The following is a 72,089-nucleotide window of genomic DNA, read 5'->3' on the forward strand; positions in this document are numbered from 1 at the left end:
GAGAAACTCCAATCTATGAGGGACCGGCAAAAACACGCACAATAAACCTCGCCCTTGAAGGGGAGGAAGAAAAATTGGTTTTCATTGGGAAACAGCTCCGTCAAGAAGATGAAATCAAACTCAAGGACCTCCTAATGGAATACCGTGACTGCCTAGCATGGTCGTACAAAGAGATGAAAGGAATTTCACCAGAAGTGGCAGTTCACACGATACCTATAAGGGAAGGTGCTCGCCCTAAGGTATGTGGACCTTATCACACAAATCCTAAATATGGCACCATGGTTTATGACGAGCTGGAAAAACTCCTAGATGCCAGATTCATCTATGAGATAGAACACACTGATTGGGTTTCACCCATTATCATTGTGCCTAAACGCAACAAGAAGCTCAGAATATGCGTAAACTTGAAAAATGTGAATGCCGCCACAATTAGGGATCACTACCCCCTACCCTTAACAGAAACAATGTTGGAAAAGGTGGCAGGATCCGAAATATATAGCTTCTTGGATGGCTTCAGTGGCTATAACCAAGTGCAAATTGCTCCTCAAGACCAATCAAAAACAGCATTTGCTACAGAATGGGGTATTTTTGCATATAGAGTCATGCCATTCGGCCTTTGTAATGCCCCAGCCACATTCCAGCGAGTCATGTTCACAGCTTTCAAGTCATTTTTGAATAAGTTTTTACAGGTGTTCTTGGATGATTTGTGCATCCATTCAACCAAACAGGACCACTTCAAATGTTTGGAAGAAGTACTAATCAAATGCAGGGAGTATGGCATCTCCCTAAATCCAACAAAATGCCAGTTCATGGTCACCCACGGAGTTGTTTTGGGACACATCGTCTCTCAACATGGGATTGCAACTGACATGGACAAAATCAAAATCATCATGGAATTGCCTCCTCCTACAAATTCCAAAGGTGTACAAGTATTTATGGGACATGCCGGCTATTATAGAAGATTTATATTGCGGTATGCCATGATAGCTAGACCACTTTACAAATTATTAGTGGAGTTCTTATGGACCGAAGAGTGCGACCAAGCCTTTGAGCTTTTAAAATGGCACCTAATCACAGCACCCATCCTTATATCTCCCAATTGGGATATTGATTTTCATGTTCATACTGATGGATCCAAGTATGCAATTGGGAGTGTGCTTTGTCAACCTAGTGAACATAAGAAAGACTACCCCGTCTACTTCTCCAGTCGACAACTCAATGATGCAGAGATCAACTATACAACCATAGAAAGAGAAGCCCTAGCAATGGTGTATAGTGTAAAGAAATTTCGGCACTATCTACTCGCAAATGATTTTGTCTTCTACCCCGACCATCAAGCATTGCTTTATCTTGTGAATCGTCCGTGTACCACAGGAAGAATAACCAGATGGCTCCTCTTGCTGCAAGAATTCAACTTCAAAATCGTGGTCCGCAAGGGTGCCCAACACTACATTGCCGATCACATGTCTCGAGTCAAGACAGGAGAAGAAGCCACTGGAGTAGAAGACGACTTACCAGATGCCACACTATTTCAAATAGATGCTATTCCAGAATGGTGTGGAGATATCATTGGGTACTTGATGGCAGGAAAACCACCCCCTGACATGAAAGCAGTAGATGCCAGAAAATTGATTCTAAAAGCTGCACCATATCAACTCATTGCAGGACAACTATACAAGATGGGCAAGGACCAGATATTAAGAAGATGTGTAATGCCTCATGAGATCCTACCAATCCTGAGTGAAGTCCATGAAGGCATTGCAGGAGGACACTTCCAAGGGGAAGCCACAGCAAGAAAAGTTCTCCTCGCAAGCTACTGGTGGCCAACACTGTGGGCAGATGCCTATGAATATGTAAAAGGCTGTGATGTATGCCAACGAACTATTAAACCACAACACAAAGACTTCAATCCCCTAACAACAGTTGTTGCACAACAACCTTTTGAAAAATGGGGGATTGACTATGTGGGTCCCATACATCCAGCAACAAAAGGAAAACAGGCACGCTACATCATTGTGGCCACTGATTACTTTACAAAATGGGCTGAAGCTAAAGCAGTCAGAAAGGCAGATGCCAAAAGCACAGCAAGATTCTTATACGAACATGTGATCACCCGATTCGGATGCCCCCTTGAAATTGTGTCGGATAGAGGCACACATTTTGTCAATGAGGTAATCCAAGAACTCTTGTCTGGCTTCATGGTCATCCATAGAAAAAGCACACCCTACTACCCCCAAGGGAATGGACTAGCAGAATCCACAAACAAAATCATATGCAATATCCTCACCAAGGTAGTAGAACCACAGCGTTCTAATTGGGCAGAGAAACTGAATGCAGCCTTATGGGCATACAGAACCACATTCAAGGTCAGTATAGGGAACACACCTTTTCAATTGGTGTACGGCCTCGAAGCCGTGGTCCCACTCGAATTTGTAATACCAAGTCTATGCATCGCAGTGTACAGGAACGCATGGGTGATCATGAGTCCTTGAAAGAAAGGCTCTGTCAGTTGGAAAAGCATACAGAGACAAGACTCGTCGCTTATCATGCCATGACAACAGAAAAACGTCGAAGAAAGGCATGGTTTGACAGGAATCTGAAAGCTAAAGACATCAAGGAAGGCGCCTTAGTCCTATTATACAATGCCAAAGTACACAAGGGAAAACTGAAGTATCTAGGTCAAGGACCCTACCGAGTACGAAAGATGAATCCCATCGGAGCTGTGCTACTTGAAACACTAGATGGAGTCCAATTCAACACAACAATAAACGGGAGCCGACTGAAGCGCTACTACATCAACACGCGAGCCATCCCCGACAAAAACGAAGATTTGGGAAACCAAGTCTTCCTTAGTTAGGATTAGATTGTATCATGAGCACTCACTTGCATATGTACGTCTTCGCACATATAGGTAGCATCAATCGATTTTACCTAGAGCTCAGAAGTGATGATGAGTTCTAGCTGCCCTATGAAAATCCCAGCAAAAAAAGCATATAGTTAGTCCCTACTTAGCTACTAGGTCACGTGTACTCACACGCTTTCGCTTAGACACATAGATGATTGCATGAATAATTGTACCACACACTTTCATTCCACGCTCTCAAAGGATGTATAACCAAAAAAAAAAAAGGATCTCTCTCCCACACACACACAGAAAGGTCATACAGGCATGCCAATCAATTTAATGATCAATGGTACACTACATGTACATGGATGCACGTTCAGAAAAGATGCCGCCACTAAAGAGGATGCGCAGAAAGAGCCCACCGCCTCAACCATGGGACCCCCTCCAGAGTTCGCAGCCATCTACATCCTCTCAACCAAGGAGACCACAGGCATTCGTGGTCCAAAGTGATAGCTCCGAAGAAGATTCAGTGCATGATCAAGCAGAACAAATGCCACCCCAGTCACAGCCGGCCTACACAACCGTTAACAAGGCCCAATCATTGGAACTTGTCTGGCCACCCACATCGACTTATGCTCTTTCCCAGGAAGCAACATCTTACTTAGAGCAACGGGGTCTAGGCAATTTGCATGAGAGCCTCAAATCCTTGGAAGACAGTCCTATCATGACCACCTACATCAAGGACTTTCTCCACTCTTACTACTCCAGCAATGCAACGGATGGCAAGTACGGTACAATCACTGTACAGCAGAGCCCATTGAACATTATCCTCGACAGTACGGTCATTCAAAGGGCTTTCTCACTGCCAAAACAAGGTGGCCAACACCCTAAACGGTCTGCTGATGCAAAGTTTATCGAAGTACAGTCTCTCCTCACCAAGGGTACCCTGATCCATAGAGATGGCATATTGCTTCACACAATCCTTGACCCTCGCCTCAAGGAAGTAGCACAATTTCTATCCACAATCCTGGGAATAAAGAATGGCAAGGAACACTCCCTTCCACTCCGCACATTTGTTTTGCTGAGTAGGAAGCTAAAACAAGACTGGGTCCAACACTTCGTCATTTTCTTTACCAAAAAACTCGATGGTTCTTCAGGCCAGAAATGTAAAATTCCGCACTTATTGGCTATAATCATCAAAAAAGAACTACAAGAAAGAGAAATGACTCTGCCCCCCAGTCTCCAAAGCCAATTGAGGAGTTGGACATACCCTTCTCACCAGTATGGGAGCCGTCATCAACTGCTCTAGCTATCACATTGATAAGTACAGATGCCTTAACAGAAGTACCTATTCTGGAAAGCAGGATTGCGGAATTGCCCCAGGAAATGCTATAGCTCGGTGCACAACTACAACCACTAAGTCTCCACCAATAGCACCGACCCGAGCTCGAACCCGAGCTCGAGACAAGGTTGGCACCCGAACCTGAGGAACGATCAGCACCAGAGCTTGAGACCACATCAGCACTCGAACCGCCCATCGACGCCATGCCAGTCGATGAGCCCAAGGAGAGCTAGTGCCAGATCAGCAGTATGATTATTGTACACAAGGGACTGAAATGTCATTGGAACAACCTCCCCCAAGTACTACAGAATCATCGGGATGGCTACATGGGCACCACTTGTATCAACAATATCGCCAGACCTCATCACCATCTGTCATTCTCCAACATCAAGCTAGCCAAATGATCCAAATGTCAGAACTCTTCACTAGCTTGGCTAAGGAAGCATATGCAAGAGAATTGGAAAGGCATACGGCATCAGAAATCGAAGACCAATTCCAGGCAATCGCCATAGAGGTCAAGGCACTTCGGGCACAGATAGATGAGAAGGAGGTAGAAGAAGTGCGCATGAACCAGGCTCTCCAAGCTCAAGAGAAGGCCGTAAGGGATGTGACCTCCAACCTCCACCAAAGTCAAACACAGTTGACTGCGGCAGTAGAAGCAATGGCAATCCTATAGACCTCCTATAACTCCCTGACATCTGCACATGCACAACAAATAGAGGTAGTGGCACAAGCTCGACTCACTCTCATTCACAAAGAAGAAGAGCTCTAGGATTGCAAAGACAAGCTTGAAGACATGAAACAAGTACGTGCCTTTAGCATTGATGAGCAAGGGAATGCCGACTCTTAAAAGACCAACTTGCTACTGTTCAAGAGGCCAGCACTTCACAAGCCCAGGTCTTGGACCAATGGTCCAATACCACTGAAGACATTCCTCAACAGGCAAAGGTCACCTTGCAAATGAAAAAGCTTAAGGAGGCATACACAACCATCTACCATCAGTACAAAGAAAAAATGAATGAGATGCACTCCCAAAAAATAGCCATCTCCAAGCTTGAACTCCAATTGCTAGTGCACAACAATGAAACATTGGAAGACAACATCCATGCCACTCCACTACAATGCACAACCGTGGTGTACAAAGAGCTTGTGGCTGCTCTACAAGTGGAAGATCACCTCAACGCATGCGTGCTTATCCAATGGAAGCAACTCCAAATCAGGATCATATCTGCTCATCCAACAATCAACTGGAAACGATCAATCGGGATTAAAACCCTGCGCATAATTTGCCAAGACTTGTCTGAAGATGAGAAGAATATCTTCTGCCTGTCTACACATGCCGGGTTTATAACACTCAGGATGGATGCTTTCATTGCATATGTCTGCCTCATGGGTAGTCCTCCCCTCAAGGTTATTGCAGGTTTGTTGCCATTGCTACAAAGGCCATCCCTATTATTTGCACAGCACGACATAGCCGACATCCAACCCATGCAGTTGATCATCCCATCGCACCAGCCAAAAGAAGTGTCGGAAGATGACAAGGCCTATCTCACATCCAACTTCCCATATCTAACCACTCTTTCTGCCAACATCATAACCTCACTTCCCCTTGCTGCTACCACCCTCTTGAGCTTCCCCGAGCTCCATCCTAACATCTATTCCTCCATCATCTCTTTGCTCATGCCTCTCACCATTTTCAACTTACCCAACAGTCACAAACTTACGAGCCCCTCACACCTAGCTTTTTCCCCTCCCTTGCTAGTCCTACCCTTGAGGATTACCAAGCTGCTCACCCCTCCGGCCCCGTCATCACCTCCGACACTTCTGGTGCTTCCATCAGCAAAAAATGATGCAGTATTTGATTTTAAATATCAGGATCTAGATAATCCAATTCGTACACCCATGCCAAGTTCCAATGATGGGTATGATTTTGATGAGATACCACTTCCCAGTAACCCCATCAAGGAATTTTGGAGCAAATATCCTGATATGAAAACTCGCGGTGGATGGACCCTGGGTAACTTTCCTACCAACCTTTGTTAGCATCAAATAAGTGAAGGTTGGATTAGCAAATTGGATCCACAACAACCTGATTGGCGCCATCCCAAGCTCTTTGATGTAATCTTCTTAAAGGATTACTTACGGGCACCTCCATGTCTCAGGACCCATCCCAAGTTCTATGCAGTTCCACGGCATAAAAAATGGTATGCCAACATACACACTTTGGCTGAAGATCGAGTCATTAATTGGCCAATGATCGAACCCTACTCTGGTGTAGAATGGAATATCCAAGGCACCATGATCCGAGCACTTCAGCAGCATGAACAAACAATGCGCGGCAACATTGATCGCTTCCTTCGCCAAAGTGCCATATTCTGTAAAACATTAGAATTAATTCTGGAGGTCCCATGTTACCTTGATTCCCATTTGCCTCCACTCAGCTTTAATCCCAATGAACGGATTGATGCTCAGATTACAAGCCCGACTCTATCAAAGAGTGATCTTCTTGGAGGCACGCCACATATCTCTGTTCGAGCAAATGGTAGATACAGGCTACCTGGAAACTGCGCAAAAATTGTATGGTGCTAAGGCTCTACAGCAGGATCGACTGGCACGACACAAGTTCCACAGCCACTGGAGTAAAAACATGGCAACCTAGGTACGTGATCGCAATAAGCCATAACCCGAGGACGGGTAATAAAATGGATCTGGGAGTATGTTGACTCTGTGCCAACATGAACTTATGAAGAAAGAGAAGGTGTTACAACTTTGTGATACAACTTTGTGTTACAACTTCTAGACACAACTTTGTGTTACGACTTTGTGTAACAACTTTGTGTTACAAGTTTGTCTACATGAAGAGAGAGAATGTGTTACGACTTTGTGACACAACTTTGTGTTACAACTTTGTGTAACAATTTTGTGTTACAACTTTGTGTTACAACTTCTACATGTAGAGAGAGAATGTGTTACAACTTTGTGTTACAACTTTGTGATACAACTTTGTGTTACAACTTTGTGATACGACTTTGTGTTACATGCAGAGAGAGAAGCTCTCCAACTTGTATAAATACCCCATAATGGAATGAAGCCCACACTCTTTGGGGCATTGTGTTGTCTACTTTGGTATTCCAAGCATTTGTCTCAAGTGTCCATGCTTCCTTGCACTGCACGTCCAAAAGCATGTCCTAACCTTGCAACCCTTCTCCCCTCTCCTCCAACCCTGCAACCCAACCTCTCCCTCTCCTCCTCCCTCCTCCTCCTTCCTCCTTCTCCTCCTCCTCCCTCCTCCTCCTCCTCCTCCCTCCTCCTCCTCCTCCTCTCTCCTCCCCCTCCCTCCTCCTCTTCCCTCCTCCTCCTTCCTCCTCTCTCTTCTTTCACCCATGCTCTTACACCTTCTTCCTCTCCCACTCCTATGCTTTCCTAAACCCTTAAACTCCATGATCTACGAGGGAGACAAGTTCTCCACCATGTACTCTACTTTGAACCTTGGAATCCTCCTTCTAACCCTGGACTCCTTCTAAACCTTGGAACCTCCTTCTAAACCCTGGAACTCTTTCTAAACCCTAGAACCTCCTTCTGAACCTTGGAACTCTTTCTGAACCCTAGAACCTCTTTCTGAACCCTGGAACTCCTCCTAAACCCTGGAACCTCCTTCTGAATCCTTAAACTCCTCCTAAACCCTACAACCCCCAATGAAGGCGAAAGCCTTCATTACCTCAACAAAGATGGTTTACGTGCCTTTTACACATGCTTGCACTTTGTTTGCTTACCACACTTAAGCCTACGTCTCTCACCGGAACACGACTCGAGGTCCTAAGCTACACATATACTACAACCGACAATCCCAATATATCTGTAGGTGACAAAAAGCCTCGGAACCCTGCAAACATAGAATACCCAGCTCTTCCTACGAAAGCAGTAGGAAAGAGCCAACACCGATTGCCCTAACGCCCTACCGTGCCACCCTGCCCTAGCGTGCCATCGCCCGACCTACCGCCCTACCCTCCCCTCCCCTGTACCCCCCACCCCGCTGCCGCTACACCCCCCACGCCCCCTTTCTCTCACCATCCCTATTCCCTCCCCTCCCCTCCCCAGCATTCCCCCCTCCACCTCCCTCCCCTCCCCTCTGTGCGAAAACACCCCCCCCTGTGGCGCCGTTGAGTAGGCCCCCCCCACAGTCCAAAAAAAAAAAAAACGCCTAACCACTACGCTAGTTGTAGGTTAGACTAACCCTGGTTAGGTTAGTCATGGCTAGGTTAGGTTAGTATTAATCTAGGCTAGGTTAGTTTTAACTGTAGTTAACGCCTAACCACTACACTAGTTGTAGGTTAGACTAACCCTGGTTAGGTTAGTCATGGCTAGGTTAGGTTAGTATTAATCTAGGCTAGGTTAGTTTTAACTGAAGTTAGTTTAGGTTAGTATTAACCTACGTTAGGTTAGTTTTAACCTTAGCTCAGTTAGTATAACTGTTAGTTAGTTGCCCTAACTAGGTTAATTGTACTAACTGTGGTCAATTTAACATTAACCAGGTTAGGTTAGACTAATTGTTAGGCATCTAACTAGACAAATAGGCTAGTTAACCTAACTAGATTGACTTCGTTCCAACCCGTCAGTTGGACCTAAAGTCCATTCACACCACCCTTAGGACACACCCCCCCAAAAACCAAAATTTTACCCCTACTTTCACCCTCGTAACTCATCCGTTTGGGACCCAAACTGAACCCCGTTTAAACCCAAATTTCACACATGGAAACACCATGCTATGAGGTATTTTTATAGCCCATTGTACACCATTTCGGCATCGCTAGCACTCGCTCATTTGTGCCCCCATGTGGGCCTCGTTTCGCATAAATTCGCTCATATCTTCACGCTATGCCCTCCGATTAACGATCCGTCTACATCGGCACATTTTCCTACACACGTAGGACAATCTTAGGCACATTATTAACACAATGGTCCCTACACACACTAACACCACTCTAACGCTCCCAACAACACTACATCCACACCTGCACTTGTGGTAGAGACACCCTTGGCAAATCTCGCCCAATCTACATGTAGCTACATTTTGGCCAATGCCTTTGACTCCAACGCTTGCCAAATCCACATATAACTCTGCTGCAATAACCACCCCCACCAATCCTCTACCCCGAATCCCCCCCTGAGATTCAACCTCTCCCTTTAACTCCTCCATGCCCCAACATGGCTGGACGCCATCATGACAATGAAGGTGATATCGACCTCGATGGAGAGGTTGACAAGTTCTTCAATCGAAGAAATAACAACAATCAAGGCCGATGCCCCTTGGGAAAACTGGAACTTCCCAAGTATAATGGTAGGGGAGATCCAGCTCGCTTCCTCCAGCATTTTGATGCCGCATGCCAAGCAGGTGGAGATCAATCCCATGAAATCAAGGTGGCTTGGTTTCCCATGGCCTTAACTGATGAAGCATCTGAATGGTACCTAGACCTTCTCATGGAAGAACGTGCCACATGGGACCTACTTCAAACAAAATTCAAACAATGCTTTCAAATAGAGAGGCTACAAAATGATCTCGCTCTCCAATTAAGCAAGCTCGAACAAGGCCGAGGAGGAGATGTACGCACGTACCTGGGTAAGATGAAGAAATTAATCGCCAAATGTGACCCATGCCCAGATGCAAAGTACCTCACGGCATGGTTCATAGCAAGTCTAAGAAAGAAAATCCAAAAGGATATGAAAAAAATAAGCAGCTATGAAATGTTTAGTGCTGCTCATGCAGCAGCCATTGACATCGAGGATAGCATGACCGACTCAAACACTAGCAGTGATGACGGCAGATCTAATCCATGAGATAAGCAATCGAAAAAGGGTAAATCAAAGGACACTACCGAAACATCAAATGACGATCGCCTAGAGTCCATGACCTTGAAGTTGAAAGAAGATATGATGTAGGCCATGGATCAAAAACTTCACTTGTCTCAGCCACCAACTCAAACATATCCATGGCAAGAAAATGCTTGGTGTCCACATTGCATGGCCAATCATACAGTAAATGAGTGTCTGGTCCTAAGAGCCAGGATCACTACACAAGCAAATCCACCACCAAGGTTGTGGTGCCATATCTGCGTCGTCGGCAGCCATGATGAAAACAGTTGCATCTTCAACATGCGCAACAACCCACCTTAAACTCAACAATACCAAGCGGCACCCATGCTAGTGTATAGGCAACCGGCACTTGCACAAGTGCCCCCAGCTCTGAGGCTAAATTTTGTTCCCATTGAGACACAAGTCCCACAACTACTCAGGAATCCAAATCCACGACCATATCCAAGAGCACCAAACCCAGCTCCTCAGGCAGTTCCAATACATCAATTACAAGCCGAGGAAGTAGACTTATTATTTGAGTATGAAGCAGAGTACCTAGTGTACTATGTAGAAGGTGCAGAGGGTCTAATACCACTTTATACAAATCAAGTACGACCCAACACATTTCAAGCACCAATCAAGTGCTACGGTTGTGGAAAAAATCACCAGATTGCAGAGTGCCCTCATCGTGGTAGCCCAGCTACTTTCCAACCACTCTGTCAAGATTGTGGCATAGGACATGCATGTATGGATTGTCCCATAAAAAATAAGGTCTCAAAACAAATAGAGGTTAAGCCTAACATCCCAATCGGCATCATTGGGGTGGACCATCAATGTTTGGGTCCGGCAAGTGTAAAATCACAACTTGTAAATGTAATTACATGCCAAGAGAAAGAGGCCACCAAGGACCCTAACATTCCAATCCAAGCAAAGCGACTTCTGAAAAAGAAAGCACAAGTGCCTCCACCTTCGCCAAGCAATGAGCAACCGAGCTCATTCACATCAACTCCCAAGCCTCAAATAAAAGAAGCTCCATACCCAAATGCAGAGGTGGAGAAGGCTCATTTTTAGGTACTTCAACAATGGGTCCAAAATGAACAAGTTCAATTTGAGGCTGAGAAACAAGCTCAAGACCCAATCCATGACTTGGCCCCACAAAGTATTGATACTGTACTCGAGCCTTTGTTCCAACAACAGACTCCACAACAGAATGTACCACCATGTCAACTTGAAGGAGCCGTACTCTCTAGCATCCTGAGTTGCCCTGTGTCAATTCCCATCGGAATCCTCTTACGGAATTGTCCCAATCTCTGGGAAAGTTTCAAAGGATGGGTTGAACTCGCAAATCCCCATCCACCTATGAACGACATTGAAGATATCCCTATGTGGATGGGTGAGAGATGACATATGCAACATTACTGTGCCTTTGATCCACAACACATATAATGAAGTCCAAGACATACTGGATGGTGGAGCAGGTGTAAATGTCCTATCAAAGGAGCTCTATGAAGAATGGGGTCTCCCACCAATGCAAAAGGCTAATTTCAACATACGCCTTCTCGATGATTCACGGGCTAAACCCTTGGGAATAGTGAATGGTGTGTCCACAAAGATCGTAGGAGTCTGCTTTTCCCTTCAATTCACAATCTTGGATCTCCCCAAAAAATCCTATCAAATCTTACTGGGATGTCCTTGGTTACCAGAAGCATCAGTCCTCCATTACTGGGAACTAGTAGACTGACAATCCAAAATCGAGACACTACAGTTAGGGTGAATGTGGGGACAGGAGCTAATTAAACCAATTGTTCCTAAAGCGTTGGATGACACATCTTCAACAACAATGTCAAGCAAATCAGCTCCCTTGCAACAGCATGCCATAGCAGATGACACAAAGCAATGTCAATAATTGGATACAAACATTGGCAACCATCGACAACTACCATTCATTAGACCCCATCTTCTCACAGATTGATGCTAAGGCGCTACAGGTAGATCCTCCACTCCAACATGAAGAACCAATCAATCTAGAGATGCGACTCCAATTTTCCTTAGGACCTTGAAATAGAGGCTGCGAATGCTGAAATTGAAGATCAAATCTTTGATAATGACTTAGCCATTTTGCATGCCCTAATGGCAGTCGAGCTCCCAAAAGTTGAACCTCCGAACTTGAATAACAGCAGAAGATCCTGCAAGAAAGCAGGAGGAAATCGCAAAAAAGTCAAGGCCGAGCACTTCAATGAATTCGAATGAGTCCAATCAAGGATCATCAAATTATACCTTGCAAAGCAAGCTCCCTCGACATTAGAACCACTGCCTCTTGTATGGTCATCTGAGGGACTGAAAGAAGTATGCATGGCAAATGAACCCTTACTTGGAAACACCTTACCAATGGAAAAGTTACCCCATAGTTCCCAACGTAAGAAGTTTTGAAAGTATAAGCCACATGTGCATATAAATCAAGAGAATTCACCCCAAAAAAAAGAAGAAGAAGAAGAAACAAAAACAAAAGGGTCTCCAAGAGCCAAACAAATTATAATACTATGCCACCTCGTACACATGGCACATGTCAGGCTAGTTCAACACATCAAAGGCTGACCTTCAAGAAGTGCTGGAGTACTTCAAGAATTACACAAGTGGCAGTGTCCCCATAGCAATGCCAAGACCATGAAAGGCATTTGAAGTTCAAGCTGTGCTGCTAGAAACCTTGGACAGAGTCTAATTCAACACAACAATAACCGGGAGCCAACTAAAGCGCTACTTCAACACGCAAGCCATCCCTGACACAAACGACAATTTGGGAAACCAAGTCTTCCTTAGTTAGGATTAGATTGTATCACAAGCACTCACTTGCATATGCACATTTCGGCACATATAGTTTGTACTAGATTATTACAGGCACACTCACTAGCATATGCACGTTTTTGCACATTTAGGAAGACCTAATCAATTTCGTATTAGGGATGTTTGAGTCTTATTTGTTGAGATATCGAGCTCCACTCGTGATATGCCAGGGTGACTGTTGTGCATTTATGTCACCGATTTGTTAGCTGGAGATGCGGTTGGTACACCGCCCACGAATAATAGCTGGATGACAGCTATCCTTATCTACTCTAGTTTGTGGCTCAGTTAGTATGCCACCTTAGTTAGTTGAGTTTGGTTTGAGACCCACATATAGGGTTCTTCTATTTTCTTTGTACTAGAGTTCTTTTGGTTTTCACAACTAAGAAGAGGAAACATGTTTTCAGCCTCCACCTTTGTGTGTATTCCCCCATTGTGCATGTGAGAAAGCCACAAGTGAGACTCCTTCCCTTTCTCCCACTATCTTCACATGGTATCAGAGCCTTGTTCGTGGTAAGGAGCTCAAGAAAGCAAACCAAGTTCGCGGTGTCCTAGTAAGAGGACCAGTGTTGCTTTCCTATTTCGAGTTTGGGAGCAAATCTCTGCAGGTAGCACAGCCAGAAGTACAAGAGTGCACTGTCTCAGATTGAGATGCCCTTCGCGGTGTGGCGAGAGCGCAATATATGCTGCGGGAGAGGGCGAAGGTGGAAGTTCTTCGTAGGCACTCCAAAAAAGGCCCTGTTTTTGCTGTGCGACCACTGCTCGGCAAGTCGGTGGAAAGTTGCCACAGAAATTGCATCGTATGCCTGTGTGCAGAGATATTGGGAGTTGCAGAATCATGCTTGTTGCCTGTTGATGCAAAATCGTCACTAGGAAGTGACAGTGTGGTGAAATACCACTTTCGTCAGTTTTGCAGATCTGCCCGTGTGAGGCAAAAGCTATGTTTTTTACAGTGACAGAATATTTTGCAGTGTTCTGTAATGGCATCTGATTCTCTTTCATAGATTGTCACTGAAAAGCTTGACAAGAACAACTTCCAGGCATGGAAGTTTAGAATGACGAATTTCCTTATGGGAAAAGGCTATTGGGAGTTCATTACAGGAAATGAAGAAGAACCTGTTCTTCCTAATGTTCCCAATCAACAGGAAATGCAGGCATTTAAAGGATGGCATCAGAGAGCCAAGAAAGTTATGTACTGGCTGTCTATCAGTATTTCGGACTCCATGATTGTGCATATTCAGGATGCAAGTACGCCAAAGGAGGCATGGGATACATTGGCAAAAATGTACAGCACAAATACGCAAGCCAGGAAAATGCAACTCAAATAGGAGTTGCACAATGTGCAGAGAGAAAACTTGAGCATAAATGACTACCACATGAAAGTGAAGAAAATTGCAGATGCACTTGCTTCCATTGGGTTGCCAGTGGAAGATGATGATCTAGTTTCTGTGACCTTGAATGGTCTAGGAAAGGATTATGCACAGTTCCGGACATCCATTGCCATCCGTGAAAAATTTCTTGATTTTGAAGAGTTGTTTGCTCTTCTAATTTCTGAAGAGCAGAGAAATGGGGGTGCATCTTCTTAAACAGGAACTTCAAAAGAAACTGTCTTCTACTCAAATGCTGGCAGAGGTAGAGGCAGAGGTAGAGGCAGAGGTAGAGGAGGCCAATCTGCAGGCCATGGTAGAAATCAGAATATGCAACAATCTCAAGAAAACCAGTCCTATGCAGGAGGACGTGGTAACTCTAGAGGCAGGGGGAGCCAAAGAGGCCGTGGTGGATGGCAGAGAGGCCAAAATGCAAACAGCAATGTTGAATGCTACTATTGTGGCAAAATGGGTCATATGGCTAAGGATTGCTATAAAAAGGAGAATGACATTATGAATGGAAAATTGCAGCAAGGCAATTATGCATCTTCTAGTAGGCAGGGTGATGATAGAAATGAGCATCTATTTATTGTGCAACATATGACCAATTCTGTGACAAGTGTAGAAGAACGAAATTATGTGTGGTATGTTGACTCAAGTGCGTCAAACCACATGACAGGTCATGCAGAATGGATGCAAGATGCAAGGAAAATGGAAAATCCAAGATTTGTGGAGACTGGTGATGATACTGCACATCCTATTGTGCAGATTGGCAAAATTCCTTTGTCTATGCAGGATGGGAAAAAAAATACCTGTCCGATGTATTTCATGTCCCGAACATCACCAAGAACCTAGTTTCTGTTGGTCAAATGGTTGAGCAGGGCTTGCAGGTTAGATTTAATCCTCATGGATGCTTTGTTGAGGATATGAAAAATAATGGTCGCTCGATAGCAAAAGGAAAGAAGAAGGGCAGGATGTTTACGTTGGATGCGGACATGCCTGAATTGAGTGCAGGAATGTTTGCACATGGGACCGGTGTAGTTGCAGATATTGATATCTGGCACAAACGCATTGGTCATGTTAATATACAGCGACTTAAATCAATGCAAGCCCAAAATATTGTTGCAGGATTGCCTAAATTCAAGGTTGCAAAAATGCACAAGGTTTGTGAAGCCTGTCAATTTGGGAAACAGGCAAGGAAACCTTTTCCTAGGCATGTTCAAGAGAGTAAAAAGCCATTGGAATTAATCCACTCTGATGTGTGGACTACTAAAGCTGCATCTATTAAAGGGTGTCACTATTTTGTCACATTTATTGATGACTTCAGTAGAAAACTTTGGGTGTATTTTATGAAAAAGAAAAGTGAAGTGTTTGGGCACTTCAAAGCTTTCAAAGCTATGGTTGAAAAAGAAACAGGCCTGCAAATAAAATGCCTAAGGTCAGATGGAGGGGGAGAGTACCTCTCAAATGAGTTTGCAAGGTTCTTGCAGGAGCATGGTATAAAGCAGCAATATTCATGTAGTCATACCCCACAGCAAAATGGAATTGTAGAAAGGAAAAACAGGCATATTGGAGAGGTATCTTGGGCTATGCTAAATGAAAAAGATCTACCAGATTATTATTGGGCTGAAGCAATTGCTACAGCAGTTTATATAATGAACAGGACTCCACTGCAGCAATACATGGCATGACGCCAGAGGAGATGTATACTGGTAGGAAACCAGATATTTCTCATTTGAAAATTTTTGGTTGCATTGCCTATGTCCATGTGCCAGATGAGTTGAGGTCCAAGTTGGATCCAAAGGCTGAGAAGTGCGTCTTTATTGGTTATTCTCTGCAGCAGAAAGGGTATAGATGCTATAACCCTTCTACACGGAAGTTCACAGTGAGCAGAGATGATGTTTTTGATGAGATGAGTAGCTGGTATAAACCAGTAAATGTAATGATTGATGTAGATGCACAAAATGGTAATGCTGCACAAAATTCATAGCAGCAATCACAAAATATTAGTGGACCTGGAGTGTCCTCTAGCAGTGGTTCACATACTTCGCCATGGACAGGCAGATTGAGATCAAGAGAATCTCCTCAAAGCAATGCAGAGAGTGGTATGCAGGTATCACGAAAAGGAAAAGAGAAGGTAGATCAGTCCATGTTTGATGTGAAAGCAGGTCACTCTTATGTGGATGGTGAATCCAGTGGCTCAGAACAGAGCATTGATGATGAGTTGGGTATTCCTTCTGTTGTTACACCTAGAGTAAGGAAGACCAGGGATGTTTTGAGAGCACCTGGAAGTGAGCCTATTTTGCGCAGGTCTACCAGGGTTAGGTATCCTGTGGATAGGCTGAAATATGATGGATTTATAGCCATTCACTATGCCTATATGGTCAAAGTGATACAGGAACCAGAACCCACTTCTTTTCAGCAAGCCATGGGAAATGAAAAATGGGAGAAAGCCATGGATGAAGAAATGGATGCCTTGGATGCAAATGCTACATGGGAATTGGTGCCTTTGCCTAAAGACAAGAATGAAATTGGCTGTAAGTGGGTTTATAAGATCAAGCACAATGCAGATGGTTCTGTGAATAGATACAAGGCAAGATTAGTTGTCAAGGGGTATGCATAGACATATGGCATTGATTATGAAGAAACTTTCAGTCCGGTTGCAAGGATGGCAACCGTAAGAGCAGCCATTGCTATGGCTGCATCAAAGGGATGGTCTTTACATCAGATGGATGTAAAGAATGCCTTCTTGCATGGTGATTTGCAAGAAGAGGTTTTTATGGAGCAGCCAGCAGGTTATGTTCATGCTATTCATCCTGAGTTTGTTTGCAGGTTGAAGAAAGCCTTGTATGGCTTGAAGCAAGCACCTAGAGCATGGTCTGACAAGATAGGATAGTATCTTGTCACTATTGGCTTTCAGATTTCCAAGGCAGATTTCTCACTCTATGTGAGAAAAACAGAGAAAGGGATTATGCTGCTGGTCATTTATGTTGATGATTTGATCATCACAGGTGATAGTGATGAAGATATCCTTCATGTGAAAATGCTATTAAAGCAGAAGTTTGAGATGAAGGATTTGGGAGAGCTGCATTATTTCTTGGGCATTGAGGTGATTAGATCACCAAGTGGGATGCAGAGGCAGTATGGATTGGACATGCTGTCCAAATATGGGATGATAGGCTGTAAGCCTATTTCAGTTCCTTTGGAGCAGAATGTGAAGCTGAGCACAGATGCAGGTGAGCTTTTGGAAGACCCTACTATGTACAGACGCATAGTAGGAAGTTTGATTTATATGACCATTACCACGCCAGATCTAAGCTATGCTAATGGATTGGTAAGTCAGTTTATGCAGGCTCCAAGGAAACCGCATTTGGATGCGGTTAGACGCATACTCAGGTATGTGAAGTCCACATTGCAGTATGGACTATTTTATGAGGCTGGGGTTCAGATACAGTTGCATGGATACACTGATGCTGATTGGGATGGTAGTATTTCTTATAGATGATCTACCAGTGGATATGTGTTCTCTTTTGGGAGTGCTGCAGTCACTTGGAGCAGCAAGAAACAGCCTACAGTTGCCTTGTCGAGCACAGAGGCTGAGTACAGGGGTGCAGTAATGGCTGCATGTGAGGTAGCTTGGTTGCATAAGCTACTTTATGATATGCATCAGTCTACAGATGGGCCAGTTGTCATTTATTGTGACAACATGAGTAGTATACACTTGGCAAAGAACCCAGTCTTTCATGCTAGAACAAAGCACATTGAGGTGCATTATCACGATGTGCGGGAGAAAGTGTTACTAGGTCTTATTGATCTAGTTTATGTCAGCACAGAGGATCAGGTAGCTGACATATTCACGAAAGCATTGGGCACAGAGAAGCTGCGCAAGTTCAAAGACCTGCTTGGTGTGCAGGAATTGGGATTGAGCTCGAGGGGGAGTGTTGAGATATCGAGCTCCACTCACGATATGCCAGGGTGACTGTTGTGCATTTATGTCACCGACTTGTTAGCTGGAGATGCGGTTGGTACACCGCCCACGAATAATAACTGGATGACAGCTATCCTTATCTACTCTAGTTTGTGGCTCAGTTAGTATGCCACCTTAGTTAGTTGAGTTTGGTTTGAGACCCACATATACGGTTCTTCTATTTTCTTTGTACTAGAGTTCTTTTGGTTTTCACAACTAAGAAGAGGAAAACTGTTTTCAGCCTCCACCTTTGTGTGTATTCCCCCATTGTGCATGTGAGAAAGCCGCAAGTGAGACTCCTTCCCTCTCTCCCACTATCTTCACATTAGTTTGCCTATTAAATCCCACAAATAAGCATATAGTTAGACACATCACATGCACTCACATGATTTTGCATAGGCACATAATAGATTGCATCAAAAATAATATCACACACTTTCATTCCATACTCTCAAAGCATGCAATGAACTCACAAGCAGGACAAGAAGCTATGCCAAAACTCAAGATGAATTGGCAAAAGAGTCTGCAGCCTCTGCAACGAGACCCAAGCCAAACATTACAGTGTCTCCTATATGCAAAAATATCAGACTTGCATACTAATTATCTACAAGCTCAATGATACAGGTGCAATCGCATCCAACATGTATGCAAGATAGCAAGAAATGCTAGCCTCAATAATGAGACCCCCGTCAAACCTCTTCCCAAGAAGATTCGATGGCAGAGTCCGCAACCTTAGTAACGAGATCCCCTCTGAAATTCACAGCCATCTACCCCTCCTTAAGAGGAGATAAGCTTCTTGACTACAGACCACAAATTATATGGTGCAAAAGCATTACAGTAGGAACGACTGGATTATGCACATGGCATCCCAGCTCTAAAATCAAAATAAGCCATAACCCGAGGATGGGTAATAAAATGGATCCGGGAGTATGTTGACTCTGTGCCAACATGAACTTATGTAGAAAGATAATGTGTTACAACTTTGTGTTACAACTTCTACATGTAGAAAGAGAATGTGTTAAAACTTTGTGTTACAATTTCTACATGTAGAAAGAGAATGTGTTACAACTTCTACATACGACTTCTACATGTAGAAAGAGAATGTGTTACAACTTTGTGTTACAACTTCTACATACGACTTCTACATGTAGAAATTGAATGTGTTACAGCTTTGTGTTACAACTTCTACATACGACTTCTACATGTAGAAAGAGAATGTGTTACAACTTTGTGTTACAATTCCTACATGCGGAGAGAGAAGCTCTCCAACTTGTATAAATACCCCATGAAGCCCACACTCTTTGCGGCATTGTGTTGAGTCTACTTTGGTATTCCAAGCATTTGTCTCAAGTGTCCATGCTTCCTTGCACTCCACGTCCAAAAGCATATCCTAACCTTGCAACTCCTCCTCCCCTCTCCTCTAACCTTGCAACCCACCTTCTCCCTCTCCTCCTCCCTCCTCCTCCTTCCTCCTCCTCCTCCCTCCTCCTCCTCCTCCTCTCTCATCCTCCTCCCTCCTCCTCCTCCCTCCTCTCTCTTCTTTCCCCCATGCTCTTACACCTTCTTCCTCTCCCACTCCTATGCTCCCCCTAAACCCTTTGTTCCTCAACCCTTAAAACTCCATGATCTATGAGGGAGATGAGTTCTCCACCATGTACTCTACCCTGAACCTTGGATCCTCCTTCTAACCCTAGAATCTCCTTCTAAACTCTGCAACTCCTTCTAAACCTTGGAACTCCTTCTACACCGTGCAACTCCTTCTAAACCTTGGAAGCTCCTTCTAAACCTTGGAACTCCTTCTAAACCCTGCAACTCCTTCTAAACCTTGGAACTCCTTCTAACCCTAAAACCTCCTTCTAAACCTTGGATCCTCCTTCTAAACCCTGGAACCTCTTCTAAACCCTGGAACCTCCTCCTAACCCTTAAACTCCTCCTAAACCCTACAACCCCCACTGAAGGTGAAAGCCTTCATTACCTCAACCATGATGATTCATGTTCCCTTTACACATGCATGCACTATGTCTGCTTACCATACTTAAGCCTATGTTTCTCACCGGAACACGACTCAAGGTCCTAAGCTACATGTATACTACAATCAACAACCCCAATATATCTGTAGGTGACAAAAAGCCTCGGAACCCTGCATACTGAGAAAACCCAGCTCTTCCTACGAAAGCAGTAGACCTCTACCGTGGTATTTGCCATGTCTCTGTGTTTAAAATTCAAGCATTAATTATTTGATAAACCATAATAATTTTCCTCTTCCAAAAGCCTCGATCGTGGTATTCTATGTTTAAAATTGAAGTATTGATTACTTGATAAACCGTGATAATTTGCCACTCCAAAAACCTCGATCATGGTATTTACTATGTTTAAAATTCAAGCATTCCAAATACCTTGATCAAGGTAATTGCTATGCCTCCATGTTTAAAATTTAAAAAGCTTCATGCACTCAAATCGCATTTGATGGCCAGCCTTATATAGGATCATAAATCTCATTTGATGGCCAGCCTTATATAGGCATTCTGTAAGTCATATCTTGGGTGTGGAATATATGAGGCTCTTCCATGACATGGAAATGTGATGTGGCATGATGAGTTGGCATTCATGAGGTGGTAGATTGACATGGCAAACTGAGGTGGAGGGATTGGTGATGTGGGAATGTTGACGAGGTACTCCAAGGTGGCAAGGTGTGATGATGTGGCTCTAAGAGTTCCTATGATGTGGAATGGTGAGGTGGCACATGTGGCAGCATGTGTGGAAATCTAAGGGGACATGGCAACGAGTGATGTCACATCTCCTTGATGTGGCACCATGCGGTCTAACTACGTGGCATGCTGACAAGGCAAAAATAGATGACTCAGCCTTCCACATGGGCAGCATGCACACCCCAAAGGCTTGATGCTCCTAACCTACCTCACCAAGCCTAATACCAAGCCTACCTTGCCTTGGTATTAGGCTTGGGTGACCCTTTTTCCCCCATAAAAGGGGGATTTCACTTGTGGAGGCCATAATGTACCCTTCCCTTACTCAAATTTAACCAAAATTTTTCCCTCTTATTCATCACATGGAGGACTAAAATATTGACATTTTTGAAATGTTTGGTCATGGTCATGTTTAAAAATTACTAGATTTAATTTTTAATATTCTTTGTTGATCCTCTAAAAAGTAAAAGTAAATATTAAACTTCATTCTCCCTAAATCTAACTGTTGGATTTGAGATTTGATGATTGAACCCAAAGACTTCAAAGACTAGATCCATAGGGAAGTAGGTGAGATTTGCATTTTTGTGTGTTAAAAAGCTTGTTTTCCACCTCTTAAGGATTGGAAAGTGAACAAAAAGTGGACACCCTTAGCTTGCTACCACCCTCCTTTCCTTAAACCCATCCTTGCCATCCATGTGATGAGGCCCTAACTAAGTCTAACTTATGGTAATAAGCTGATCAACCTAACCAAGCTAGCCCAAGTAGAATGGCTCACCATTGTCCAAGTGAGTCCACAACTCCAAATGTACTCCTACTAAATCACTAATCACTCACACAATTTGAAAGGTTGTAAACCAAGTTTTAAAAAGGTATAATGACACCAAGCTATGGCCAAAGCTCATGGTTGTAGGATCTTCACTGAGTTGCTTTGTACTCACATATGCATCATGACACAAGGTACAAGATTTCATGAGATAAGCAAGTCAAATTCTTTATCCTTAAGTAGGGAAGTGGCACTACTATAGCAATGGTACATACATGTAAGCTAAATAAAAATTGATTAAATCTATGGGATTTGTCTCAGGCATCCCCCATGTAACAAATGTAATACGTATAGAAAACTAAATATAATAAGTAAATCATAGTCTCTCAATCACAAAGAATCTGTATTTTTTACAATTATCTTTGAGAATGGAATGCCATGCATGATTGAATATTTTATCCAATAAGAATAACAAATATTGCATCTCTCATTGTCTTCAAATGCTAGCTATGGATTTTTCTTTCAATATCTAATAATCTCATATATTGCTATCTCATACTTAGCCCTCTTCCTATCCATCTCCACTTGATCACCTTCTTTTAATTTGGCAATCTTCTTATTTATCTTCCCTTGTTTAAATTCATACCTCTTCCTATGGCATTGATCTCTCCATTCATTCCATATTATCATTGTACCTCCCCGTTCTTCTAATTCATCCCATCTATATTCCCTCCTTGATTCTATATTTAGATATATCCCTCTATCCTTTCATCATACATACAATGATAATACCACGGCTTCTGCAAGAAGAGTAGGGTATTCTCAGTATGCAGGGTTTCGAGGCTTTTTACCACCTATAGATATATCAGGGTTGTCGTTTGTAGTATACGTGTAGCTTAGGACCTCGAGTCATATTTCAGTGAGAGACGTAGGCTTAAGTGTGGTAAGAAAACATAGTGCATGCATGTGTGAAAGGAATGTGCATCATCATGGTTAAGGCAATGAAGGCTTTCTCCTTCATTGGGGTTGAAGGGTTTAGGAGGAGTTTAAGGGTTAGCAAGAGGTTCCAGGTTTTAGAAAGAGGTTCCAGGTTCAAGGGTTAGAAGGAGGTTCCAAGGTTTGGAGAGAGGTTCTAGGGTTTAGAAAGAGGTTCTAGAGTTTAGAAAAGGTTCCAAGGTTAGAAGGAGGATACAAGGTTCAAGGTGGAGTACATGGTGGAGAACTCATCTCCCTCATAGATCATGGAGGTTAAGTATTGAGTAACTAAGGGTTTAGGGGGAGTATAGGAGTGGGAGAGGAAGAAGGTGTAAGAGCATGGGGAAAGGACTAGGGAGAGAAGGAGGGAGGAGGAGGAGGAGGTGGAGGAGGAGGAGGAGGAGATGGGAGGAGGCGGGAGGAGGAGGAGCAGAGGTGTAAGAAAATAATACAACATCTATGCTCAATAGATAACAGGATCTCGTACGCAAGAGAGAAAACAAGATAGTATGGAGAATCAAAAATTTGATTACTGTAGAATTGATACAATAGATGGCGCAGCCTCCCAACCGTGTGCTCCTGTGAAAGAAGATTCGATGGCATGCCGAAAATAGTAGAAGACATAGGCTGGATGCTAAGGAATCAGGGTTGCTCTAGCCAGTGATAAAATGGGCTTCATGGGCTTGCTCTTATATAGCCACCAATCGTAGTTGGTTAGGCTCAATTGGGTGACCGACCGAGTCCGGCCAAAACGGTCGACTGAGGGTCGGTCTCGAAATAGGCCACCAACCATACGATAGAACCGGTGTGCAAAACAGAGCAACTAACCTACGGCCTCCATTCAGAGCCATCCGGGATTATCTGAGGCTCCAAACGGGCCCCGCAACCCAAGAGTGGGCTGCCTCGAGAAATGCTCCATCTACCCTCAGTGCGGTCAGTCAAGGGACGCATTCCCACGCTTGCATGTAGCCTAGTTGGCAATGTGCCAACTCTATCTGAAGCCATCCAGCCATCAAGCCACACATGGCCCCCATCTGGTGTCCAAACCAGGACCTACCGGATAATCGAGCTACTCAAATGCCTTCTCCTCATATGGGGGGCTTACAAGTAGAGTTAGCTGGTTCTCGCATAGTTACATGAGAGTGGAGCATTGATATCTAACACCCCCCCTCAATGTCCACCCACAAGTGAACTTACTTTTTTGGCACAATGCCAAGTCGATGAAGATGCCTTTCTAGCAAGTCTCTTCCAAGAGCCTTCGTGAAGATGTCCGCAGCATTCTCTGTAGTCGGACAGTACACCAAGTCAACCTCTCCATCCATGATGAGCTCACGTACAAAGTGATATTGAATCTCAATGTGTTTTGTGCGAGTGTGGAACATCAGGTTCTTTGCAATCGCCATGCAACTCTGATTGTCACATGATAACTGCGTAGGCTTGTTCTGCACTGCACCCATGTCCCCCAAAATCCTCCTCAACCACACTGCCTTGCAAGAAGCAAAGCATGTAGATTTGTACTCAGCCTCAGTAGAAGAAAGAGTAACTGTGGGTTGCTTCTTGCTGACCCATGACACAACTCCAGATCCAAGTGAGAAACAGTACCCTGTCATTGATCTCTTGCTGTCCATGTCTCCTACCCAATCCGAGTCATAGGAATCCGGTCAAGATGTTGCCCTTGGTATAGGTGATGCCATAATCAAGTGTGCCTTTGTTGATGTATTTCAGCACCCGCATCCCTGCCCTCCAATGGTTCTCTCGGGGTTTATTGGAAAACTTGCTTAGTACACCAGTCACAAAATTGATGTCCGGCCATGTGTTGCACAGGTAAATCAAGCTGCCCACAAGCCTTCTGTACTTCGCTTCATCCACCAGTGGTGATGAATCCTCATTTGAGAGCTTCGCATCAACCTCCATAGGGGTACCAACTGTCTTGCACTCAGCCATGCCAAATGCCTTTAGTATCTCTCCAACATACTCCAGCTATGAAATGAAGATGTATTTCGGCTCCTGCCAAACTTCAATCCCCAAACAAAAATGCATCAGTCCGAGGTCTGTCATTTCAAACTCTCTTCCTAGCAAATGCTTTGTCTGCGAGATCTTCTCTTCATGGTTCCTTGTTATGACAAGGTCATCCACATAAAGGACCATGATCATACACCTGCCTCCTTCTCTGAAGATATATAAATTTGCATCAAATGGGCTCCTCCTAAACCCATTTTGTAGAAAGTAGGCATCAATTCTCTGGTACCATGCTCGTGGGGCCTGTTTCAGCCCATAAAGTGCCTTCTTCAGTTTGCAGACTTTACCTTCTGAATTAGGGATCTCAAAACCTGGTGGTTGTTCCACGTATACCTCCTCCTTGAGATCTCCATTTAGAAAGGCGAATTGCACATCCATGTGAAACACGAGCCAACTTCCCTAGGTAGCTAAAGCCAAAAAACTGCAAATTGTGGTTAGTCGAGCTGTGGGAGCAAAAGTATCTTAATAATCAAAACCATGTACCTATGCAAATCCTTTTGCCACAAGCCAAGCCTTGTACTTATCCAACGTGCCATCGGACTTGTACTTGGTCTTGTATACCCACTTGGTTCCGATTACCTTGTGTTTTGGTGGTCGATCCACAAGGTCCCAAGTGTTGTTCTTCATTATGGAGCCATACTCCAACTGCATAGCATCCATCCACCTATCATTGCCCTGTGACTCTTCAAGACACTTAGGTTCATTAGCACGGATCACTTCTATTATCAAAGCATAGTTGACCAAGTGTTCCTACGCCCTTCTTTGCTCCTCTAATCTCTTGGACCGGTAGTGTTCGGATGGTTCCTCCTCAATGGTTGGAGGTTCTCTACCATCCAAAAGCTTCTTTATCCACTTCAAAAATGGCCGTTGCCGTTGTGGTTCTACAGGCTCTTCTTCATCCTCTTTGTCTTGAATCCTCCCAAGCACCATTGGGGGAGTTCGGAGTGCTATTGGTGGCAGTATTGGACGGATATCCTGGTCCTAGTTGTCTGGGAAGGAAGCATCCTCCTCTAATTGATGCGGCTGTTCTGAGAAGACCACATCGTGACTTACAATTACCTTCTTGGTAACAGGGTTATAGAGATGGTAACCCTTCGCCTCTTCACTACAGCCCAAGAAAATACACTTCTGGATCTTCGGTTCCCATTTGGTTCTAGTAGCATCAAGGACATGCATAAAATAGTCACATCCAAAAACTCTGAAATGTGTAGCTAAAGGTTTCTTACCAGAAAAGGCTTGTAGTGAAGTCATCCCATTCACAGCCTTCGTGTAGCTACGATTCAGGATGTAAACTGTAGTGTTACATGCTTCAGCCCAGAAAGTCTTTGGCAAATCTTTCCCTTTCATCATACTCCGGCCCATTTCGTAGATGACACACATCTTGCATTCTGCTACTCCATTTTGCTGTGATGTATGTGGTGGGGGTTTCTGCCTCTTGATCCCGTGACTTTTGCAGTAACTTTTGAATTTAGTCGATGTGAACTCTCCACCTCTATCTGATCTCAAATTCTTCACCTTCCTCCCCGATTCTTTCTCGACCATTACATGCCATTCCTTGAACCTACTGAAAGCCTCGTCTTTTGTCTTCAGGAAGTATATCCATATCCTTCTACTGTAGTCGTCGATCAGTGTCATGAAGTAGTAGGAACCACCTAAAGCTTCCGTCTCCATCTTTCTGCAGAGGTCCATGTAAATGAGCTCTAGAGGAGCCTTTGCCCTACTGGCCTCTTTAGGAAAGGGCTGTCGATGCTGCTTGCCCATCATGCAAGCTTCACATACATCGGGCAGATTTGAAATTTCTGGTAGGTCTACAATCATTCCACTTTTATGCATCTCCTTCAAAGAACTAAGGTTTAGATGACCAAACCTCTCATGCCATAGCTTAGTGTTCTTCACATCTACTCGAGCACTGAAAGCTGAGAGTTCATAAATGTTATTGCACCGTGTACCTTTACCAACAACCTTTCCTTGAAGATCTAGGATCTGTGCACCATTCTTATCGAATTGAACTTTGAGGTCCCGATCCATGATTGTAGAAACATACAACAAGTTCCTCTTGATATCTGGCACATAAAGAACATCACATAACTATTTGACAACTCCATCTGACTTGAGAGCAATCGTACCTTTTCCTTTTGTTGGACATTTTGATTTTTCAAGACTGTCCATGCCTCCTCCGCTCTGGTGACATGTTGAATTAACGCCATGACAGAATCACTAACACTGTAGACAATAGAACACAGCGCATCTGTATTTCTTCTTATCCACGTGAGAATCTCATCCGCAGTTGATACTATCTGTTGTCCTGCATTGGCTGTGGATCTGGTCTTGCAATCGGCCTCACGTCCACCCCAGTAGTAGTGTCCCAAAGCTCCTATGCACTTAGGATGGTAGAGCCGTCCAACTTTTCGCTTTCACTGAACGGTGGGATTAGCAGTCTTGTGGGCTGGGCCATCTCTCACAATCTGCTTGCAAACAAAAACACACTAGCAAATCTTCTTTCTAGAGTCCAGGTTCTAATACCATGTAAGAAAATAATACGTCTGTGCTCAACAGATAAGAGGATCTCATACACAAGAGAGAAAACAAGATAGTATGGATAATCAAAAATTTGATTACTGTAGAACTGATACAATAGATGGTGCTGCCTCCCAACCGTGCACTCCTATGAAAAAAGCTTCGATGGCGTGCCGAAAACAATAGAAGACGGAGGCTGGATGCTAAGGAATCAGGGTTGCTATAGCCAGTGATAAAATGGGCTTCACAGGCTTGCTCTTATATAGCCACCAGTCGTAGTCGGGGTTAGGCTCAACCGACCCAGTCTGCCCAAAATGGTCGACTGGGGGTCGGTCCCGAAATAGGCCACCGACCATACGATAGAACTGGTGTGCAAAACAGAGCAACTAACCTACGGTCTCCGTTCGGCCTAGAGCCATCCGGGATCATCTGAGGCTCCAAATGGGCACCACAACCCAAGAGTGGGCTACCACGGGAGATGCTCCATCTACCCTCAGTGCGGTCAGTCAAGGGATGCCTTCCCACACTTGCATGTAGCCTAGTTGGTGGTGTGCCAACTCTATCTGTAGCTGTCCAACCATCAGGCCACACATGGCCCCCATCTGGTGTCCAAACTAGGACCTACTGGATAACCGAGCTACTCAAATGCCTTCTCCTCATATGGGGGGCTTACAAGTAGAGTTAGCTAGGTTCCCGCATAGTTACACGAGAGTGGAGCATTGATATCTAATAAGAGGATGGGTTGCAAGGTTGGAGGAGAGGGGAGGAGGAGTTCCAAGGTTAGGACATGCTTTTGGACGTGGAGTGCAAGGTAGCATGGACACTTGAGACAATTGCTTGGAATACCAAAGTAGAACTCAACACAATGCCCCAAAGAGTGTGGGCTTCATTCCATTATGGGGTATTTATACAAGTTGGAGAGCTTCTCTCTCTGCATGTAGGAATTGTAAGAAATTCTCTCTCTACATGTAGAACTTGCATATAGAAGTTGCATGTAGGAGTTGCATGTTGAACTCACATGTTGCATGTTGCATGTAGGAGTTGCATGTAGAACTCATATGTAGAACTTGCATGTAGGAGTTGCATGTAGGAATTGCATGTAGAACATGCATGTAGGAGTTGCAAGTAGGACTTGCATGTAGGAGTTGCATGTATAACATGCATGTAGGAGTTGTATGTAGAACATGCATGTAGGAGTTGCATGTATAACTCGCATGTAGAACTCACATGTTGCATGTAGGAATCGTATGTAGAACTTGCATGTAGAACATGCAAGTTGGATTTCTAAGAGGGATTATTCCTAGCCTTATGCAAGTACAAGCAGAGCTTTTCCACTACTCTACACACACATTTTGTGCTACCTAAGTCCATGTCGGCACAGAGACAACATACTTCCAGATCCATTTGATTACCCATCCTCGGGTTATGGCTTATTTTAATTTCAGAGTTGGGATGCCATGTGCGTAACCCAATGGTTGTTGAGCTTGTGGGATGCCAATCACTCCTACTATAATGCTTTTGCACCATACAATTTATGGTATGTAGTTAGGAAGCTTATCTCCTCTTGAGGAGGGTTAGATGGCTATGAATTTTGGAGGGGATTTTGTTGCTGAGGCCGCGGACTCTTCCATCGAATCTTCTTGGGAAGAGGTTTGGCGGGGGTCTCATTGTTGAGGCTGGCATTTCTTGCTATGTTGCATACATGTTGGATGTGATTGCACCCGTATTATTGAGCTTATAGATAAGTTTGTATGCAAGTCTGATATTTTTGAATTTAGGAGATGGCTGTAATGTTTGGTGGGGGTCTCATTGCTAAGGCTACAGACTCTTTTGCCAATTCATCTTGAGTTTTGGCATAGCTTCTTGTCACGCTTGTGAATTCATTGCATGCTTTGAGAGTATGGAATGAAAGTGTGTGATACTATTATTGATGCAATCTATTATGTGCCTATGCAAAATCATTTGAGTGCACATGATGTGTCGATTAGGTAGGGACTAACTATATTCTTATTTGTGGGATTTAATAGGGAAACTAAGACTCAGTCATTCCTAATACAAAATTAATTAGGTCTTCCTAAATGTGCAAAAATGTGCATATGCCAGTGAGTGTACGTGTAACAATGAGGTAACAATCTAGTGCAAACTATATGTGCAAAAACATTCATATGTTAGTGAGTGCACGTGTAACAATCTAGTGCAAACTGTTGAAGACTTGGGGTTCCCAAAACTTCATTATTCTCGAGGATGACTTGCGTGTTGATGTTGTATTACTTCAATCGGCTCCCATTTATGGTTGTGTTGAATGGGATGCCGTCCAATGTTTCTAGCAGCACAGCTTGAACTTCAGATTCTTTTAGTGGTCTTGGTGCTATGGGGACACTGCCACTTGTGTAATTCTTCAAGTACTCTGAGACTTCTTGAAGATCAGCCTCTGATGGTGTTCAACTAGCCTGAGATGTGCTATGGGTACAAGGTGGCATAGTATCATTAACCAATTTGTTTGGCTCTTGGGGACCTTTTTTTGTTTTTTGATTTTTGTTTTTTTTGAATTCTCTTAATCAATCTTCATACGCACATGTGGCTTATACATTTGAAACCTCTTATGTTGGGAACTGTGAGGTAACTTTTCCATTGGTAAGATGTTCCCAAGTAAGGGTCCATTTGCTGTGCATACTCCTTCTAGTCCCTTAGGAGACCGTTCAAGATGTAGTGGTTCTGATTTCGAGGGAGCTGGCTTTGCAAGATACAATTCGATGATCCTTGTTTGGATTCGTTCGAATTCATTGAAGTGTTTGACCTTGGGCTTTTCTACAATTTTCTCCTACAACTTTCTTGCAAGATCTTCTACTGTTATTCAACTTTGGAGGTTGTGACCTTTGTTGACATGGCATTCACTTTTCCCAAGGGTTTAGCTCGAGAATCATCGGCAAGGCATATGTTGAAATTAGCCTTTTGCATTGGTGGGAGACCTCATTCATCATAGAGCTCCTTTGATAGGACATTTACACCTGCTCCACCATCCACATGGCTTGGACTTCATTATATGCCTTGTGGATCAAAGGCACAGTAATGTTGCATATGTCATCTCTCTCACCCATCCGCATAGGGAGATCTTCGATGTTGTTTTATGGGTAAGGGATTTGCGAGTTCAATCCATCCTTTGAAACTCTCCAAGAGATTGGGACAATTCTGTAGGAGGATTTCGATGGGAATTGACACAGGGTAACTTAGGATGCTAGAGAGTGAACCCAAACCTCCAAACCCTAAAATAACCCTAAACCTAAACCCCCAAACCCTAAACCCTAAACCCAAACTCCTAAACCCTAAACCCTAACCCCCAAACCCTAAACCCAAACCCTCAAACTCCCAAATCCTAAATCCAAACCCCCAAACCCTAAACCCTAAATCCAAACCCCCAAACCCCAAACCCTAAACCCTAAACCCTAATCCCTAAATCTTGAACCCCAAAACCTAAACCCTAAACCCTAAACCCTAACCCCCTTAACATTAACCCCAAGCCAAAACCCTAAACTGTGAACCCCTAATCCCTAACCCTAAACCCTAAGCCCTAACTCCCAAACCCTAAACCCTATACCCCCAATCCCTAGACCTTAAACGCAAACCCCTAAACCCTTTTTCAATTCAAATTAATTTAACTTAAATCTTATAAGAATTTAAAATTCACATTCATAAGAAGTTTAAATTTTGACAAAGTAAATTCTTAATAGTTTGAATCACAAAATTTGAAATATAAATAAATTTAATTTAACTTAAAGTTTATGAAAAAATATACAAATTTAAACATAAAATTAAGAAAATAAGACTTAAATAAAAAATTCAATATCTACATAGAAGAATATATTAATTCTCCCTTTAAAAAAAATAAATTAAACTGATAATATACGAATGTAAGTTAAACTACTTTTAAAATTTTCAAAAATGTGATAAATTTGAAATTATACTTTCTATATTCCAACACAAAATGCATTTTTTTCTACTATATTCCAAAAATTTTAATTGAGAAATTAAACTAGTAAATTGAAAATGAAAGTGAAACTCATTTTAAAATTAAAAAAAAAGAAAATTTTAAAATTCAAGTTTCCACAAGTTTGCCTTTTCGCACACATTTGTCTTTTCACACTTTTCAAGTTTCCACACGTTTGTCTTTTCAAACACAAGGGTTCATAGTTTTAAAAAAGGCAAAAATTTTGAAATTCAAGTTTTCACACGTTTCTCTTTTCAAACAACACGGTTTATAGTTTTGTTTGTTTAAGTTTCGACTAAATCACACACCAAGGTAGATAGTTTTGTTTGTTGCAAGTTTTCGCACGTTTACATTCTCCTTCACTATCTCTCCTCTAATATCCCTCATTGATCATAGCTCCCACATCCCTCCATTAAAACATCTCTCCTTTATCCCTCCGTGATCATCGCCCACTCCTTTCTCCTCCTCATTGGTAAGATTTTCTATCTCTTTCAATCTTACTCTCTCTATCCGTCCCTCTCTAAATTTTCATCTCTCATCTCTCTCTCTCTCTCTCTCTCTCTCTCTCTCTCTCTCTCTCTCTCTCTCTCTCTCTCTCTCTCTCTCTCTCATTTCCCCTCTCCCTCTCTTTCTCTCTTCTCTCTCTCTCTCTCTCTCTCTCTCTCTCTCTCTCTCTCTCTCTCTCTCTCTCTCTCCTTCCTTTTTATTTCCTCTCCCCTCTCTTCTCCATTTCCTCTCATCTTTATTAACTCTCTCTCCCCTCCTCTTCATTTCCTCTCTCTCTCTCTCTATCTCTCTCTCTCTCTCTCTCTCTCTCCCCTCCTCTCCGTTTCCTCTCTCTCTCGTGTCGCCTACTCTCTCGCTTCACCTCTCTCTCGTCTCTCTCTCTCCCACTATCTCTCTCTCTCTCTCTCTCTCTCTCTCTCTCTCTCTCTCTCTCTCTCTCTCTCTCTCTCTCTCTCTCTCTCTCTCTCTCTCTCTCTCTCTCTCTCTCTCTCTCTCTCTCTCTCTCGCTCTCGCTCTCGCGCGCGCTGCTGCATTATTCCTTAAGGTGCTGTTTTTCTAGAAAACATGCATTTTCCTAAACCGATAACGAAGAGTTTTAGCTCGAAATTTTTTTTTTTTTACTTAATGAGTTTTATAAGAAATATTGCTCTAGATGAGTCTTTGTACAAAGGATCTCCTGTGACCTTGTCAATAATTTATTTTTTCCTTTACAGTGAGTTTAGTACAAATGGGCGATCCAAACATTTGCTTGTTTGAATGTCCTTTTCTATCATCATAGAAATGAGCAATCCAAACATTTGCTTATTCAGAATGTCCTTTTTGTCATCACTTGTCGCTTGGGTGCCATCTTCATTCACTCTCATCTGACCACCACCACCCCCTTTACTCTTTCTCGATATTTGAATGGTGTTATCATGGGCATTCTTCATTTGCACTATCTCCTTCTACTTCCTTTTGGGTGAGCATCTTTATGAACTCTGTAATGTGCAAAATAATTGGTTGCAGTAATTTTATTTTGTCTTCTACATCATACGCCATGTGCTTCTTTGTTTTCTTTGACCTTGATTTCCAAGATACTATGACTGTCTCTGCAGAAAGTCTTGAAATTGCATCATGGTTTGGGACCCATTCCTTTTTCAAACAACTACTATACAATGTATTGTTATCGTGTTCTCCTTCCTAACCCTTGGATCATACCATACCACTGTAAATGTTGTAGCTCTCCCCCAGTCATCCATGCTCACATCAACTACTTTCGCAACCCAAAACTTCATGTTCTCATGTTCATCATCCGATGGTCGAACTGTAACAAAACGATGGATGTCTATGTCTATTTGTGGCATAAACTCTCTCTTTTTGGGTCCAATATGGATGTGGGAGCAGCGATTCAAACTCATTTTCAAAGAGACCACATGCTGGGTGCAAGTCATTCCACCATTTGGCCAAAATAAAGGCCGTTCTGCCTTAATATCATCTTCTCGCTTTGCAAGGTCCTTGATCAATTAGTAGGTCTTGCTAATTACAATAGTAGTGTGTTCCTTCCAAGAGGGCTTCCAATTAGGAAATCTCCGGAGCATTTCCTCTTTGTATGTAATAAAAGCTTTTAAGCCTTCTATTTCACCTTTGGATTTCTCACTGAATTCTTTCATAGGAGCCCATGTTGGACACATTTCTTTGCTCGGGATTGAAGTCAAGAGAGAGTAAGGTTCTTTAGGTTCCCATTTTGTATCAAGAGAATAGTATTGCCACTACATCACTAGTTTTTCATCCTTTAAGAAAAAGCAAAAATAGTGTGGAGCACTATGCCCTATCAGGGCATCACCACCTTTTTGTATGAAAGGTAGAATAAAGCTCTTCTAATCATACATCCTCTCAAGCATTGAGCATACTGTTCCTTCCTTACGGCCACCAACTTGCCTCCCACATTTTCTTATCAAGTCATCCATCGTCTCCATTGCCTTGTGTTTTAGTTCTCTTGAAACCATGCTAAATACTTGATCAATATCCTCATGTGTGTGCCCAACCAACAAAAACCCAACTTCAATCTCATTGAAGATTTTATAAGCAATTAGCATTGAGCAAAATGCAAAGAAGAGTACATTATTGTTCTCTTGTCCACAATTGTCTACTTGTACTCTCAAAGTTGCTGGTAGGCAACCTTTTTCTGCATGTACATTGTGAATTGCCTTCATAACAGATGTTACAACTTGATTGCTATCATGTACATGCAAGGAATCAATCCATATGTTTGCAAAAAACTTAAATCTATGTGACACACACTCCACATAGATGTGTCTTTAAAAAGTATTTTTCTTGTAGCTTAGGTGGAGTGTTAACAAATCGAGGTAATGTTGTTGTATTTTGATCCATACCATCTACAATAATGCACATGTACTCATTTGGGTGAGAAATAGCTTGCTCCTTCCAAAATGCATATTTTATTCTAGAATGTCGAACAAGTCCATGATGAAATTCTCTCTTTTTTTTGTAAGCTTCTTTTTGTTCTAGAGATGTTGCACTCTCAAGTGCTTGCTTTAGATCATCACAGTCGTTGCACTTTGACATTTTTTGCCTCTTTGGGACTTTAACATGTCCAAAGCTTTTGGAAGTATACAAAGTATGAAAAGATGCCGGTGCATGCCCTCTTTGCCTCTCTATTTCTCCAAAAGAGTAAAATACTTCTTTTTTAGTCAAACCTATCGAAAGATGCATTTCTGATAGATGGGGTTGCGGTAAAGCATTTTCATAAATGTAATCGTTCAAAATTTCTATTGCCGCAACCGTTGAGGCTCTTGTTTTGGGCCTTCCTGTGTTTCCATGAATGTTAAATTTAACTCCATACTTTGCTTTATTAGCCAAATTCCAATATGTGCCATGTGATAATCCTGTAATAATGCGATATGCATTATTCTAAATACTTTTTCCATGTATAAGAGGCCTTATCTATTGTCCTAAACTTCACCTTCTCTTATCATTTACAAGAAAAAAAGACAATCTCGTGAGTAGGTATTCATTTCTTTTGCTCCCTTTCCTTTTCTAGACATGTTCTCTATAGCCCTTGATGTCATGTAAGTTAATGGATCGCATATATCTACCCTTACAGCATGTAGATCGCATTGCTTTTAGCATAACATCTTCATTCATTACTCTTATTCTCTTTGGTTGCTTTTTTGGATCTGCCTGGACCCGTGCTATCGTTTCATGCATCTGTATGTCCATTTTGGGACCTTCTGTACATTCTTATTTAGGTTTGTGCAGTTCTCCTTGTAAGATTTATTTGTCACATTGTTTTCATGGGATGTTGCATCCTTGATCTTATCATCTGAAAGTCAAATACTGAATAGTCCTTTGTTGATGTCATCCTTGATTTTGATACATTCGTCAAACCATTTGTAGCATTAACTGTTTCACAATCAAAGTCAAATACCAAATAGTCCTTTGTTGATCTCACCCCTATTTTTGATACAATCGTAGAACCACTTGTCACAGTGGCATTAGAGTGTCCAGAATGATCTTCAAACTCATCTATTCCTAAGAGAACATCACTCATTGATGCACTTTCTATGGATTTCATAACTCCATAATCAGTGGTGTCCAGAATGATCTTCAAACTCATCTATTCCTAAGAGAACATCACTCATTGATGCACTTTCTATGGATTTCATAACTCCATAGTCTTGAAACTCCTGTACTCTAGAGAGAACATCACTCATTATATCATCGTGCATGATTTCCATAATTCCATAGTTACTTGGTTTGACTCCAAGAACTTTATCTCAGTATCCATGAAGCCATCCATGCTTGAAAAGATATCACTTTTGACATCTTTGCCCAAGTTCTCAATGTGCATGAACTCATCCACCCCAGATAAGGCATCACTTGTGAAATCTTTTTCTTTCTTGGTACAAATGAACTCATCGACTCCTGATAAGACGTTAATGCTATCGTTGAGTGCATTGGAATCATCCATTTTTGAAGGAATAGAGTTTGGTACATTAGCATATTCTTTCAATTATTTGATGTTGTAGTATGCATTATGTTTATCATTAAAAACCACATGCCGAGTCTTTCCGATCTTTAAAAATTACATGCTCCATCTGAAATCCTTACCTACCTCATAGTTGGGACCATCCAATGAGATTGAGTTATCATCCATACCATCATCAGTAACTTTTTGGATTCTCATCTGTGCAAATGCCCAGTGTTCCACTTGTTCAAATCCCAAGACTTGACCTTCTGCTACATTCTTATTTGCAAATGATAACATTTGTAAAATATTTCCCACTCTAAAATCTAAAGATATGCACTTTGTATTTCTGATTGTTGTAAACCCTAAACCCTAATCCCTAATCTCAAAACCGTAAACCTAACCCCTAACCCCTAATTCCTAAACCCTCAATCCTAATCCTAGACCTCTAAGCCCTAAACCCTAAACCCTAAACCCTAACCTCAAAACCCTAAACCTAAACCCTAACCCTAATTCCTAAACCCTCAATCCTAATCCTAAACCTCTAACCCCTAAACCTTAAACCCTAAACCCTAAATCTTACATCTTAAACCCTAAACCCTAACCTCTAAATCCTAATTTCCAAACCTTAACTTGTAAACCCTACCCCCTAATGCCTACATCCTAATCCCTAATCCCTAAATCTTAAACCTCTAAACCTTAAACCCTAAACCCTAATCCCTAAACCATAAATAATAATCTTGACACTCTAAACGCTAAACCCTAACCAGTAAAAACTAATCCCTAATCTCTAAACCCTAAACCCTAACTCCCAAACCCTAAACCCTAACCCACAAACCCTAAATCCTAATCCCTAAACCCCAACTCGCAAACCTTAAACCCTAACCCCCAAACCCTAAACCCTAAAACCTAAAGCCTAACCACCAAACCCTAAACCTAAACCACCAAACCCTAAACCCTAACTCACAAACCCTAAACCCTAAAGCCTAACCTCCAAATCCAAGCCACCAAACCCTAAATCTTAAATCCTATGAGTGTTTTCAGTAATATCATCTATTTAAGTAATAGTTTTAATTAGGATTCATAAGTAGGAGTGGAATTGATAGTAGGAATGTGGGAATGGGAGTGGGAGGTGGGAGGGTGGGAGTGGGAGAAAGGGAGAGTGGGAGTGGGAGTAGGAGAGGGGAGGTGGGCATGGGAGTTGTAGAGGGAGTTGGATTGAGGGAGGTGGGGGTGGGGGTGGGGGTGGGAGGATGGGAGTGGGAGTGGGAGTGGGAGAGGGAGTGGGAATGGGGGAGGTGGGGGTGGGGGTGGGGGTGGGAGAATGGGAGTGGGAGTGGGAGAGGGAATGGGAATGGGGGAGATGGGGGTGGGGTGGGGGTGGGAGGATGGGCATGGGAGTGGGAGAGGGAGTGGGAATGGGGGAGGTGGGGGTGGGGTGGGGGTGGGAGGATGGGAGTGGGAGTGGGAGAGGGAGTAGGAGGGGTGGGGTGGGAGGATGGGCATGGGAGTGGGAGTGGGAGAGGGAGTGGGAATGGGGGAGGTGGGGATGGGAGAATGGGAGTGGGAGTGGGAGAGGGAGTGGGAATGGGGGAGGTGGGGGAGGGGTGGGGGTGGGAGGATGGGCATGCGAGTGGGAGAGGGAGTGGGAATTGGGGAGGTGGAGGTGGGGGCGGGTGGATGGGAGTGGGAGGATGGGAATGGTGGGAGTGGGAGGATGTGGGAGCAGGAGTGAGAGGTGGTGGGAGGATGGGAGTGGGAGTGGGAGAAGGTGGGAGAGGGAGAGAAGACAATGTGATGGAGAGGCCGATGGGAGAGGAGATAATGATATAGAAGGACCAATGAGAGAGAAGCACTTAAAAACCTAGTTTTTCTTATATATACTCTCCTCCTCTCATTGTTTCTCTCATTTCAACAAGGAAGAGGAAGAGGAGAAGCAAAAGGAGGAGCAAGAGCAAAAGCAAGCACAAGCATACATCTCCAATTTCTTCCACGTACTTTTTTTTAATTTGTATTCTTTGAAATTTTATTATAGAGAGAGAACTTAAAGAGAGAAAGAAAAGAGAGAGAGGAAAGTGGAGGAGAGACATTTGGAGAGAGATAGGAAGAGAGAGAGAGTCTCGCTGGCTCGACAGTAGCAAGAGAGAGAGGGAGGGAGAGAGCAAGAGAGAGGGAGAGGGAGGAGAGACGTTTAGAGAGAGAGAGGGAGGAAGAGCAGGAGATAGAGAGTGAGAGATAGAGAGAGAGAGAGGTAAAAGAGAGAGAGAGAGTGAGAGAGAGAGGGGGAGGGCCACGTGAGAGAGGGAGAGAGAGAGGGCTGTGCCATAGGTAGGAGAGAGAGGAGAGAGAGAGAGAGAGGCCCACACGAGAGGAGAGAGGCGAGAGAGCAACAAAGGGCCATGCGAGAGGCAAGAGAGAGAGAGAGAGAGAGGGATAGAGAGGCAAGAGAGAGAGAGAGGGCCGCGCGAGAGCGAGGGAGAGAGAGAGTGCGAGAGAGCGAGGGGGGGGAGAGAGAGAGAGAGAGAGAGAGAGAGAGAGAGAGAGAGAGAGAGAGAGAGAGAGAGAGAGGGAGGGAGGCGTAGCGAATAGAAATCTTAGCATAATCCTAAATGAATCTCCTATAGAATCTAGACAAACCTAAGAATATATGTAATTCTTCTAAGGTTTGTAGGATGTGCCCATTCCAATATAGCCCTTACTTTCTCAAGGTCCATACAAACCCCTTCTTGGAATATATTATGTCCCAAGTACTTCACTTCTTTTAAAAAATAGTGGTCATCTTTTAAGAGCCATTACAGTACTATACTAGTACAAAAGGGGGTCCATTGTAACATTCACCCACCCTTTTCAACCTTGATTCCATCTATATATTTCCTCCACTCTTGCTCCTCCTTCCGACCTTGCCAATGGTAGTGGCCACATGTGATATGATAGTTGTGTTGGCAACAAAAGTTCCATGGTGAACCTATCTACACTTGCTCCTTGATTATTTTCATGATAGCCAATTCCAATGAGAGAAGAACCTATGAATGTTTTCCCAAGGGTTGTTCCCATCAAAGTATCATGCCAAACAAGAAAAACCATGTTAAGCAGCAACTAGATCATTCTTGAATCTGGGATCATTTCATTGGATTTCTGACTCACTGTGTCAGTTTCTGTGTGTTTTTCTGCTCGGGTGTTGGAACTCAAGTTTGGAGCAACCATTTGCAGATCTGTTAATTCTGGTGGACTCAAGAGGTCCTAAAACTTCTATGTTGCTCATCATTTGCACTCCAGTGGAGTTTACAAACAACTCTGCTTCCAAAAAAATTTTTCAGTCCGTGTGTTGGACCTTCAAAAGAAATTGTCTTCTACTCAAATGCTGGAAGAGGTAGAGGTAGAGGTAGAGCAGGCCGCTTTGGCGGCCATGGTAGAAATCAGAATATGCAGCAAACTCAAGAAAACCAATCCTATGGAGGAGGATGTGGTAAATCTAGAGGTAGGGGGAGCCAAAGAGGTCGTGGTGGATGGCAAAGAGGCCAAAATGTAAACAACAATGTTGAATGCTACTATTGTGGTAAAATGGGTCATATGGCTAAAGATTGCTACAAAAAGCAAAATGCAATTATAAATGGAAAATTGCGGCAAGGCAATTATGAATCCTCTAGTAGACAGGGTGATGACAGAAATGAGCATTTATTTATGGTGCAGCACATGACCAATTCTGTGACAAGTGCAGAAGAATGCAATGATGTGTGGTATGTTGACTTAGGTGCATCAAACCACACGATAGGTCATGCAGAATGGATGTAGGATGCAAGGAAAATGGAAAAACCAGGATTTGTGGAGACTGGTGATGATACTGCACATCCTATTGTGGAGATTGGTAAAATTCCTTTGTCTATGCAGGATGGAAAAAAGAAATACTTGTCTGATGTATTTCATGTCCCGAATATCACCAAGAACCTGGTTTCTATTGGTCAAATGGTTGAGTAGGGCTTGTAGGTTAGATTTAATCCTCATGGATGCTTTGTTGAGGATATGAAAAATAATGGTCACTTGATAGCAAAAGGAAAGAAGAAGGGCCAGATGTTTACATTGGATGTGGACATGCCTGAATTGAGTGCAGCAATGTTTGCACATGGGACCGGTGTAGTTGTAGATATTGATATCAGGCATAAATGCATTGGTCATGTTAATGTACAGTGACTTAAATCAATGCAGGCCCAAAATATTGTTGCAGGATTGCCTAAATTTAAGGTTGCAGAAATGCATAAGGTATGTGAAGCCTGTCAATTTGGAAAACAGGCAAGGAAACCATTTTCTAGACATGTTCAAGAGAGTAAGAAGCCATTGGAATTAATCCACTCTGATGTGTGGACTACTGAAGCTGCATCTATTGGAGGCTATCATTATTTTGTCATTTTTATTGATGACTACAGCACAAAAGTTTCGGTGTATTTTATGAAAAAGAAAAGTGAAGTGTTTGGGCATTTCAAAGCTTTTAAAGCTATAGTTGAAAAAGAAAAAGGCCTGCAAATAAAATGCCTAAGGTCAGATGGAGGGGGAGAGTACCTCTCAAATGAGTTTGCAAGGTCCCTGTAGGAGCATGGCATAAAGTAGCAATATTCATGTTGTCATACCCCACAGCAAAATGGACTTGCAAAAAGGAAAAACTGGCATATTGGAGAGGTATCTTGGGCCATGCTAAATGAAAAAGACCTACCAGATTATTATTGGCCTGAAGTAGTTGCTACAGTAGTTTACATAATGAACAAGACTCCCACTGTAGCAATACATGGCATGACGCCAGAGGAGATGTATACTAGTAGGAAACCAGATATTTCTCATTTGAAAATTTTTGGTTGCATTGCCTATGTTCATGTGCCAGATGAGTTGAGGTCCAAGTTGGATCCAAAAGTTGAGAAGTGCATCTTTATTGGATATTCTCTACAACAGAAAGGGTATAGATGCTATAACCCTTCTACTCATAAGTTTACAGTGAGGAGAGATGTTTTTGATGAGATGAGCAGCTGGTATAAACCATAAATGTGATTGATGATGTAGATAAACAAAATGGTAATGCTGCACAGAAATCACAGCAGCAATCACGAAATATTACTAGACCTGTAGTGTCCTCTAGTAGTGGTTCACGTACTTCACCATGGATATGCAGATTGAGATCAGGAGAATCTCCTCAAAGCAATGCAGATAGTGGTATGCATGTATCACAAAAAGGAAAAGAGAAGGTAGACCAGCCCATGTTTGATGTGAATGCAGGTCACTCTTATGTGGATGGTGAATCCAGTGGCTCAGAACAGAGCATTGATGATGAGTTGGGTATTCCTTCTGTTGTTACACTTGGAGTAAGGAAGACCAGGGATGTTTTGAGAGCACCTGGAAGTGAGCCTATTTTGCAGAGGTCTACCAAAGTTAGGTATCCTATGGATAGGCTGAAATATAATGGATTTACACCCATTCACTATGCCTATATGGTCAAAGTGATACAGGAACCAGAACCCACTTCTTTTGAGCAAGCCATGGGAAAAGAAAAATGGGAGAAAGCCATGGATGAAGAAATGGATGCCTTAGAAGCAAATGCTACATGGGAATTGGTGCCTTTGCCTAAAGACAAGAATGAAATTGGTTGTAAGTGGGTTTATAAGGTGAAGCACAATGCAGATGGTTCTGTGAATAGATACAAGGCAAGATTAGTAGTCAAGGGGTATGCATAGACATATGGCATTGATTACGAAGAAACATTCAGTCTGGTTGCAAGGATGGCAACCGTAAGAGCAGTCATTGCTATGGCTGCATCAAAGGGATGCTCTTTACATTAGATGGATGTAAAGAATGCCTTCTTGCATGGTGATTTGCAAGAAGATGTCTTTATGGAGCAGCCACCAGGTTATGTTCATGCTGTTCATCCTGAGTTTGTTTGTAGGTTGAAGAAAGCCTTGTATGGCTTGAAGCAAGCACCTAGAGCATGGTCTGACAAGATAGGATAGTATCTTGTCACTATTGGCTTTCAGATTTCCAAGCAAATTTCTCACTTTATGTGAGAAAAATAGAGAAAGGTATTATGCTGCTTGTCATTTATGTTGATGATTTAATCATCACAGGTGATAGTGATGAAGACATCCTTCATGTGAAAATGCTATTGAAGCAGAAGTTTGAGATGAAGGATTTGGGAGAGCTACGTTATTTCTTGGGCATTGAGGTGATTAGATCACCAAGTGGGATACGGCTCTTGCAGAGGCAATATGGATTGGACATGCTGTCCAAATCTAGGATGATAGGTTGTAAGCCTATTTTAGTTCCTTTGGAGTAGAATGTGAAGCTGAGCGTAGATGCAGGTGAGCTTCTCGAAGACCCTACTATGTACACATGCATAGTAGGAAGTTTGATTTATATGACTATTACCAAGCAAGATTTGAGCTATGCTATTGGATTGGTAAGTTAGTTTATGCAGGCTCCAAGGAAACCACGTTTGGATGCGACTAGATGCATACTTAGGTATGTGAAGTCCACATTGCAGTATGGACTGTTTTATGAGGCTGGGGTTCAGATGCAGTTGCATGGATACACTGATGCTGATTGGGCTAGTAGTATTTCTGATAGACGATCTACTAGTGGATATGTGTTCTCTTTTGGGAGTGTTGCAGTCACTTGGAGCAGCAAGAAACAGCCTACAGTTGCCTTGTCGAGCACAGAGGCTGAGTACAGGGGTGCAGCAATGGCTGCATGTGAGGTAGCTTGGTTGCATAAGCTACTTTATGATATGCATTAGTCTACAGATGGGCCAGTTGTCATTTATTGTGATAACATGAGAAGTATACACTTGGCAAATAACCCAGTCTATCATGCTAGAACAAAGCACATTGAGGTGCATTATCACTATGTGCGGGAGAAGGTTTTACTAGGTCTTATTGATCTAGTTTATGTCAGCATAGAGGATCAGATAGCTGACATATTCATGAAGGCATTGGGCGCAGAGAAGCTGCGCAAGTTCAGAGACCTACTTGGTGTGCAGGAATTGGGATTGAGCTCAAGGGGGAGTGTTGATATATCAAGCTCCACTCGTGATATGCCAGGGTGACCGTTGTGCATTTATGTCACCGACTTGTTAGCTGCAGATACGGTTGGTACACCGCCCATGAATAATAGCTGGATGACAGCTATCCTTATGTACTCTAGTTTGTGGCTCAGTTAGTATGCCGCCTTAGTTAGCTGAGTTTGGTTTGAGACCCACATATAGGGTTCTTCTATTTCTTTGTACTAGAGTTCTTTTGGCTTTCACAACTAAGAAGAGGAAAACTGTTTTCAGCCTCCACCTTTGTGTGTATTCCCCCATTGTGTATGTGAGAAAGCCGCAAGTGAGACTCCTTCCTTCTCTCCCATTATCTTCACATAATTCACTTAGAAGATTCACCCTTGGAATATTGGGACATTCGGTGCAATAATGACCCTTCTGGTGGCACTCGTAGCATACAAATTGGCACATTCTCTTGGAGGGCGATTGGCTTGATTTTTGATGCCCACCATCTCAAGCCGAAGATCATTCAGGGCCTTGGCTAGGTCATTGACTTTGAGTTTTTTTGCAAAATTTGTATCATTCTCTGATAGCAAGATATCATAGGAGAAGCTAAATGGAGAACCATCATCTAAACCACCAATTGCTCTACCTTGGGCAGTGGACTGCAAGGCCTTTTTCTTGATGTCCATATATTCTGTCTCAACAATCTTTGGCATTTTAGCTCTTAGATCCTTTGTTGGTGTGGCATCTGCATCCATTGAAGCCAACCACTTTCTAGCCCATGTCTTATCAAGGAGTTGACCTAGGCTAAGTGCTTTCTTCTTATCCACATTAATTGACTTGCCAGCTAACTCATCATCAAATTTCAATAAAAACAATAGTGCCGAGAGAGTTGACTCACTTTAGCCTATGTGCTTGTCCCTAATCAGTAGGATAGTTTGACTAGGTAGACTTATAATTACTTAAAGTAAAGCCTTTGCAAAGGATCGTACCTAGTATTGGATATAAACAAAACACTTTGGAAAGCATATAATATATAGTCTATATATATCTAAACTAAATACTTTGGAATGCATATTTTATATAGTCTATATACCTTAAATCTTACACCCTAAATCTTAAATCCTAAAGTTTTCTAAATCTTAGGTTATACAATCTAAGCTCTTAAACTTATATAACAGTTCTAATCCCTAAACCCTAAACCCTAAACCTTAAACCCTAACCCCTATAGCTTAAATTCTAAAACCTAATTTCCAAATCCTAAACCCTAGATTCTAGACTCCAAGCTCATGACCTTATATACTAAACCCTAAACCCTAAATCCTAAACCTTAAAACAATAATCATAAACCCTAAATGCTAAATCCTAAATCCTTAACCCTAAACCATAAACCCTAAATCCTAAATCCTTAACCCTAAACCCTAAACCCTAGATCTTAAACCCTAAACCCTAAATCCTAAACCCTTAGCCCTAAACCCTAAACCCTAAAACCATAATCATAAACACAAAACCCTAAACACAATCTTAAATTCTAAGCCCTAAATCCTTAACCCATAAAAACATGTAAACACTTCTTTATTAGGTTTTTTAGAAGTCTCCCATTTTCATTGTCACTTTCCATTCTTTATTGCTTTCAAATAATGTGGCATCTTAAAGAGGCACCCATAGATGGAGGAGAATATAGTACTCAAAAGCATTAGGAGCACCGAATCAAAAACAAATCCTCGCCCCTCAAGTCACTCCCACTCCCACTTCTTCCGCTCCTCCACTTTGCTTATCCCCTCCATTTTCCTCTAATCGCCACATCCCTTAAACACACTCTACGCTCTCTGCTTTTCATTTGAGGCAAAGATTTCTAGTCCATCCAACAGTGTAAATCTTGGCCATAACCCATCTTCCCTGTAATGCCCCATGTCTTGTTAATAAATCAACATAAGATTGTATCGTAAGTGGAGATGAGACCTCTCATGCCCTTGGTATAGAGACTGGGATAAGGTGTGCTATTGACTCTCTAGGGGGGCCGTGTCGGTGAAAAATGGCATTAGGCTATGGGGATGGGGGAAGGAATTCTTTTGGGGGAGGGGGGAGAGTGGTTTGTGGGAGGGGCGCCATGCAAGTAACACATGGCCATGTAGTGTAGACCATGCACGTGGCCACGTGTCACATGCATGGCCTCTCTCTGTAATATAAGGGCATGTCAAGAAATCCAAAGGACTTTTGCGCGACGTCTGGGTGCATCATCCATGGAGCAGTAAATTGTTCAGCCATCATTAGTCAGAGCATTGCACCATCATCATCTTGGTGTTTGGAGGTTTCGCTACATGAAGGTGAAGGTGCACATTATGAAGCTGAAAAGGATGGCCAGAGCTCGTGGAGAGTTGTGTGCCATGGTGGATGAGAGATAAAGGTAATTTAAGAACATCGAGTTAATCACAAATGACACATGTTAATGAAGTATGTTCTAAGGATAGTTAGAATGACCAATGACAAATGACGCATGCTAATAGAATATTTTAACTAAGGCACAGTTAAAAGAATTTTTTAAAGAAATGGGACCTTTATATTTAACCGATAATGTAGAGTTAAGACTCAATCATGACATTGCCATTTGTCAAGCTAATCTGCAGCTTATATGTATGTTTAACAAGCATCCATAATAGGGGAGGGAGGGTTCCAAACTCCTTTCCAAATATCCACCACTTTTTATTCAACTTAGTATCACACCTTGGGAGAGACAAGCAAGGTTAGCAAGCAACTTGAATAATGGAAGAAAGCCCTACACAGCTGGTTAGAGTTGCGTGCTCACCCAACAGTTGAAGTTTTGACATAGCTAATAAGCACCCTCCCCAAGCCAAGCACTTCATTGGAGAAAGAGTGTTACTTGGTGACATCACATTGCAGCATTGTGATAGCAAAGAGAATGTTGCAGTATAGAGTAATCCATCACTACAAAGCCAAATGGTTCAAATAAATTAGTAGGTGTCAAGTAGGTAAGGAGTGATGAACATTGGAGGGTAACCTTGGGGTGTCCACCTACACGACACACCACTACATGACTCTCACTCTGACATGCACATCTTTTGGCAAAGTTCAAGTTCAGGCAAGGAAGGAAATTGGATGTCTGGCAAAAGGGAATGGGATATCTGGCGGAAGGTAATCGCATGCTTGATAGATGCAAATGGTCTACATAGGCAGGCAAGGGTCAGTAGGAAGGGGATATCCAATAGAAAATGAAGAACGCTACATCTCAGATTTCAATTTGATTATGTGCCTACAACTCTGATAAGGTCCAACAAACTGTATGTTGTGATGTTCCCAAGATCTCTCCAACTCTTACACACTCAACTCAAATAGATGATCACAGATGTGCAAAACTAACACTTAGAAATATAAGTGGAGAGAGAGAGAGAGAGAGTATATTCATCCACCGGATGGTGGGCAAAAAATGGCTCCAAAGGAGCAATACAAAACTCAACTTAGTGCTGGAGAAAACCAATGGACTCTCTTTCACAAACTAAACCAGCTCTGAGTGCTAAACATAGCCTTGGAGAAGGGCTTTTAGTTTATGCACTTGATGCTAGAATGACTGAAGGAGTGGGCCTTTTATAGGCACTGCCAAGGCCCCTTGAGTTGACCGACTAGTAGGGTTGGTACCCTGTTCGACCAGGTGGGACCTAGAAAATCAACCAGGGCGGTGGCCCTAGTTGGGGCCGACTTGGCCTGCCATAGACCCCTATTTAAGGGTGCCCTGGGCAGCCAGTCTGAACAGTTGCAAATGCCTCCAAGTGAGGCCTAAGGCCCCTATTTTCCTACTGTGGTAGACAGCGACCAGCCCATGTGTTGGTCGCCTCTTTCTGCCTCTGTTTCTGGCCTAAGTCACTCTCTCCCAGCCCCCCTACCTCTCACTGCCCCTGGTCCCCTTAAATCAGGGGCTCACAGGTGGGCATAGTGAGTTTCTAACAGCTTCTTCCCCCAAGCTTGTTCGTGTTGCCTTCTCTACCAAGCTATGAGCTGATGTTGGTGTTGAATGTGCATTGGCGTTGAGTGTGCATTGAGTTTTTTTTGCAAGGGCAAGAAACCGGAGTTGAGGAGCTCTCCAAACTATGCGTTGGCATTGTGGAGCTGCCTAGGTGCATCTAATCCCTATGCAATCTTTCATTAACAGACGTGCTGACACTAGTGAACATCACTAATGGTAGAAGAGAAAGGCATTAAACCCAAGGAAAGGGCTCTGATACAAATGCAATGAAGGGGGCAGGTTCAGATTTTGTGAAGGGCCAAAGATGGCAAAAAAGAGAAAGAGGATAGGGGAGAGGAGGAGAAGAGAGAGAGATAAGAGGGAAAGGGATAGAGGGAGAAAGAAAGAAAGTTTATTAAAGTCTTCGGAAGACCGATGGGTCTATGAGACTATGAAAATCCTGATACAACGAGCTGTGGTAGTGGAGCTACTAAATGAGCATCCATACCAATGCAAAATGCATGAAGGCATTTGGCATGGCTGAGTGCAAGACAGTTGGCACCCCTATGGAGGTTGATGTGAAGCTCTCAAACGAGGATTCATCACCATTGGTGGATGAAGTGAAGTACAGAAGGCTTGTGGGCAGCTTGATTTACTTGTGCAACACGTGACAGGACATCAGCTTTGCGACTGGTGTACTAAGCAGGTTTTCCAATAAGACCCGAGAGAACCATTGGAGGGCAAGGATGCGGGTGCTGAAATACATCAAAGACACACTTGATTATGGCATCACCTATACCAAGGGCAAAATCTTATTCTGTGACTCGGATCGGGCAGGAGACGTGGACAACAGGAGATCAGTGACAGGTTACTGTTTCTCACTTGGATCTGGAGCTATGTCATGGGTCAGCAAGAAGCAACCCACAATTGCTCTTTCTTCTATCAAGGCTGAGCACAAATCAGCATGCTTTGCTTCTTACAAGGCAGTATGGTTGAGGAGAATTTTAGGGGACATGGGTGCAGTATAGAACAAGCCAACACAATTATCATGTGACAATCAGAGTTGCATGGCGATTACAAAGAACCCTGTGTTCCACACTTGCACAAAACACATTGAGATTCAATATCACTTTGTACGTGAGCTCATCATGGATGGAGAGGTCGACTTGATATACTGTCCAACTACATAGAATGTTGCAGACATCTTCACGAAGGCTCTTGGAAGAGACTTGCTAGAGAGGCATCTTCATCGACTTGGCATTAGGCCGAAAAAGTAAGTTCACTTGCAAGTGGACATTGAGGGGGGGTGTTAGATATCAATGCTCCACTCTCATGTAACTACGTAGGAACCAACTCTACTTGTAAGCCCCCCATATGAGGAGAAGGCATTTGAGTAGCTCGGTTATCCGGTAGGTCTTGGTTTGGACACCAGATGGGGGCCATGTGTGGCGTGATGGCTGGACAGCTTCAGATAGAGTTGGCACACTACCAACTAGGCTACATGCAAGTGCGGGAAGGCATCCCATGACTGACCGCACTAAGGATAGATGAAGCATTTCTTGAGGCAGCCCACTCTCGGGTTACGGGGCCCATTTGGAGCCCTAGATGATCCCGAATGGCTCTGGGCCGAACGGCAATCGTAGGTTCAGTTGCTCTATTTTACGCCACAATTCTATCATGTGGTCGGTGGCCTATTTCAAGAACGCCGGCCATTTTGGGCAGACTGGGTCAGTCACCCAATTGGGTCTAACCGACTACAACTGGTGGCTATATAAGAGCAAGCCCGTGAAGCCCATTTCATCACTGGCTATAGCAAGCTTGATTCCTTAGCATCAAGCCTCCGTCCTCTACTGTTTCCATCACACCATCGAAGCTTCTCTCGTAGGAGCACATGGTTGGTGGGAGGCAGCACCATCTATTGTATCAGTTTTACAGTAACCAAATTTTTGATTCTCCATACTATCTGTTTTCTCTCTTACATATGAGATCCTGTTATCTGTTGAGCACAGACGTTGTATTGTTTTCTCTTTAGTTAACCCATATGGAAAACTCTTTAATTATGATCAAATAAATGGTCAATTGTACTTTGACTTAGGATATTTACATTGTGGTGACATCCCCTCGACTTCTATTCAGTTGACCTCAACTGAAAAGCTTCCTTGTAAACATCTGAAAGCTGTGGATGATCGGACAACATGTCTTCACCCATCCACTTGGCATCCAATGCTATATAATTCTTGAATTTTACAAGGTACCTGTAAAATTCCTTGTTCTGAGGGCCTTTGCGTACAGTATGATACATGATCTACTCTGGTTGAAGGACCTCCTCCAGCTCATCCACTTTTGGTGGATCCTTTGATATTGGCCCTATAGGCTCTGGCCCCTGAAATTTCTTTAGAAGGCTCACATGGAATATGATTGTGAATCCTCAAATGCTCTGGCAATTCTAACTGGTATGCAACCTCATTTATTCTTTCTGTAGCCCTGAAAGGGCCATAGTACTTGGGACACTTTCTATTTGCCTTTAAACTTGTGGAGCTTAGCTTTCTCGAACTTTAAAAGTACCCAATCCCATTCTTTGAGATGTAACTATCTCCTATGCTTATTTGCAACTCTTTTATGCTTTTCTTGAGACGTTTCAATTGTTGTCCGGACTTGGCTATAAGCTATTTGGAGGCCTCTCACAAACTGATCAGTTGCAAATATCTTGTCTTACATTCTTAGGATAGGTGGTAGAATCACCTTCCCATGGATGACCTCAAAGGGGCCTTTCCTTGTAGAGCTGTGTACCGTATTATTGTAAGCAAACTCTACCAATGTTAGGTACTTTTCCCAGTCTAAACCTTGGTCACCCACATAGCACTTCAGCACATCCAATGTTGTAAAATTTGCTACTTCACTTTAACCATCTGTCTGGGGATGGAAAGAAGAAGAAAATTTTAGATTCATCCCCATATTATCAAATAAAGCTCTCCAGAATAGACTGATCATTTTGGGATCTCAATCACTGACAATGGACTTAGGCATACCATGGTGCTTAAAGATCTGTGTCATGAAAATCTTAGCCATATGATCTGCCTTTATGGTTTTTCAAACCAGAATAAAATGAGCTTGCTTGCTGAATCTATCAATGATAGTCCAAATCCTAACTTTGATCTTGGCAAATAAAAAATGAAGTCTATTGTAATACTTTCCCACGGTGCCTGAGGCACGGAAAGAGGCATAAGTAGGCCAGGTGCCTTCCGTCTATCATACTTCACTTTTTGACATGTAAGGCATTTAGTAACACACTAATGTATATCTTTCTATATCCCTAGCCAAAAGAAATACCTCTCTAGCGCTAGAGTTGTTGCTATAATTCCTCTATGTCCAGCATAGGGAGGTGCATGGCATTCTTCCAAAATCTTTTTCCTCATCTCCTTGGTAATGCATAGGCAGTCATCTTTCATTAAATACCCATCTTTCAGGGAATAGTGACTGGTGGATTGCCCCTCTTGCATTTGCTGTAAAATCTCACCAAAATCTGCATCATTAGCATATTGCTCCCTCATGCCTTCCAAGTCCTGACGATAAGCAATGGTCACATTGTTGACCTGGGGTCTTTGGGACAAGGCATCTGCCACTATGTTCCAAATTTGAGTATGGACAATCTAAAAATGATACATTGGTAGCATATTTGCCCATTTCATATAAATCTCAAAGAGTTTTGTCTGAGTTAGAAAATATCTTAGACTTTGGTGATTTGTTTTAACAGTAAAATATGCACCCAAAAGATAATGCTTCCATGTATTCGCAGCATGAACTACAGCCAACAATTCTTTTTCATAGATTCCCATATATCTTTAAGCATCACGCAATCTTTGGCTTTCATACGCTACTATGTGTCCATTTCGATGTAATGCAGCCCCAACACACTCTCCACAAGCATTGCAATCAACATCAAAAGGTTGATAAAGATCTGGGACCACAAGAATAGGCTCTGTAGTCAACTTCTCCTTGAGTGTATTGAATGCTTTCTTCTGTGACATTCCCCATGTGAAGGCTGCATTTTTCTTAGTAAGGTCATGTAGTGGAGCTACGATATCAGCAAAATGCTTAATGAATCTCTTGTAATAGGAGAAAAGTCCCAAAAAACTACAGACTTCATGCATAATTTTCAGCTGTGGCCATTCTTGGATGGTTCCGATCTTTGCAAGATCCATTTGTATCCCATTCTTGGATATTATGTGCCCCAGATAATGGATCTCTTCCAAAAAGAATTTACTTTTCTTGTTATTGGCAAAAAGCTGATAATCTTGAAGTTCTTGAAACACCAAAGCAAGATGTTCCTAGTGCTCTTCTTCTATCTTTGAAAAAACTAGAATATCATCAAAGAAAGTACTCCTGAAGTGCCTATACTTTCAGAAGATGTGATCCATCATTCTATTGAATGTGGTTGGAGCATTTGTCAACCCAAAAGGGATCACTAAGTATTCATACAACCCAAATGTAGTGCAAAAAGCTGTCTTATGCACATCTTGTGGCTGGAACAAAAAATCATGATATGTCAGTGTGTTAAATCCAAGGGAATGCAAATACTGAGTGCAAGATGGTGTGATCAACACATACTGGACCATCTGGGCAGAGGTGAAAGAAAAAGTGGTTCATACAATTCATGGAAATACCTACAAGCTTAAATGCCATGGAAGCACTATAAATGCAACCACAACATTAAAGCAAGTTCTCGAAGACCATGCATTACCATAGCCTCATATTCAATAAACAATGCTAGATGGACGAGTCAAATGTCAACAACATCTTCCTTTGGGAATGACAAAGAAGGTCATCCTAGAAACTGCCAATAAAACTTTACAAGATAGAGATGAGAGCATGATTTCACGATCAACCTTGTACAAAATTTGGTGTAGAGATTTTTGCCATGTCAAGACACCATCAAAGAAAAGGATGTCAAAATGTAAGACATGTGATGAATTTAAAAATGCCATTGAACATAGTAAATGTGAGTAGTAGTGAGGAAGATATATTAAATGGCGATCAATCCATTTATTTCATGTGCAGGATGCTCGAAAGTTGTATGCTTCTTGGAGAGAGGAAGATATTTCACATGTCAATAAATCCATGTGCATCACCATTGATTACATGGACTAGAATACAACTTTGCCATGATATAGACATATCCCACTGGCATTGGAGGGCAAATGTGGACTAAAAACACACTTGTGTGGAGTATTAGTACATGGATACCGAATCTTTTGTGATGTATGGATTGATAGTTTGCATGACCATGATAGTAACCAGGTTGTTACATCAATCATGAAAGCAATAAGAAAGGTTAGAGATGCTCGCAGATGTTTACCTAACACATTGCGAATACAAGCTGATAATTGTTGGAGAGAGAACAAGAATAAATATATATTTGCTTTATGCTCTATGCTGGTTGGTTTGAAAATATTTGAAGAAGTGGAAGTTGGCTTTCTTCTTGTCGGCCATACACATGAAGACATTGATCAAATCTTCAGTGTTATCTCTAGTGAGTTGAATTCAATGGATGTTTTGACAATGGAGGATATGCTATTTTGAATTGGGAAAAAATTTGGAGGGTCTCACAAGGAAGAATCAGAAGTGGCTATCTTAGAGAGGATGGTAGATTGGAGAGCATTCATAGAGCCACATTTACAAACAGGAGATGATGCCATAATAGGACACACAAATCCACACTACTTTCGGTTTCACATGCATAACAATATTCCAGCGATGCAATGGAAGCACTACTTAGTAGATGGAGATCATTTATGGAGTGAGTCATATGTTTTATTACAATGAATAATTCCATTGGAGGAAACCAGATTTGTTCTTGCAAAAAACAAATCACTTGATATAGATGAAATGAAAGGCTTGAAAGCCTTCATTAAACATCTTCAAAGTATGATGCAAAAATATCATGAGCAATCAATTAAGAATTTGGAGACAATTAAATCAACTGAAGCACTTATCCAATCTTTAGAAAGACAAGAAAACTTAATGAGCATTGAATACTGTGAATCCTTTTGGCTAGAACAAGCTAGGTCACCAAGTTTTCCTTTGGATATAAATATGTTGTAGATATGGAGGAAATAGAGGAATGCCTTTTACCTCAAAAATATTGTGGCAGGAAGGGAGACAAACACTTACTAGAGTTTATATCATCTAATGAGATTGAAGAGGGTCTATTTGTTACAGTTTGGGCATCTGATCCAGGTTCAAAGTTGGATGACCAAGGTGGCCCAATTTGGGTTACAAAGGTTGCTAAGATAGAAAGGGATGACAAGGGAACTCATATAACATTCACAGCTTTATGGTATGAACCAAAGCCATTGAAAAATCTCCCGAGAAGATATACAATAAAATAACTCTATGAGGGATGCTTGCAAAAGAACACGAATGGGTTCCAAATAATGAGGGATAAACAGAGGTGGAAGTCAATAGCATTATTTATTGCTGGAAATCGAGGACACGAAGTTTTACAAAGAAGCATGGATACAATGTTGAAAAATGTATCACAATCCCTGATCCAAGTCATGTCCACATTAAACATCATTTGGCAAGACTTGACCCATCAAGCGCAAATACACTACATGAATCTGATGACTCTGAACGAGATTCAGATGCATAAGATAATGTTTTGTATGCCTTTTTCCATACAAATGTGTATCTATACACCACCAATAAGATAATGTATTGTATGCTTTGTTTTTCAAAAAAAGGGTGTATCTATACACCACTTATATATTAAATTCAACAAACTCTTTTTTTTCAAAAAAATGGTGTATATATACACCACTTATATGTTGAATTCAACAAACTCTTTTCATATGGTGTCATATTTTCACTTCATAGTGTTAAAATTGAACTAGAGTTAGGAGACTACTATTATTATTATTATTATAGTTATTGGATTAGGGCACCATGCACAAGTTTGGGAATTATAGCTTCATTGAGCCTTTTTTTTTTAAATTAGAGGTCACCACTTGACTTTTTAGCCATATTTGTATATAAGTGACCCATTTAGTGCTCTAAAAAACCCAATTTTTGAGCTCACTAAGTGAAGTTGAGTGGAGAGGATATGCTCCAAAAAAAAGTCCAAACTAGGAGAGAAAGTCCAAAATTTTTGAATAGTGTGTTATTAGTTGTCTAATCAAAATATTTCATGGTACAATAGTCCACTAATCGAAATCTTTCAGTCTCACATTAGTGATCTAGTTGAAATCTTTCGTCTCACATTACATGTCAAATTGAAATCTTTCATCTCAATATTATCACCATGCTAGCGTGGATCAAAGGACACTATCTAGTCACTTAGCTAAGAAAACATTGCCCAAGTAAACTCTGGAGAAGATTAATAATTCAATAGATTACACACATATTACATAGTGTTAGATATCAATGCTCCACTCTCGTGTAACTACACGGGAACCAACTAACTCTACTTGTAAGCCCCCCACATGAGGAGAAGGCATTTGAGTAGCTCAGTTATCCGGTAGGTCCTGGTTTGGACACCAGATGGGGGCCATGTGTGGCCTGATGGCTGGACAGCTTCAGATAGAGTTGGCACACTGCCAACTAGGCTATATGCAAGTGTGGGAAGGCATCCCATGACTGACCGCACTGAGGGTAGACGGAGCATTTCCTGGGGCAGACGGAGCATTTCTTGGGGCAGCCCACTCTCGGGTTGTGGCCCCCGTTTGGAGTCCCAAATGATCTCGAATGACTGTGGGCTGCCGTAGGCTAGTTGCTCTAATCTGTGCCAGAGTTCTATCATGTGGTCGGTGACCTATTTTGGGACTGACCTCCAGTCGGCCAGTTTGGGCAGACTGGGTCAATCTCCCAATTGAGCCTAACCGACTATGATTGGTGGCTATATAAGAGCAAGCTCGTGAAGCCCATTTCATCACTAGCTATAGCAACCATGATTTCTTAGCATCTAGCCTCTGTCCTCTACTGTTTCCAGCATGCCATCAAAGCTTCTCTCACAACAGCACACAACTGGGAGGCAGTGCCATCTATTGTATCAGTTTTACAGTAATCAAATTTTTGATTCTCCATACTATCTGCTTTTCTCTCTTGCATACGAGATCCTGTTATCTGTTGAGCACAGACATTGTATTGTTTTCTTACATGGTATCAGAGCTTGGGGCTCTAGCAAGAAGATTTGGTAGTGTGTTTTTGTTTGCGAGCAAATTGTGAGAGATGGCCCAGCCCGCAAGACTGTGAATCCCACCGTTCGGCGAAAGCGAAAAGTTGGACAGCACTAACTATCCACATTGGAAGTTCAAGATGAAGACCATCCTAAGCGCATACAAGCTTTGGGATAGTGCTATTGGGGTGGATGTGAAGCCGGTTGTGAGACCAGATCTAGACAATGTAGGACAACAGATAGTACCAACTACGGATGATATTCTCACATGGACAAGAAGAAATGCAGATGCACCGTGTTCTATTGTCTGCAGTGTAAGTGATTCTATCATGGCGTTAATTCAACATGTCACCACAGTGGAGGAGGCATGGACGGTCTTGAAAAATTAGTACGAGACCATGAATCAAATGCGGATTCAGAATCTAGAGACTTAACTCGCGAACAAGAAATTGTCTAAGTCTAAAGCGGCAGAGAATTTCATCACCAGGGTGAAGAATCTGCGCGATCAGATGATTGCAATTGGCATCACCATCACCAGCGAGAATCTAGCACGAAGGTGCATATGGATTCTCCCACCAAAGTATGATGGTCTTGTTATGGCACTGAATACGTAGAACAGAAATCTACCCCTCAATTTTGAGGATTTTAGTGCAATGCTTCTAGAGGAGGAGATGCATCAAAAGATGAGGACTGGAGAAGATTCGGCTTTCTATGCTGGATCAAAGAAAGGTAAGGTTAAGGACTCTGGTAACCCATCTTCTTCTGATGATAAAAAGAGAAAGAAGAAGATCAAGTGCTTCTATTGCAACAAGGCAGGGCACAAGCAGAATGAGTGCCAGAAGAAGATTGCAGATGAGAAGAACGGAGTAAAGAAAGAGTCTAGCAATAGCATGCAGGCAGTACCAATAGAGCTGCTGTTCGTAGCAATTGAGGAGATTTGCACGAAGGCAATTCATGTACCTGCAGATGAACCTTGGATTATTGACAGTGGTGCATCGCGCCACATGACCAGTCGGAAGGATTGGTATACCTCTCTACAACCGATAGGGAATGACATCCCGGTAGCAGTCGGCAATGACGCAAAATGTCCAGCAAAAGGAAAAGGTATGATTGCTCTCAAGTCAAATGGAGTTGTAAAATAGTTGTTTGATGTTATTTATGTGCTAGATATCAAGTGGAACTTGTTGTCCGTTTCTACGATCGCAGATCGAGACCTCAAAGTTCAATTCGATAAGAATGTTGCACAAATTTTGGACCTTCAAGGGAAGGTTGTTGGTAAAGGTTCACAATGCAACAACATCTACGAACTCTCAGCTTTCAATGCTCGAGACGATGTGAAGAACACTAAGTTGTGGTAGCATGAGAGGTTTGGTCATCTAAACCTTAGTTCTTTAAAGGAGATGCATAAAAGTGGAATGATTGCAGACCTACCAGAAATTATAGATCTACCCGATGTATGTGAAGCGTGCATGATGGGCAAGCAGCATCGGCATCCCTTTCCTAAAGAGGCTAGCATGGCAAAGGCTCCTCTAGAGCTCGTTCACACGGACCTCTGTGGAAAGATGGAGACGGAAGCTTTGGGTGGTTCCTACTACTTCATGACGCTGATCGATGACTACAGTAGAAGGATATGGATATACTTCCTGAAGACTAAAGATGAGGCCTTAAGTAGTTAAAGAATGTCATATAATGGTCGAGAAAGAAATGGGGAGCAAGGTGAAGAAGTTAAGATCTGACAGAGGTGGAGAGTTCACATCAAGTGAATTCGAAAGTTACTGCAAAAGTCACAGGATCGAGGCAAAAACCCCCGCCAGATACACCACAGCAAATGGAGTAGCAGAGCGCAAGATGCGCATCATCTAAAAAATGGGTAAGAGTATGATGAAAGGGAAAGATTTGCCAAAGACTCTCTGGGTTGAAGCATGTAACACGGCAGTTTACATTCTGAATCATAGCTACACGAAGGCTGTGAATGGGATGACTCCACTGTAGGCCTTTTTTGGTAAGAAACCTTCAGTTGCACATTTCAGAGTTTTTGGATGCGACTGTTTTGTGCATGTCCTTGATGCTAATAGGACCAAATGGGAACCGAAGAGATGGAAGTGTATTTTCTTGGGCTATAATGAAGAGGTGAAGGGTTACCAAGAAGGTAATAGTAAGTCACAATGTGGTATTCTCAGAACAACCGCATCAATTGGAGGAGGATGCTTCCTTCCCAGACAACTAGGACCAGAATATCCATCTAGTACAACCACCAACAGCAGACCGAACTCCCCCAATGGTGCTTGTGAGGATTCAAGATAAAGAAGAGGAAGAAGAGCCTGCAGAACCACAATGGCAATAGCCATTCCCAAAGTGGGTAAAGTAGCTTTTGGATAGCAAAGAACCTCTAGCCATTGAGGAGGAACCATTCGAACACTACCGGTCCAAGAGATTAGAGGAGCAAAGAAGGGGGCAGGAACACCTGGTCAACTATGCTTTGATGATAGAGGTGATCCGTGCTAAAGAACCCAAGTGTCTTGAAGAGGCATAGGGTGATGATAGGTGGATGGAGGCTATGTGGTCAGAGTATGGCTCCATAACGAAGAACAACACTTGGGACCTTGTGGATCGACCACCAAAACGCAAGGTAATTGGCACCAAGTGAGTGTACAAGACCAAGTACAAGTCCGACGGCATGTTGGATAAGTACAAGGCTCGGCTCATGGCAAAAGGATTCGCACAGGTACATGGTTTTGATTATCAAGATACTTTTGCTCCCATAGCTCGACTAACCACAATTTGCAGTGTTTTGGCTTTAGCAGCCCAGGGAAGTTGGCCCGTGTTTCAGATGGATGTAAAATCCACCTTTCTCAATGGAGATGTCAAGGAGGAGGTATACGTGGAACAACCACTAGGTTTTGTGATCCCTGGTTTAGAAGATAAAGTCTGTAAACTAAAGAAGGCACTTTACGGGCTGAAACAGTCCCGATGTGACACCCTGAATCCACCTTCAACTCTTAATTACGTCTATTGTTCAGGTCTCGCTACATCGGGTTACCATGCATGTCCTGTTTGTGGTCCTTCGCTAGTTGCCTCACAAGCAAACGTATTGAATAAGGTCATCTATGAGAATCACCATCAATTTATTCCACTTGATCATCCTAAATATGTCGCCCCTTGGAATGAAGTCCCCCCACATTCAAAGAAGGAGGCAGGTGTACGACCGTGGTCCTTTATGTGGACGACCTTGTCATAACAGGGAACCATGAAGAGAAGATCTCATAGACAAAGCATTTGCTAGGAAGAGAGTTTGAAATGACAAACCTTCAAGTTGAAGAAGAAGACATTCAATCTCTATCCAAATGAAATGAGGGAAGACAACCATGTTGCTCTAAAATAGAGGAGATTTGAAAATGTCAATGTTGAAGGATGTGATAAAAAGAGATGGCTATTGTATATAAGAGCACTCAGCCAAGGGAGCTTATAGGTCATGTGGTTCAATCCATCCCAAAATATCTGCTTCATAATTTCAGGGCCAACTAGTAGGATAAGTAGTTCAAGACGTGCCTTGCCAATTTTCCCCATGACACTATTGTCTCTGTCATAGATTTTGCTGAAAATTATTCATTTCAAGAACAAGATGAGATACAAAGTGCTCACTGGTACAACAAGAAGATAACAATTCTTGTGCATATCACGTACGGTCATTTTCTTGATTCTTCTACGCCTGATGTCAATCTGCTTGTTGCTGACTCATAGGAGTCCAGGTCAATGCAATGCACATACCATTTCTACAATTTAGATGATAGGGAACATGACACTTATTTGTGAAGCATGCTTTCCTACTATATTGGGAATGGATGAAAAAGAAAAATCCCCATGCAAAAAATATAAAACAACATTGGGTGTGGTCAGATGGTGCTATCTCTAAATTTAAATCAACCTGTGGATTGTACTTCATCTTAAGGTTCAAATCCCTGACCGGTCTAGACATGATCAGGAGTTTCTTTGGGTCTAGCCATGGCAAGAGTAAACATGATGGATGCGTTGTTATTATTAAGCAAGCTCTGTTTAAACACCAAGTAACATTCCGGGGGATTCACAGGGGGAAACTTATGATATCACATGAGTGTACAATAGGGGGTTTTTTTGAAATGAGGCATAAGCTTATACATTAGGGGTGGGGGCCCCTTTTTTTTCCCCAATATTGAATTTAAGCTAGGGGGACCATGTCATATTTAAGAAGGGGGGACATAATATAGGTTACCTTGCGTAACTAGTCCAAACAAGTTTGATTTTGTGTATGGTTTTAAATAGTCATAGGGAAAGTAACCTAAATTTGCTTATTGTGTAATCTAAATGCTTGAGAGAGAATGTAGATTTAAGAAAAGGGGGGGACATAATGGAATTTTTGTGGTATCTTATATGCTTAAATAGGGGTGTTTTATCATCCTACGTGGATCTTAAATAGGGGGTTTTCTTGAAGTTCATGCACGCAGGTGACGTCCCCCTTTAATGAAGAGTGAATCCCCCAGCAGTAACATGCCCTCAAGAAAAACTCAATGATGTCGTGCGATGATGCAGTTACATGGCTTACAGCCAAGCTCTCCACAGGCGCACATTTAGCATATAGTAAACAAAGCCTTAAGAATACTATAGTTCGTGATGTGCATAGCATATGGGGCTTTTCAAACAACCAACTGATTAAAATAAGAAAACTTTCTTATTTCTGTAGTGTGTGCATCATAGGGGATCATGATGATTGTGAGAACATTACAACTGTGAAGACATGGGAGGGACTTCAAGTTTTTCCTCTAAGATCATATGTACTGACAAAAAATTGAGAGAAAAATGACTCGCCATAGTTTGGGGAGAGTTTTGATGACCTCACTGACTGTCTAGAAGAGGGGGATAACTTTGCAGTTGGTAGTGCATCTAAGGAGAATGAGGAAGATGACCCATAGTTTTTGTTGCAGTGCACAAAACCTAAGCACAAGGTTGAGGAAGCATTTAAGGATAATTGGGGAACAACCTATGAGAAGCGAGATGTCATAGTGAAGCTTTTTGGTACCAAAAAACATACAAGAGAGGCAGCAATTACGAGCTGCTACATAAGAGTCCACAAACATTTGTTTACTCTCATCTAGTAAGATCTATTAAGTTCTAGATGTAACCTGTGTCACAATGAAAGAAGAGTGTCTTCAAATTGGATTTAGTGTAAATCAAATGGAGATTTAAGCATCTACAAAAAACACATACGAAAAGCAATGCCAAAAACACATAAAGTAGTGCCCAAAACAAAGATAAAGCATTGGCAAAAACACATATAAAGTAGTGCCAAAACACAAAGTATGAGAGAGAGGACACAAAGCAAATGCAAATGAGCCACAAAGCACATACAAAGCAGGCAAAGCAATCAGAATGCAGTGGCATATCACAAAGCAAGTACAAAGAAGTGATAAAGCAATTAAATGTAGAGCCATGCAGTAACAATATAGTCACAAAGCACTGCCAAAACACATGCAAAGCACTCCCAAAGCAGTTACAAAGCACATCTAGAGAACTTTCAAAGCACATGCAAAGAACAAACAAATTAGACACAAATAGTGCCAAAGCCATTGTGAATGTAGTGCCAAAGCATTGTGCATAAAGTGCCAAAGCGCATTGACAAAGTAGTGCCAAAGCACTGTGAATGTAGTACCAAACATTGGCAAAGCATTGCCAAAGCGTTGACAAAGATTTAACAAAGAAGTACCAAAGGACATGCAAAGCACAAGCAAAGCAATCACAAACAAAAATCACTACCAAAGCATTCACAAAGCAATACAAATCACATGCAAAGCACAAGCAAAGAAGTCACAAACAAAAAGTAGTGCCAAAGCATTGACAAAGAAGTGCCAAAGCAAATGCAAAGAACAAACAAAGCAATCATAAATAGAAAGCAATGCCAAAACATTAGTGACAAATCACAAACAAAGTAGTGCCAAAGCATTGAGAAAGCAATCACATTCCACACAATAAGGAATCACAGACCACATACAAAGAAGGAACAATGCAGTGGCATGTCAGACAGCGGGTAGAAAGCAGTGCCTTCAAGAGGTCTCTCCATCAACTTCTATGAATCTTTGTTGGCGGTTTGTATTTTTATTATTACGACTGATTTGAACATGCTGGCACTTATATAAAGTCTTTGCACCATTATATATATATATATATAATCATGGAAACCTGGTCGCGGGGCTCTGGTAGCCATAAGCACTACTATTGATGGAAAGCTTGAGTGCACATCAAACCGTTTTCTTGCACTAAGATATGAAATTGTTTTTGGTGAGCAATGATAGAACTGAGATTTTATAGACATCCTTGTTGGAGTACCCTACCTAACATGCCCAAGAGCTTAACCATTATTTTGGTGGGGCTTTCCCTAAACTCGTCAATGCTACTTTACACATCATTCTATCCATGCATGCAAAGATTTTTAGGGAATCAACATGTTAATAATGAAGGCTATATTGGAACATAGGTAAAGGCTATACATGAATCAAGCCATGAATTTATTCCATTTTTGTTTCTGCTAGAACGCATCAAAGCAATAAAGGCAAAAATTACAAATAGAGCAGCCATAAGTTTGGCACTAAGCTATTGCAATTACTATATTGTTCACATCCATCTAAGACAATTGGGTGACTTTACATCTAGCTTTGCTTGAGGATGATAATTCTATCTCTAGGCATCAAGTCATGTTCTACATTGATGTCAATAAGAAAGCCGTATGGGTAATTAGAATTACTAGAAGTGGTTACTTCACGCTTTGTGCCAAAAGAGGAGCTTCCCAAGTGTATGTTCAGAGAAGTTGTATAACTTAACAAATTGATATTATATTATTAATATAAATCCTCATTTTTGAAAAAAAACAATTACTAGAATTGTTTATTATACTGTCTGGATGATGAAGCTCTGTGCAGCTAGATGTAACATCACTACAACAATTATAGCTCTAAATTAAGAAACCTTCTTGTGCATGGGTAGGTTTGTACAGAGCCTGATAATTTGGTTGGATTTTAGTAGAGTTCAGAATATTAGATCAATGTATTTTGAATCATTAGTTAGTAAGGTGTTTTCTCTGTTCATTCTAGATACTTTTCTATTTCTGTGGGGATAGCTTTAGCATTAATTTTGTAATAGATTTTTTCATCTTCAATCAACACTGCTACTTGCATTGTGTCACTTTCTCAAAATCAATGTGACATATAACACACCATCAATACATATAGCTATGTGTCTCCAAATAATGCTTTCTAGGAACTTTTGTGAGGCATTGGTTTACCCATATACATATTGACTATGCTACAAAACAGCTATAGAATTCTTTTGTCACAACATCAAGGAGTGATGCCCAACATCTATAATGTAGAATGATGTACCATCTACATATAGAATATGTAGACAATTTGTGTGACAACATGCATCTACAGTCATGCATGTATTTTTAAAAACTTTATCTATTGTAACATATATGTGCTAAATGGTAATGGAGCTGATTGTCACCGAACGCCTAGCTACACAAGAGGAGTGCTAGGAGAAACAACTACAAAGGGGTGCGTGGATTGAAGAGTTACTTCCTCTTGAGTAGTGGCATGAGCACCAGCTAATGGATTGGTCTAAAAATCATCCATTACGGTGGCTGTGGATATGGAAAAAGACCAGCGTTATAACTATATTTGTGGAAGAGACAGCTGAAGACTACTAAGGCAGGGTCGAGTGAAGGTGATCTTGCAAAGCGGTTGTGACCAGAGTTGAGTGAATGAAATTATGTGGGACCAAGCAAAGATGGGGTACCTGGTGCAAACTTGCAGTCCGGTTTGAGTTCGGATGATGATGACTATAAGAGTCCGAAGCGATGGCTTTTGGGTAGCCTCGTAGTTCGAAGAGCACCCGAAACACTGTGTGCTATTGCACAAGTAGGCAACAACAACAGACTGATTCTTACTTATTCGGTAAAGATGGATTTGGAAAGAGATGCTTGTTTTCATGTGTTCTTAGTGATTTAGGTGTGATCTTCCTAAGTTGCACCTGGTTCTTTACCGAGGCTTTGCCCAAAACGATTGTTACACAAAATACAAAAGCACATTCTGATCTCTATCATATGGGATGGGTATCTATTGTGGATTCGCATAGTCCACCATGAGTGCCATGTGTTATTGCATAACTATGTGGGTTAGCAATAGTGACTACGAGGGCTATGCATGGTTAGATTAGTCGCAACTACCGACGGTTCTCAAAAGGTTTCCAACTGTTGTCTTGTATGCTGCTATTACATCAAAATCCTAAAAGGAACAACAAGTCATAGATGTCACAAGAATGAGACTATTACATCACAATGGAGAATATTATGTACTAGTCATAGCCTATAGGTGATAGGGTATTACATGGCTATGCATTGTGAACTTTATTTGTGCTCTTCCAGTGTATTAGAAGTGAAATTTTTAATGAGATGCCAAAATTTTTACTCAAGAAGTTTACTATACGTAAATTCTTATATGACATACAGTTAAGGCCTAATTTAAAATTCCCTTATCTATGAAATTTTCATGACTAAAACTGCAACCTTTTTGAATTCCATCTGTGAAAACCCCCTTTAAATGGTACCCTTCTATATGTAAAAAGTGTTCAAAGAAAGGATTTTAAAAATCTCTTATGTTGAACCCACATGCTATGATTACATATTTTTGAGTGACACCCCGATATTTTTTACCGCCTTTGGTTGTACATGTGACAACTTGTGCCCCCTAAACTAGTACAAAGAGGCCCAAAATGGCTTCAAAATCAAAATTCAAAACAATTTTCTATTGGCTTGATGTTGTGGTTTGACTCAAAAAGGAATTAAAGGATCAAGCAGACCAAGAAAACGAGTATGATTATTGTAAAACTTCTGCAAAATCTAATCCGCTTCTTTCCACCAAGGAGGGCGAGGAGGCAGGGACGGAGTGGGCACACAGCTCCAACCAAAAACACATGGAATGCCTTTGCTGCTTCAAAACTTGTACTTTCTTACCTAAGCGAGCAACAGCTTCCACAATGTCTTGAGCCAACTCTTCATACTTTGCATGCCAATCTTCTTCAACGGTTGCTAACTCTGCAACCACCCCCTTTCCCTTGTTTGCATTACCACTCTTATCTATTGAAGCACTACTCAAACCCATTAGACCAGAGACTATCTGCACCTAATGATCCTTTGTGGTACTCACCCCGCACAAGCACCCGCATCATCATCTGCATCTGGTCAATGTTGGTGCAAAATAAAAACCCAACACGCCAACAAAACCACTACCTATTGCCAGCGTGTAATTTGTCTATCCCATTTTGCTCGCACATCTCCTTGTTGCAAAGCCGCAAGGAGCAAATCCATATGCTCCATGTTGACGCTGACTGCCGTGCTAGGGAAAGCTCACAAATATTCAGCCAGTGCATTGGTAGTATGGCATCGCAATAGCTTGTCATGAATACCCACAATGTACTCCACATGCAACTGCTTTATAGCCTCTGAGTGAGCTTCAGCTACCTACACTTGGGCATCTAAAATCACAACCTGCTCCTCCAATTGCTACATCCTCACATTTTGACAAGTTTGCAGTGCTTCATTCTCACTTCACAGCAAAATAGCTAAAGAACTTCAATCTCTAGTGCATTCAATCGAGAGGGATCTATCCCCGTAGAACACTACATTGCCAAACGTGCTAGGAGCTATGCATCACCGAATTGGAGCTGCACATTTGTTGGTTATAGCCACAAGGTTAATCTAGTCAATGGTGTTGGAGAGACCACCACCAAAGGCTCAGAAACCGCAATGACCTCCTCCGCTGTAGTAACTTGCAATGCCTCTATCACTTCTACTGCGATAGTGGAAGTCATTGCCGTGGTTGTTGTTGTGCATTGGTGCTACTCTAGCCATCTTTGAGTGAGGGAACTGCCACCCATAGGATTCTTCGATGAAGTACCTACCACAGTCGTCACACATGCCACCAAAATGGTCACCCACTTGAAAATCACTGATGGGGGAAGTCGAGTCACCACACTGAGTTGGATCGACTATACCCCACTCAGCAAACTCATAGGCACCATGGTCAATGTCATAGCTACATGCAAAGGAGTAAGGGGGTAAATAGAAGGAAGAACTATCATCGGCACTCCTTGCATGCCACTAGGAGCTTGATGCCTCTGCTTCTTATGCTCTTGACTAGATGGGCCCCTGCAAAGGACCTTCCACCTCCAGGGTGAAAATTAGTGCCATATTCCTTTAGGGAATAGCATAGGAAAGCTGTAAGGAGAACAGAACTTCCAAAATCTGATCGATCTTTGAATTCATAGCTTGTCTCTTCTCCACTACCATTGCCACCCTCTGTGCCCCTGCATGGATCCTTTCCTTCAAAATTCGTGCCCAAGGCACTAGTCTTTGCTCTGATACTGTGATCAATGCACGAGTCCTGGGAGTAATCGTATATGTTTTGGCTTGCAGACAGACTAACTTGAGAATCCACCGATAGAGATCACAAACTTGAACATCCCTGCAAGCGCTCAACTTATACTCACCTGGAGCTAGGTTGCCAAACATCTCCTCAGCCACAAACATGAAGGTTGCACCATTAGCTCCTTGTCCATAGGGAAGAACACGCATTGATAGATTAGTTGAGTTATAAGCAACCGATTTTCACCCAAAAACTCTACAACTAATCCGACTGCCAACTGCTGACAAAGTGCGAAAGCTGCTGAGTGGATGTTCACCTTCATACAATCGATGCTAGTGAATCTCTTTATCCTCAACCTTTGCAACATCATGTTGATCAACTAAGAATCGATATAAACCAGCAGTAAGAAGGGATGAAACTATGTGTGTGCCATCACCATAGCAATAAGAAGAAGCTGTGATCTGAATGCAAAGAGAGCAAGGAAGGCAAAGGATGCTGAAACAACTGATAGAGTGATGAAGAAGACAAGGAATGCTACAGGCACATCCAAAATTGTGATAAAAGACTGCATTCCCAATCACCAATACCCCTCCTTGGCAACAGGGCATTGCATGGTGGTTGGGACAAGACCTCATAGAACACACTTGTCATCATGCATCTTACCATACAGCTGCATGTCCTCCTATGATTGCTCCACCACCTCCACCTCAACCCAAGGAATCTATGTTTCATTAGATACCAGAAATGGACACTGAAGACTCTTGTCATGATGATCAAGGTGCAATCGAATCCCATTAACTGGATGTGGTATAGTGTGCCCCTACAGATTTGCAAGATAGAATGAAGTAGATCTACAACCATGAAATATCCAAAAAGGTCCGGACCAACGCAACTTTAATTTTCCCAGCGTTCACCCTAAATGACTGTTGAACAACAACATCAATTGCTAGCATTCGAACATCCTTTTTTTAAAAGCCAAATCCACCCTCTTCTTCCACCTTGCTTGAACCTCAAGGGTAAGATAATGGCTTTCCATCCGTATATCATCCAACTGATCTAGCACATCCATACGAAACACCATAGACTCAGTGGAAGAAGCATGTCCTCCACCGCAATCCACAAGCTTGGAACCACATGCTCGATTGGTGTGATCGCCTCCATCCCAAACTCTAGATTTAAAGGAGTCAGTTCAGTTGCTACCTTGAAGGATGTACGATAGGTGGCACAATGCGGCCAACAACTTTTATAACAGTGCTAACTGATAGTATAGCACTATAGCCATTATCTACTATACATAGTTGTGCTAACTGATAGTATATCACTGCTACAACTACTATATGCTATACATAGTAGTCATAAGTGCTAGTATAGCATTGCTATATGGTAACTACTATGTTCTCTATTTCCATTTCATCTAGACATCGTCCCTTGAAATTGTCCAATACTCTACCATCTCTATTTCCATTTCAACTAGATCAATATATATCTCCTCGTCTTCCATTTGGATGCAAATACTCACATCCAACACTATTTACAATTTTGAATTGTTTCTTTTTCCATGCACTTGCTTGCTATATGGCTCATAAGCATGCAAATAGTCATTCCATTTTATAATACACAGCATCAAACCTAACAGCGTGCCCATTGGCCTATTTGTGTTTTAAAGCATTTTAGGCCACATTACACTTGTTTGGGATATCCAATTCCGCTGGCATGTATCGTCTGAGTGGGGGGAAACTGGTGACTAAAAATTTAGCTATTCCCATGAAGTGTTGAGATATCGAGCTCCACTCACGATATGCCAAGGTGACCGTTGTGCATTTATGTCACCGACTTGTTAGCTACAGATGCGGTTGGTACACCGCCCACGAATAATAGCTGGATGACAGCCATCCTTATCTACACTAGTTCGTGGCTCAGTTAGTATGCCACCTTAGTTAGTTGAGTTTGGTTTGAGACCCACATATAGGGTTCTTCTATTTCTTTGTACTAGAGTTCTTTTGGCTTTCACAACTAAGAAGAGGAAAATTGTTTTCAGCCTCCACCTTTGTGTGTATTCCCCCATTGTGCTTGTGAGAAAGCTGCAAGTGAGACTCCTTCCCTCTCTCCCACTATCTTCACATGGTATCAGAGCCTTGTTCATGGTAAGGAGCTCAAGAAAGCAAACCAAGTTCGCAGTGTCCTGGTAAGAGGACAAGCGTTGCTTTCCTTTTTCGAGTTTGGGAGCAAATCTCTGTAGGTAGCACAGCCGGAAGTGCAAGAGTGCACTGTCTCAGATTGAGACGCCCTTCGCGGTGTGGCGAGAGGGCATTATATGCTGCGGGCAAGGGCAAAGCCCTTGGTGACTTTAATTTTTTGATTCGAGGTCATTTCGAGGCCCGCCGTTTTGGAGGCGGAAGTTCTCCGCAAGCACTCAGAAAAGGCCCTGTTTTTGTTGTGCGACCACTGTTCTGCAGGTTGGTGAAAAGTTGCTGCAGAAATTGCATCGTATGCCTATGCGCAGAGACATTAGGAGTTGCAGAATCATCCTTATTGCCTGTTGATGCAAAATTGTCACTAGGAAGTGACTGTGTGGTGAAATACCACTTTCGTCAATTTTGCATTTATGTCACCGACTTGTTAGGCTGCAGATGCGGTTGGTACACTACCTGTGAATAATAGCTGGATGACAACTATCCTTATGTACTTTAGTTCGTGGCTTAGTTAGTATGCACCTTAGTTAGCTGAGTTTGGTTTGAGACCCACATATAGGGTTCTTCTATTTCTTTGTACTAGAGTTCTTTTGGCTTTCACAAGTAAGAAGAGGAAAACTGTTTTCAACCTCCACCTTTATGTGTATTCCCCCCATTGTGTATGTGAGAAAGCTGCAAGTGAGACTCCTTCCTTCTCTCCCACTATCTTCACATGGTATCAGAGCCTCGTTCATGGTAAGGAGCTCAAGAAAGCAAACCAAGTTCGCAGTGTCCTGGTAAGAGGGCCAGTGTTGCTTTCCTTTTTCGAGGTTGGGAGCAAATCTCTACAGGTAGCACAACTGGAAAGTGCAAGAGTGCATTGCCTTAGATTGAGACACCCTTTGCAGTGTGGTGAGAGGAGGGCAGTATATGTTGCAGGAGCAAGCAAAGCCCTTGGTGACTTTATTTTTCTGATTCGAGGTCATTTCGGGGCCCGTTTTGGAGGCGGAAGTTCTCCGCAGGCACTCAGAAAAAGGCCCTGTTTTTGCTATGCGACCACTGTTCTATAGGTCGGTGAAAAGTTGCCGCAGAAATTGCATCGTATGCCTGTGCGCAGAGACATTGGGAGTTGCAAAATCATCCTTATTGCCTGTTGATGCAAAATCGTCACTAGGAAGTGACTGTGTGGTGAAATACCACTTTCGTCAGTTTTGCAGATTTGCCCGTGTGAGGCAAAAGCTATGTTTTTTGCAGTGACAGAATATTTTGTAGTGTTCTGTAATGGCATCTGATTCTCTTTCATAGATTGTCACTGAAAAGCTTGACAAGAACAACTTCCAGGCATGGAAGTTTAGAATGACGAATTTCTTGATGGGAAAAGGCTTTGGGAGTTCATTACAAGAAATGAAGAAGAACCTGTTCTTCCTAATGTTCCCAATCAATACGAAATGCAGGCATCAAAGGATGGCATGAGAGAGCCAGGAAAGTTATGTACTGGCTGTCTATCAGTATTTCGGACTCCATGATTGTGCATATTCAAGACGCAAGTACGCCAAAGGAGGCATGGGATACTTTGGCAAAAATGTACAGCACAAATATGCAAGCCAGGAAAATGCAGCTCAAAAAGGAGTTGCACAATGTGCAAAGAGAAAATTTGAGCATAAATGACTACCACATGAAGGTGAAGAAAATTGCAGATGCACTTGCTTCCATTGGGTCACCAGTGGAAGATGATGATCTAGTTTCTGTGACCTTGAATGGTCTAGGAAAGGATTATGCACAGTTCCGGACATCCATTGCCGTCCGTGAAAAATTTCCTGATTTTGAAGAGTTGTTTGCTCGTCTAATTTCTGAAGAGCAGAGAAATGGGGATGCATCTTCTTCAGCAGGAACTTCAAAAGAAGCTGTCTTCTACTCAAATGCTGGGTCATGCTGAATGGATGCAGGATGCAAGGAAAATGGAAAAACCAGGATTTGTGGAGACTGGTGATGATATTGCACATCCTATTGTGCATATTGGCAAAATTCCTCTGTCTATGCAGGATGGGAAAAAGAAATAATTGTCTGATGTATTTCATGTCCCAAACATCACCAAGAACCTGGTTTCTGTTGGTCAAATGGTTGAGCAGGGCTTGAAGGTCAGATTCAATCCTCATGGACGTTTTGTTGAGGATATGAAAAATAATGGTCGCTTGATAGCAAAAGGAAAGAAGAAAGGCAGAATGTTTACGCTGGATGTGGACATGCCTGAATTGAGTGCAGCAATGTTTGCACATGGGACCGGTGTAGTTGCAGATATTGATATCTAGCATAAACGCATTGGTCATGTTAATGTACAGTGACTTAAATCAATGTAGGCCCAAAATATTGTTGCAGGATTGCCTAAATTCAAGGTTGCAGAAATGCATAAGGTGTGTGAAGCCTATCAATTTGGAAAACAGGCAAGGAAACCATTTCCTAAGCATGTGCAAGAGAGTAAAAAGCCATTGGAATTAATCCACTCTGATGTATGGACTACTAAAGCTGCATCTATTGGAGGTTGTCACTATTTTGTCACATTTATTGATGACTTCAGCAGAAAACTTTGGGTGTATTTTATGAAAAAGAAAAGTGAAGTGTTTGGGCACTTCAAAGCTTTTAAAGCTATGATTGAAAAAGAAATAGGCCTGCAAATAAAATGCCTAAGGTCAGATGGAGGGGAAGAGTACCTCTCAAATGAGTTTGCAAGGTTCTTGCAGGAGCATGGTATAAAGCAGCAATATTCATGCAGTCATACCCCACAGCAAAATGGAATTGCAGAAAGGAAAAATAGGCATATTGGAGAGGTATCTCGGGCTATGCTAAATGAAAAAGATCTACCAGATTATGATTGGGCTGAAGCAGTTGCTACAGTAGTTTATATAATGAACAGGACTCCCACTGCAGCAATACATGGCATGATGCCAGAGGAGATGTATACTGGTAGGAAACCAGATATTTCTCATTTGAAAATTGTTGGTTGCATTGCCTATGTTCATGTGCGAGATGAGTTGAGGTCCAAGTTGGATCCAAAGGCTGAGAAGTGCATCTTTATTGGTTATTCTTTGCAGCAGAAAGGGTATAGATGCTATAACCCTTCTACACGTAAGTTCACAGTGAGCAGAGATGTTGTTTTTGATGAGATGAGCAGCTGGTATAAACCAGTAAATGTGATGATTGATGTAGATGCACATAATTCACAGCAGCAATCACAAAACATCAGTGGACCTGGAGTGTCCTCTAGCAGTGGTTCACATACTTCACCATGGACAGGCAGATTGCGATCAGGAGAATCTCCTCAAAGCAATGCAGAGAGTGGTATGCAGGTATCACGAAAAGGAAAAGAGAAGGTAGATCAGCCCATGTTTCATGTGAATGCAGGTCACTCTTATGTGGATGGTGAATCCAGTGGCTCAGAACAGAGCATTGATGATGAGTTGGGTATTCCTTCTGTTGTTACACCTGGAGTAAGGAAGACCAGGGATATTTTGAGAGCACCTGGAAGCGAGCCTATTTTGCACAGGTCTACCAGGGTTAGGTATCCTGTGGATAGGCTGAAATATGATGGATTTACAGCCATTCACTATGCCTATATGGTCAAGGTGATACAGGAACCAGAACCCACTTCTTTTGAGCAAGCCATGGGAAATGAAAAATGGGAGAAAGCCATGGATGAAGAAATGGATGCCTTGGATGCAAATGCTACATGGGAATTGGTGCCTTTGCCTAAAGACAAGAATGCAATTGGCTGTAAGTGGGTTTATAAGATCAAGCACAATGCATATGGTTCTGTGAATAGATACAAGGCAAGATTAGTTGTCAAGGGGTATGCACAGACATATGGCATTGATTATGAAGAAACTTTCAGCCCGGTTGCAAGGATGGCAACCGTAAGAGCAGCCATTGCTATGGCCGCATCAAAGGGATGGTCTTTACATCAGATGGATGTAAAGAATGCCTTCTTGCATGGTGATTTGCAAGAAGAGGTCTTTATGGAGCAGCAAGCAGGTTATGTTCATGCTATTCATCCTGAGTTTGTTTGCAGGTTGAAGAAAGCCTTGTATGGCTTGAAGCAAGCACCTAGAGCATGGTCTGACAAGATAGGACAGTATCTTGTCACTATTGGCTTTCAGATTTCCAAGGCAGATTTCTCACTCTATGTGAGAAAAATAGAGAAAGGGATTATGCTGCTTGTCATTTATGTTGATGATTTGATCATCACAGGTGATAGTGATGAAGATATCCTTCATGTGAAAATGCTATTGAGGCAGAAGTTTGAGATGAAGGATTTGGGAGAGCTACGTTATTTCTTGGGCATTGAGGTGATTAGATCACCAAGTGGGATACAGCTCTTGCAAAGGCAGTATGGACTGGACATGCTGTCCAAATATGGGATGACAGGCTGTAAGCCTATTTCAGTTCCTTTGGAGCAGAATGTGAAGCTGAGCGCAGATGTAGGTGAGCTTCTGGAAGACCCTACTATGTACAGACGCATAGTAGGAAGTTTGATTTACATGACTATTACCAGGCTAGATTTGAGTTATGCTGTTGGGTTGGTAAGTCAGTTTATGCAGGCTCCAAGGAAACCGCATTTGGATGCGGCTAGATGCATACTCAGGTATGTGAAGTCCACATTGCAGTATGGACTACTCTATGAGG

Source organism: Dipteris shenzhenensis, chromosome 1 (assembly GCF_047967505.1).
Source record: "Dipteris shenzhenensis isolate YYH24624 ecotype China chromosome 1, Dip_SZ_1.0, whole genome shotgun sequence".
NCBI classification, from domain to species: Eukaryota; Viridiplantae; Streptophyta; class Polypodiopsida; order Gleicheniales; family Dipteridaceae; genus Dipteris; species Dipteris shenzhenensis.